This window comes from Capsicum annuum, chromosome 7 (genome assembly GCF_002878395.1).
Source record: "Capsicum annuum cultivar UCD-10X-F1 chromosome 7, UCD10Xv1.1, whole genome shotgun sequence".
Classification (NCBI taxonomy): domain Eukaryota; kingdom Viridiplantae; phylum Streptophyta; class Magnoliopsida; order Solanales; family Solanaceae; genus Capsicum; species Capsicum annuum.
The window spans coordinates 89,569,695-89,641,783 of NC_061117.1; positions in this window are offsets into that span (position 1 = coordinate 89,569,695).

Consider the following 72,089-nt stretch of genomic DNA (forward strand, 5'->3'; position numbering starts at 1 on the left):
GGGTGCCAAATATCCGAAGCCAAGGCAATCCCTTGCTTCCGATTTATTATAAATTCAAACTAAATAGTAGAAAGATAAATTCTTAAGAACTTATAGAGCAAGAGACAGACCACAGGCTATTATAGAGGGGCAGGCAGCAACGGATGCAACCTGTGTTAATCAAAGAAATACATCAATTGTTGAAGATGCTATAAATACTTAGAGGATTAATAGACTCTTGGGCCATAATCAAAGACTAGTCATTCCATATGATGATCTAGATGATTATGAGGATGCTGATTTTGGATGAAGTGGGCACTACGGGTGCCATTATCTCTCCTTCTTTAGACCTTAGTGTCAAGTTTAACATCACAAGTACTATAATACAACTGTTGAATCTTTGATACATGTTAAGAGGTGTTCTGGGAGATAATCAAAACCTCTACTTATTTAATTTTGTGGGGATTTAGCATACAAGCTAATGGGTATAAATCTAAATACTATTATGTTGAGGATAATTCCCTTTTCACTATCTAGGAAAGCAACACTATGGTTGATTGAAATTCCTGACGGCTTCATTACTAACTAGAGGAATTGAAGGCTATTTTTTTTGAGAGATTTTTTCTGCTTTGCAAAATTACAACTTAGAGATGATATTAATAACTTCAGGTAATTTCCTGGAGAAGCTTTGCATGAGGCTTGGTTGTGGTTCAATAAGATGGTGAAACGCTGCCTTAGTCATCTAATGATTATCTCTTGGAGATATTTTATAGGTCACTAAATTTTGAAATAAAACCAATATTGATAATATTATCGGAGGGCCGTTGATGTTATTTACGTATATAGAGGTGACTGTGATGGTTGATTGGGTTACTAAGACAAATAGATTATGGTATATTAAAGATTTCGAGGTCTCGGTGGGTTCTTATTTGGTAACATATCAGCTGAGAAACGTTAATAAAAAGGAATATGATCAAGATATGGATCACATGAAAACTTACATAAATTTTCCCGTCAAAAAAACTTCTTAGAGGACGACTCCAAGAAGGTGAATCTGATTGAATGCTAAGTAAAGCTCCAAGGCCTGATGACAATGATTCTAATTCTAATGTGAAAATGAACTATGTGAATAACTGGAGGGTTTTGGTCAAACATCCAAGGGTATAAATAAGATTCTTAGCGCCAAGGTCACAGAAATCAAAGGCGGAATTACTACAAGGATGATAAGTACGATCGATCTGGGTATAGAGATAGACGTTGTGGTAGAGATCAAGAAAATTGATGGAATAAATATGGTTATTAAAAGGATCATAATGACTTTTATGTTCTTCCAAAGGGTTGTGATCAAGGTGGGTCAAGTAGTTTGCGATTGGAAGACATAATCTCTAAGGTGCTCAAACAGATTGAGTCAACTAATTCTTGGATCAACGAGCTGCGTGGTGAACTTTTTAAGGTTTCCTAAGTTGTTGAATCTTATTCTACTTCCATCAAGAACCTTGAGGTAATAAATGGGGAGATTCCTGTTGTATTGAATCCAAGGAATAATGGTACATTACTGAGTGACATAGTGCAAATCTAGTTATTATGTAATAGTTACTACAAAGAGTGAAAATTAGTTAAATGAGTTGCTCGAGCTAGTTGTTGCTGATGATCATGAAATAATTATGTTGATGATGGTCTTGAGCAAAGGAATATGAGTCATAAAGATGAGCAAGTTGTGACTGATGAGAAATAAGAGAAGGTTAGAAAGCCTCCAAGTAATGTACAAGAGATCCCAAAAATATTGAATCCTATTCCAAGGTCTCCACCTCTCTATGCCTGAAGAATAAAGTGGAAGATGGCAAATTCTACAAATTCATATCCATGTTGAAATAGTTATCTGTGAAAATCCCCTTAGTTGAGGCACTTGAGCAGATGTCTATTTCATGAAAGATTTTGTGACAAAAAAGGATTGTTAGTTTTGAGCCAGCTAACAATTTACACCTTTGTATTATAATTGCTTCCCATTCTCTTGTGCAGGAAAATAAGGATCATGGGGTTTTTTTATTATTCCGTGCACTATTGGGGTGTTTAATTTTACAAAGGCACTGTGTGATGGTGGAAATATTTTGTTATGCCGCTTGCTGTATAAAATAATTATATCTGTGATCTCCTAAACCAACTAATACGTGGCTACTTATAGCGGACCGCACTGTGAAGTATTCTGTTGGCATACTGTATGATATTTTGGTGAAGGTTGAGACCTTTTCTTTGCTATTAATTTTTACTTATTAGACTATAAGATTGATTTTGATATCCCTTTAATATTTGGGTGACCATTCTTAACTACCAAAAGCGCACTTGTTGACATGGAGAGTGGAGAATTAAAATTCTTATTGAGTGATGAAGAAGTGGTATTGAATCTGTGTCGATCAATAAAGTATCCAAATAACATGAGAGTCATTTATGTTATTAATGTGGTTTATGTAGTGATGCCCGAGATACCTATTGAGGCAATGTGTGTTGTTGGGTCATTAGCTGCAGTCACCATCAATTTTGATGAGGTTGACGATAAGAAGTATGATGAGATGGTTCATGCACTTGCAAGTATAGGGTCTTATACTTATGCAATAAAGAAGTTAGATCTCAATTAAAGAATTATGCAACTCTACCAGCCAAGCCTTCTATTGAGAAGCCTCCAGTTTTAGAGCTTAAGGCTCTGCCATCCCACCTTCAATATGCTTTCTTGGGAGCTAACTATACTTAACCAGTTATCCTAGCAATAAATTTTGTTGAGTGGCAAGTGAAAACTTTAGTGTCTGTGTTGAGGAGGTTCAAACGTGCGATTGGTTGCTCCATTACCGACATCATTGGTATTTCTTCGGGTATTTGCACTCACAAAATCCAACTTGAGCCTAAGTGTATTCCTTGCATTGAGCACAAACATAGGATAAATCCACTTATACAAGAGTTAGTGAATACGGAAATTATCAAGTGGTTGAATGAAAATATATTTTACCCTATCTCTGATATTAAATTGGTAAGTCCAGTCCAAAGTGTACCAAAGAAGGGTGGAATCACTGTGGTTTCTAATGCCAAGAATAAACTTATTACATAGAGGCCAGTCACAGGATGGTGAATATGCCTGACCGAAGATCAATCTTAGAAAAATACTTAGCACCCTGAAGCTGTTCAAATAGGCCATCAACCCTAGGAAGATGATACTTATTCTTCAGTGTCACCTTATTCAACTGCCGGTAGTCTATACACATTCGAAGGGAACCATCCTTGTTACGCACGAAAATCACTGGAGCACCCTACAGAGAAATACTAGGGATAGTAAAGTCCTTATTAAGAAGATTTTTCAACTTTTCCTTAAGTTCTTTCAACTCAGCCGGAGCCATTCTGTAGGGAGGAATAGAGATACAATGGGTATTTGAAAGAAGGTCATTCCCAAAGTCTATTTCCTTATCGGGAGAATATTGGGATGATCATCAGAAACCACCTCAAGAAACTCATTGACTATAGGGACAGATTCCAAAGAAGGGCCCCCAGAATTTGAATCCTCAACCCAAACTAAATGATATAAACACCCCTTGGAAATAAATTTTTGACTTCTAAGGTAAGAAATAAACCTTCTATTCGGCACTAGGGAGCTCTCTTCCCACTCAATCATCGATTTACTAGGGAATTGGAAATTGACCCTTTGGGTTCTACAATCAATAGACACATAGCATGAGTGGAGCTAATCCATCCCTAATATCACATAAAAATCTAACATATCCAACTCTATTAGATCCACTAATGTCTCTCTACCATAGATAGATACTACAAAACCCCTATAGATGTTTCTAGCCATAATAGAGTCACCCACCGGAGTAGATACAGAAAAGGGGTAAGAAATACACTCAGGACCAAAACCAAAATGAATTGCCATATATAGGGTCACATAAGAAAGAGTAGACCCCAAATCAAGTAAGCAATACACGTCACGAGAGAAGAACTGTAACGTACCGGTGACAATATCAGGAGAGGCCTCAAATTCCTAATGGGTGGTAAGAGCATAAAGATGGTTCCAACCAGTGCTAGAGTCAGAGGTAGCATCGTTTGACGTATGAGATAAAAAGTAGTAATTGAGGACTTGGAACCTCAAGTCATAGGGTCTCCTAGAGAGTCCTAGGGGGAGTCATAGTGTTACCAGAGGGGGAGGGGAGTCTCTCAGCAACTGCCTAGACTATAACACGTGGTGATGATCCGTAGTGAGTCCTTAGGAGCCGTATAGTGACTCGTAGTCATTGGAGAAATTTTTTTAACTTTTTAATTGAGGGCAATTTGGATATTTCCCTTTTTTCTCATTCAATACCCATGGCCATAAAACACCCTTGTGATGTTATTTTCAACCCTTTAGAGTAAGCACTCTCTTAAACTCTCTAAATTCTCTAACGTCAAGATACTTAGAGTTTTCAATAAGTTGGTCATATAAGGGCTCAAGGGTTGATTCTCTTTATAAATCTTGGTATTTCAGGCATGTTACTCTTCCTCAATTCTTATTTTATGAAAGTATGTACTTTACATGGTTTAAATTATATGGATTTGAATGTGGGTTTTGTTATGGTTGAGGGTTTTGGAATGTATGACCCTTGAATTGTTTTCCCATGGTTTGCCTAAGTTGGTCATGCTTTGAATTGAATGTTTTTGAACTAATGGGGTGCATAAGTGTGGGAATTGGAATGGGGGTACAGTTATTTTCCCCAAATTGATGTTTTAAACTTGGAAATTGGTTTTGAATAATTGTGTTCCCTCAACCCACTTGTGTAAATGGATTTGAATAGTGAAATTATCACTTGATTTGACTTATTCACCTATATTATTGCATTGCATAATTGGTTAAACAATGAACATAGATTTTAAAGGCCTTTTTGGCTATGGTTTATTTAATGAACATAGTAGGAAGGGTCGAGGCATTCTCCTAAGTTTGTATGATTATTATGGTATAGAGTTAAGCTTACAAGTGTAAGGGTATGATGATACCTATGGTGTGCCTTAACGGTTAAATCTTTGGTTAAATAAAGGGGTTATGTAAAACTTATTTTAATTTGGGCTTAATGGGGTTATGTAGCTAAGCCGTGAAGGTGTGGGTCTTTGATGACTTGTACTGGAAACTCACATTTGCTGACGTGAGGTTTGGTCTTGATGACCATGTGCATAGTTCACACTATTAATATAATTGTATCTTGGATTGACGTGGCATAAATATATTTCTTGGTCTTCCTTGATACCTCCTATTCATGTAGCTAAAAAATACTAGGGCCCTTCAGTAGGGGGAACTAAGCCCATATAGCCTGTGGGTGCCTGTTTGTGATGATTGAGCTACACAGTCCAAGATAAAGTTTTACTTTATGCTAAGCCTTGTTCCCTAACCCGACATAATGCTTATACATGTATATGATGATATGTGCTTGATTTTGAATTGGATTTTACTTGGCATTATTTTATCGTTTATCCTTGAGTTACAAGATAGTACTTAACCTACTAATCATTTTCGAACATTGTATCCTCACCTAATTCAGGGTCCAAAGGTAATTCTACTTTTTTTTTTGCATAGTGTTAGGTATGTCGGCTTGGTTCATCAGTCGTTTGTGGTGAAGTGAGGAGCTTCCATTCTTCAAAAGACTTGATGATTTCATCAGTTTCTTTCCATTACTTAGAATTGAATACTTCACATTAATGTTATCATTGTCATTGTTAGATTCGAGGGCATGTCCTGATATTGGACGTTTTTGGACTATTTAGACTTCGTGGATATTACCGTGGATTAGGTATTGATATTGACGCTCTTATTCATCCATGATTTTAATATCTTTCTATCTTGTTATATGATCGGATTTCATTTGTTGCTAGGTACGCTATGCTTAGTTTGGTTAGGCTAAGGGGGTGGTCTCTAGTCCTTGGTGGACTTGAGATATTCGTCACGGCTAGTACCTAGTTTGGGTCATGACACTAATCCACTAGTCAACAAGAATCCAACATTCCAAGCAGGAAATATACCATTTATCCAAGCGAGACTCTAACCCCTTAGCCAATAGGAATCCAAAGGTCCATGTCAAAACCAAATCATCTAGCCAAGCAAGACTCTAACCCTTTTGCCAATAGAAATCCAAATTTCCAAGTTAAAACCATTCCATGGCCATCAAAACCTTTCCAAAAACAGTTTATCTATTCATGCAAGGCATTAGTTTAGAGTAGTAGACAAAGACAAATGATTATCCACATTCCAAAACCAATCATGTAAGTGGGTTGAGATTCTCATCAATTTTAATACCAAAATCTCATTATTTGGGGGTATCCACAATCCCCACTTCATAACCATGACCATGCACCCCAATGGGTTTATAAATCATCAATTCAAAGCATATTTATTTCATAAAAACCATGGAAAACATTTAAACAATCATTATCCAAAACCCTCAACCCATCATTCAAAAGTCACATCACAATTATGTGAATACCAAAGAAATTCATGCTAAAATTTAAAATAAAAGTTTAGGGAGAGAGATACATGCTTTAATCACCAAGGAATTTGGAGAAGAAACCACCCTTGAGCCCGAAAAGACCAAACTCTTGAAACCCTACCTTTGTCTTTGAATAGGGAATTTGAGAGAAGAGAAGAGAGTAATTATTTGAGTAATGAGAATTTATGGGGTCCCTTAAGGTATTTTAGGTTGTGGGTCCTTATTGGGGAAGAGGTAAATGTTCAAAATTCCCTTTAACTAGAAGCTAGAATTTGTCGCAGTTGTCATGGGTCACCTTACGACTCGTGATGACTCCTTACAAGTCATCACCAAGACTTGTGGTGTTACCAGAATTGTAGGGAACCCACTGGTCTTACTACGAGTTGTACCCTATGAATCATATTCAGACCTTATGACTCATTAGATCCAATCATAGTCTAGGCAGTAACTCAGGGACCCCTTTCACTGGTGACCTTACTACTCGTATAGTCTTGATGATTCATTAAGTCTAGTCATGCTTAAAACAAACATCATGGGCAGCCTCACTGGTCGCCTTACGATTGGGGTCCTACGACCCATTGTGACACCTTACAACTCATAAAGTCACTTGTAGGTTGGATAGTAAGCTCAAAATCTCAGGAATTTTCTAAGGACCAAAATTTGGGGTGTTACACATGCCTTCAATAATGACACATGCTATTATTCATACTATAAGTATGCAGATAAATTTTGGTTTTATATATTTTGATCTCTTGGAACTAATACTCTTACCCACAGGTAATTTGCATCCAAGGAACACACAAAAAATGGTGCAAATAATACACCCACTAGGAAAGAACAAGAAAAAGATTTTAAATCCCAATTGGTTGATGAACCAGATGATACTTTTGAAGTGTCAAGTGGCTTCAAAGAGTGCTATGAAATCTATAAGAGCTAGTCAAAACATCACATCACAATGGAAAAGGAATAAGAACAAATGAAAGAGTTATTGTTCCAACTCCAGTAACCTGTCCTTAGTCTGAAAGAGGAGAGGTATCATTAAGTGAAGGGAATGGAAGTAAGTTTGGTACTAAGGATTCAAAATATGATACCATAGAGGAGAGTGTTTCTATGACACCTTCCTCCATATAACCAAAGGCAAATTGAGTAGCAAATGAATAGATGGACAATACCAGACAAGTCGGATATATATTATAGAGATGAAGAACCTAATAACAAAGGGAATCTAAAGTAGAACTTTTATGTGGAGCCAAAGCTACAGAATGTCAGGATTATTGATCTGCCAAGATTTGGCATTAGTTTGAGATGTATCAATTAGGATGGATGAGAGATGCTACCAACAAATATAGCGTAGAAATAGTGCAAGTGTTCTATGATGCCTATGCAAGCATATTGTAAAAGTTAGGCTCTGAAGGGACAAGATGTGAGAAAGTAGACCACACTGACTACTATGCAAGTTTAAGGCAAATCAGTGAACACCTTTTAGTGCACCATCTAATGATTTTTGTTTATACCGCAGTTTGAGGCTCTTGAAAATATAATAGAGTATGATTATCAGGAAAATACTTTAAAAGAAGAGTAAAAACTTAGTTCTAAGGAAAATAATATGCATTTTATATGGATGGAAAATATTATACCAGACTAGAAAGCTAAAGCTGAATGTGTAATGAGTAATGAGAAGAATACCAGACTAGAAAGCTAAAGCTGAATGTGTAATGAGCAATGAGAAGATTACAAAGATATCTTTAAACTTTGCCGCAAAGGTCTAGTGGTTAATAGTTTGGTATAGAATGGCACTGACCAGTAATAATTATACATTGACCCCAAACTGAGAAGATCTAGTGGCTCATATTATGTCCATGTATTCTCTAAACATATCTCAATACATTACAGACAAAATTTGAGAATATGTGATTTAAGACAACATGAGAATAAAATTTCTGTCCTTGGTGTTCTGACTATGTAGAACTACCTTCGTACCAACCTAGAAAAGTGTGGAACAGATTTATGAGGCATTTTAGACTATAAATAATGGCTTGATCGAGATGATTCAAATCTCGTGTCTAAGTCTAAATCCAATATTCAATTTTTTAGGTGCACCTTATTTGAGGGGTTGATACATAGAGGTTAGTAGCCATACACCCCAGTTCAATTTGGTACTAACTTGGCTGCCGTTAATCAATAAATTTAGACTTAAACTCCAAAGTTGGTCTTTTCACATCCACCATTGATTTTTGGCTTTTGACAAAAAATTCCACATATTTTACAAGGGATAATTGTGTGTCTTTAAGAAACTATTAGTGTATTTGATGCTGGGCTTTACTATTTTCAAGAAAAGAATTCAACAAAAGCTAAAAACTTTTGATGGTAAAACTGACGGGCCGTCAATCATATCCGTTAGCCCTAAACAAAGTGAAAGAAACTGAGTTTCCAAACAATGGTCCAAGCAACGGACCATTAGAAAACTAATGGCCCATTAACCTAATCGTTAGACCTGAGAATGACAAGGCCTTCTGGGTATCCAAGAGATGCTCCAAGTGACGGACCATCAGGACACTGATGGACCGGTAACTTTCACGTCAACTGTGACGCGGCAAATTTAAGTTCAAATTTCTATTTCTAAATACTTGGGGACATATAAATACCCAGTTTAGGGTTAGAGTAGGCATCTTTTATCTATCTTTTATCTCCTTTTCAACTTTTGAGCAAATTGTAACCTACTATTCTCTGAGAAATAGCTGATATTGTGGATCTTAAAATTTTATTCACTCTTCTTCTTTGGAGATCAAGAACAATTCTTTGGATATTTTTGTTGTAAATAATTTTCTAAATTATCTATGAGAAACACAATGGAATCTTCTTCTTCTTCTATGATGTGAGGCTAAAGCTCTTATAACTAGGGTTATGGAAGCATTGATGTAATTGGTTGTTTAGTGTTGTGATATTGCCTGAGTTCTGTAACTAATTGCAATTGTATAAAATCCTCTTCATTATTATGATCTTTCTTAGTTTCAAACTTGAAGGGTGAACCCAAGAACACCACTTGTTTGAGTAGAAATGTGTGTGTTGGGAAAAGAGGAGATTTACAAGGATTTTAAAGGCTTTAATCTTTGGGTTATGGGTTGATGCCTTAAAAAGATTAACCCACTTGTGAAATCAATTGAACATATCAATATATTCTTTAAGTTTGATAGAATTAGAGGGTAATCATCTATTAAGGTTGAGAAATGAATAGATGAACTTTAGAGTTCAATAATTCTTGCAATTGGAAATTGTTACATATGAATTCAGGATAACTCACAACCTTGATTACTGTAACATCTTAGTGAACTTAATCTTACTTTATTTATTCTCATTGAATTAAAACTTACAAGCATACTCATTAGTTGGAACATGATTTGCTACAAGCATACTTCACTGTTAACAAACAAACCCCCCATTTATTTTGGAACCTTCAATCAACCGTCCATTAATAATCATAACACTTAGTTTACACAGTATTACCAGTGGGATTGACCCTAACCTAGTTGGGTTCTATGTTTGACAACGACTTCTTATGCTTTCTAACGAGACTTGTAATTTGGGCATATCAAATTTTGGCGCTGTTGCCGAGAATACGACTGTCAATTAAGTTTATGAGTGTTAATTGACATTTGGTCAAGTTCCTAATTTTACTTTTATTTGTTGTTTTATTTCATTATAGGAGCTTTACTTTGCATGCCACGTACGAGGAGTTCAGGAGAACCACTATTACCATTTCATTCGGAACCTCAATTAATCAGCAGAATGGAAGATCAACAAGAAGCAGATAGACTAGCCGCCTTGGATAAAGCTCAATTGAATCAACAACATGATGGTCAACCAGCTCGTGATCCTAACCCAACTGAGGAGGACTTGGGAGATGATGATCTGATTAAGCCTTCAAATAGGAGTCGTACTGAGAATGTAGCTACAATGATGAATAGGAATCGACCAGTTAGAAGAATAGCAAACCACCAACCCGCTGTGCAGTTTGCAGTTGATGAGAAAGTTGACACTGATTTGGATGAGGATGGTGCTACATGAGCAATTATTCCACCACCATTAGCACTAGGATTTAAGTTCAACTTCACAAGCACCATGATACAACTACTGAACCTCAAAGGGTTTTTTATGTGGACTTCCAAGGGATGACCCAAATATGCATTTAGTGAAGTTTATCAACATCTACAAGTTTTTTGACAATCCTAAAGTTGGACAAAATGCAATTCATCTACAGTTATTCCTATTATCTCTATCTAGGGAGGCAATGATGTGGTTGAATAAGCTAGCTCCTGATTCTAAACAAAATTTAGGCAATTAAAAAGAGCTTTCCTAGAAAGGTTCTTTTTTCCTTCCAGAATGTTATAGTTACGGGACGATATTAGAAAATTCTATTAGCTATCGAATGAAGCTCTCCATGAGACCTGGATAAGATTCAAGAAGAAGCTAATACGGTTACCTAACCACTAGATGACAGGCAAGCATTTGATGTAGACATTCTAGAGAGCTTTATACTCTATCACTAAGTTAATCATGGACAATGCTCAGGGGGAACATTCATAGAGCTTACTTTTACTGAGTCTGCAGAGATGTTGGAGAGATTAACTAATACAAGTAGAGCTTGGCATACTAGTGATTCTATGGTGGCAAGCCCCACTATGTCTAGTAGTATGATAGTTGAACAACGCAGAAGAAAGTAAGAACGAGTTCAAGATGACTATATGAGACCCAAATGTACTTGCTTAGTAAGCATTTTCTATTGGGAAAGAAAGAAAAGGTGAAGGTCGTGGTTTCACAAAGTAGGGGAGCCGAGTTCGATTGAGGAGGGGACTAACTATCTAAATAATCAGGGGGTTTTTGAGGCAATAGCCAAGGAAATAAAGGTTGAAACTACTATGACAAAGATGTTTATAGAGATCGTGACCAAGGGAGCTGGAAAAATAAGAACGATAGGAGTGGATTGTATGTGCCTCCTAGAAATCGTGATATCACTGCTACCAATTTGGGTAAAATATCCATGGAGGACATGATAGAAAAGTTACTGAATGGGGTGGAGTCGACTAATGCCGGTGTAATAACGATGAAGAGTGACTTATCATCTATGAGTTAGTAAGTTGACTCATATTCAATCTCTATAAAATAGTTGGAGCAACAGATGGACCAATTTTTGACCGTATTTAATCAGAGAAAAAGTGGTACGTTACTGAGTAACACAGTGCAAAATCCTCAAAATGTTAGTTCTTGTATGACGATTACTGCCCGTAGTGGTAAAGTATTACAGGGCCCTTCTATGGGAAAACTTGTAATTGATGATGTGGTAGAGTTGAATGAGGAAGCATAAGAAGACTGTCTAATGGAGTCTGAGAAGCTGGATAATGATGACATTCTATCTAACCATCAACATCCTGATGAGTTTGATAAAGATAAGGGAAAGGATAGAGAAGCAATGGTTAATGTAATACCAAAGCCACTTCCTCTATTTCATCATCAATTAAAGAGAAAGGTGGATGACATAAAATTTAACAAGTTCATGGAAATGCTAAAATAGTTGACTGTAAATGTGCCTTTGGTGGCGGCACTGGAATAAATGCCTATCTAGGCTAAATTCATGAAGGATCTTGTCACAAAGAAGAGGACGGTGAGCTATGAACTGGTGGAAAATCTTCACTATTGTAGTGCCATTTCTACAAAATCCTTAGTACAAAATAAAATGGATCCTGGAGTATTTACTATCTAGTGTACTATTGGATCGCTGGACTTTACAAAGGCCCTATATGATCTTGGGGAAAGTATTAATCTCATGCCACTAGCAGTTTATAAGAAGTTGGGTTTTGGAGATCCCATGTCTACTAATATGAGACTTGTGATGGCAGACAGATCAGTGAAGTGGCCAGTTGGTATATTATATGATGTGCTTGTGAAAGTGGCCAGTTTTATTTTCCCTGCCGACTTTGTGATCTTGGATTGTGGGTGGACTTCGAGGTACCTATAATCTTGGATAGACCTTTCCTCACAACTGGGAGTTGTGTTGATTGACTTGCGGGTGAATGAGCTACAGTTTAGGCTCAATGATGAGGTAGTCCGATTTGATGTCTACCAGCCGATGAAGTAGCACAAAGAGATGAGTGTATTCTCCATTGTTGATGTATACTATGAAGATGAGAAAGAGGTGCCGATTGAGGAAAATATTTTTGTAGAAACTTTTGTCATGGTATTGATGAACTTTGATAGTAAGGGTATTGAAGAATATGAGGAGATAGTATGTGCTCTGACAGGAATGGGATCGTATTCATATAATCCCAAGAGGCTAGATTTGGACCTCAAAAATCATCCAACACCATTGGCTAAGCCATCTATATAAGAGCCACCGGTTTTAGAGCTGAAAGAGCTGTCCGACCATCTATGGTATGTGTTTCTAGGTAGTTGAAACACCTAACCTATGATTATTCTAACAGAATTGGGTGAGCAGTAGGTGAAATCCCTTATCTTTGTGCTTAGGAGATACAAAAGGGCTATAGGGTGGACGATTGTTAATATTATTGGTATTTCGTCGGGTATCTGCACCACAAAATTCAGCTAGAGATAAAGTGTATACCAACTATTAAGCATCAACGTAGATTAAACCCACTGAAGAAAAAAGTGGTTATAAAGGATATTGTTATATGTATTGACGTAGGGGTAGTGTACCCCATCTTCGATAGCCAGTGGGTGAGTCCCATACAATGTGTCCCCAAAAAAAGGGGCATGGCTGTAGTTGCTAATCAGAAGAACAAGTTGATTCCTCTTAGAACCGTGACTGGGTGGCGAGTGTGTATGTACTATCAGAAGTTGAACTCATGGACATTGAAGGATAACTTCCCAATTCCCTTCATGGATCAGATGTGATACACTAAACATAAGGATGTGCCAAAAGAGCCCAAAAACAGTTCATAATTCAAGCACAAACTGTGAACCCAACAGCTACACAAACTGCCAACAATAACAAGAAGAGAATGACAAGAATACAAGGTGTTTTGAACATTAAATCAGCCACCCAAAATATATTAACAATAACAATATAAATAAAAAGGATTAACAAAAACAATATGAGGAACAACAACACAACAGGACTTGAGATTACAACACACAATGGTTACAAGATTACAATGAACAAAAGGGATAGATAGATAAACCAAAGGGTTGATATAATCTTAAGAACCCAAGAATATGGTACTCTTGGACCCTTAATCACTACATATAATGATTAACCTATCTCTTATATTGACATAAGAGGTACTTTACCTCCTCTAAGCACCAATGTATCAAGCCATGTTCCATACTAGTATTACCCTAGTTTTGGCCAAGGAGGCCATTCTCACAAGAGAAAGAGTTTCAAAGTGTCATACAACTTACAAATATCATCAAAGTATAAGTAGTAAATGACCTAACATATTCTATTTATAGTAGGTTACAGAAATTGTGTGAAATGTCCAAAAGACCCCTTAGTCAAAGGCTTCACTTTTGGTGCCCTTGCAGTGTAGTTTGTGGATGGTTTTCGAGACTATTTAGGCCCTCCTTTGCACTTCACTTGTATGATCCAAGTCTCGGGTTCAATACATCTCACATATTATAACGCCCTAAATCTGGTACCCGGAATGCTACACGGTGCTCATGACCCCAAAGGACCACAAGCTAACTCATGACTGATATCTGTACCTGAATACTGCATAATATACTGTATAAATGCAAAAGTAAAGGCTGTAAGTCCATAAGGTTTAAAACTGATAAAATAATCTCTGAATGATATAGTATTACAATACCAAAACCAAACCTAAAATAAACTGTCTGAACATGATAGTCTGAAGAGCCTCTAACTGACTGAACTGTCTGAATAATGAGTTGATGGGATATGTCCCCAACTAACTCCAACTGCTAAACTAAATTAATTAATGAGATAATAAAGTAATGGTCATGTCCTCGAAGGATGAGGACTTACTACTAACTCTGATTGCTGAGACTGGAATACAACTAATGCTCTGGAGCTCATGCTTTTGAACCTATTGTATAAAATACCATAGCACAAATGCGTCAGTAGGTTTGAATGTACTGGTATGCATTTGAGGTAGGCTGAATGCAAAGGGTTCACATGCATGAACTATACTAATTGACTGGATAACATGAATGTGAGAATACATGCATGAATACATAGTAACTATAACTAAGTTCGTGATAACATGATTACTGAGTCTGAGTACTGATAACATGAGACACTAATACTGAGCGACTGTATCTGACAGTCTAGGTTCTGATGGAACTAGCTGAGTTCCGTCCTGTTCTGAGTTGACTGTATCTGACATTCCTAAATTCTATAGAACTATCTTAGTTCTATTACTAAAACTGAATGATTGTAGCTGACAGTCCTGATTATGTAACTGAAACTGTGAGAAGTAGTCATCTAACTGACATGCCCCAAATAATGCATTATAGCTGAGTTGGGGTCCAATCTGTGACCCCAATTGAAAAGGTGTCAATACCACGCCACTGGTAAGGACAAGTTATGGGTAACCCTCATCTGGCAATATCCGCAAAAGAAAATGGTATGGCACTCATCTGATAGTGCTTATCCACCTCATTAACCCCCATTTGATAGTGTTGATGTCTCAACCTATGCTGGCTACATATTCTGGAATACAAGGATGACTTCTAAGAATCACACCCTCATCTGACAGTGTGTGTTCCCATTCTTGGTTTAACTTGGTGCTAATTCCTACTCCTATCTGATAGACACTGAACATGATTAACTGAACTGGACTAAACTGAATTAACTGAGTTCTGTTGACTGATGGAATACTACTGAGATTAATGAATTTCTTAGATTTCTAAGATTGCTATTTACTGTGTTTTCCTGAGTCACATGACTGACTGAATTTCTTTGAACATGGCTCGACTGAGAGTATCTTGAAAACATGACACTGATTTTAGGCACACAGCTAAATTTTCCAGGTACAAGTATCCCCAAGACTCGATGGGAAGAAACTGACAAAGCATGACTTTCTTGAATACATGACCAATATCAACAATCCATAATCTAATAAGTTAGAGATTTCATGAAGTACAAGTTCTAAAGCACCATAATGGCCATACATATATCCATAATTCATTGACTAAGACATTTTATCAAACACTGGATATGAATAAACTTGTACATAAATGGGGATTTCATAATATCATACTAGTATGACACTTTTCCTTCAGATAGGCATTTAACCGAACACATGGGGAGCATACTTTGGTTATACCATCCTCAACATATCTAATAATCATGGATACATCAATCAACGTGCAAATTTAAGGGTTTTTCATGATTATTATGTAAATCACTACATCCTAGGGTCAATCATTGGAATATGTAATTTCAAACATGAATCAAAACCCCACAACATCATGAACATGAATTTCAATTCAATTTAAATCATGAATATTCATAAATACACAAATCTTGGATTTTAAAAAGAGATTCTTGAGCTCCATGGGTGAAGGGGACCCATGAATCAACACATGACATACCTGGGTTGTGAGTTCCTTGAAGTCCTTGGGCTTGAAGAACTTGAATCTCTTAGTTTCTTGAAGAATGATTTGGATCTTGTTCTTGGGGATTATCTTTGAGAGAAAACCCGAATATGATGTTATAGATGGATAATAAACTTATGAGCCTTGGTCTAATATAATTAGGGGTTAAAACTAGTGGAAAAGACCAAAATACCCATATAAAAATAACTTTAAAATAACTGAATGAACTATATGATAGTGGGTAGGATGGTCCGTCGCTGGGTCAACGGTCCGTTGGTCCTGACCGTCGCACCTAGGCAGAATAGGGGTTTACTTCCTCTACTGCGACGGCTTGGGTGACGGTCCGTCGCTAGCTTGACGGTCCATCGGCCTGAACCGTCGCCCTTAGGAAGAAGGTGGTCTCACTGCCTCCGCTGCGATGGTTTGGGTGATGGTCCGTTGCTAGCTCGACGGTCCGTCAGCCCTCATTGTCGCACCTGGACAGTTTTGACTGCTTTCTGTAAAACGATCATAACTTTCTACCTCGATACTGGATTTGGATAAAATTAGTATCGTTGGAAAGCTAATTCAATTTCCCACATGAAAAAAAGTGAAAATCTTAAAAATTGCACGTATATAAAAGATAATTTATCTTTCAAAGTAAGTTTCTAACATACTTGGGATGATTTCAAGCTAGGTAGAAGTACGGGGTATTACACATATGTCCATCTCTATGGTCATTCTTGTGTCATCCTCCCCTTCTTGAAAAAGGATTCAACCTTGAATCCGCTTCTTGCAAAATCAAAGAAGGACAAATAAGCAAAATATCCTCATGACATGAGGGTTAGGATTTGCAAAGTACACACATCACATGCTATGCTGAGGTGGGACAAACTTGGAGTATACCCAAGGGTCCTTTGTGTTGAACAGAAAACCTTAGTATAAATGGCACAAAAGAAGAGGTCATCATCAACAAAAAGTGGTAAATATAAACCTTGCCTTCCTTCATTAGAACCCATAATTAAATATTTCTTGTCGTCTTAACCAAGTATCAAGTGGGAAATATAGAAATTCCCATATTCTGAGAAGGTGTCGGGGTCAAATGGGAGAAGTAGCCAAGGGTCTAACATGAGGATAACCCTTCCTTCCCCTAGAATGTCACTCCCACAATCACGTATGAGTTTTCCTTTAAGAGAAGACTAATATTCAAGAATAGAGAGATACAACCTAGAAGTCCTACCTCAAAAAGACATGCATCATTTACAACATTTCCATACATATGATCTCTATGAACAAAACTACTAGCAAGGCTTTTACCACACAAGATGTTCAAAGAGTCACGTGCACAATCAAGATCATCCCAATAAACACCATTACTAACTTGAGATTTTTCAAGTACACCACACATATACTCAAGTAGTGGAATACGTTCATGAGTAAGTTAATCTTCATTCACATCCTCACTAGTTGTTGGCAACTCACATTCCAACATAGACTCACCTTGGCTCGCACAAGGGTAAACTAGCGTGTGAATACTCTCATCAATTGGTAATGGAGTCTTACTCGAGTTATAAGGGCTAGCACTAGATGGACACAAATTACTCTTGTGAGAAGAATCAATTTCGTCATCTAAAGGATCAACTAGTGCTTGCATACTTACAACAAGAGTTTGGTCGTCCTGCAACCTAACATCACCAAGAGTATAAAAAAAGGACGACTCAAGCACCTCTACCTTAGGCAAAGCCGCAACTACACCTACTTGGTTCCAGCTAGTCACAGCACAACATACTAAGTTCATAGAAGTGTAGGGGATAATGTTTTTACCTCGTAATTCACATGAGCTATGACCTTCCTCTTGACGTGTGTTCGGACATCCCACTTGCTCCCTTTGATCTACCATACATTCCAACCTTTCATTTTCCATAGCTAGGTCTCGGGACATAGTGTCAAGGTAGGCCAAAATAACATTGGTGGCATTGTTGTCCATGGGTTGAGAGGTTGAAGCCGCAGGTTCCCTTGTAATTGTACCTAAAAAAAGAAAATAAAAGGCTAAGCCTACAAAGAAAAGCACAAGTTATATTGAAACAAACTCACCACACTCTCACACACTTAATTGTATCACACTTGGATTCTCAAGTATTGCAAGTCAGCTTGTAGTTCGAGATGAGTTGAGGGGTGAGTCTACTCCTTGGTCGGAATGGATTCTTTATTTAAAGACTCAAGGAAATGATGTCCAAACTTGAACCAAGAAATTCTATGATTCAAAAACAAGAAAAGCACAAAATAATGAAGAAACGAACAATGGATGCAAACGACTAATTGTCAATCTAGTAGAAGTTTACTAGTTTGTTAATTAGTTCTAGGATTAACTAATGAAACCAAGAATCAACAATTAGAAACTAGAAAATCCAAATTTGAGATTAATTATTGACGTAAATAGTAACAAGTGGTGATGTGGAAGTATGCAATTTGTCTTGGACACACACAACTTAGTCACAATTCTGAAATTTTAAACCTTCACACAATTTAGAATGAAAGACAATTGGTTTTGGAGGGAAAGTATAAGTCTTGAGTCTTTTGTAAGTTTATTCTAAAATAAAAAAACGATGATCTTGACTTGTACTAGTTCGACTAAATAAGGCTCCTTGATTTAAGGATAGTAGTTGAAAAAGTTGATGTTAAGTCTAGGAAATGATGGTTCAAGTCTTGTCACCAATAAACTTTACAACTTTTTTATTTTTTTGAATCAAGTTTGCACTTTTTTGTAGTTTAAGTTATAAGACTAGGTGAAGAACAAGATTAACACAATAACAATCTTTAAGAACATAACAACAACTTCTCAAGAACACAACAACAACTCCACCAATCATCCACCAATCTTCAACACACGACCAATTTTGAGTCACCACATCATTAGTCAATATTATAAGCTCAACTTTAGATCTAGATAGTTTTAGTGTTAGTGAGAAAGAAACCAACACTAAAAAAACACTAGAAAAGCAAAATATACTAGATCTAGTCACAAAACTCTTGGCCAAGTCAACACCACAAGATTAGAAGTTTTGGCCAAGGTCCAACAACAACATAATGTTTCTAACTCTGGTAAGATCTTCCTAAGATTGATTTTGTTAGAAAAAAATCAATCCTTGAGCTTTGATACCAAATGATACACTACACACAAGGAATGTACCAGAACAGCCCCAAAATAGTCCATAATTCAAGAACAAACTATGAACCCAACAACTACACAAATTGCCAACAATAACAACATGAAGATTACAAGAATACAAGGTGTTTTGAACATCAAATCAGCCACCCAAACTATATTAAAACATCAATATGAATAAAAAGGATTAACAAAAACAATATGAGAAACAATAACACAACACGACTTGAGATTACAACACACAATGGTTACAAAATTACAATGAATGAAAGGGATAGATAGATAGACCAAAGGGTTGATATAATCTTAAGAACCCAAGAATATGTTACTCTTGGACGCTTAATCACTATATACAATGATTAACACATCTCTTACATTGACACAAGAGGGACTTTACCTCCTCTAAACACCAACGTATAAAGCCATTAATGCAACACTAGTGATTCCATACTAGTATCACCCTAGTTTCAGCCAAGAAGGCCATTCTCACAAGAGAGAGAGTTTTAAAGTGTCATACAACTTACAAATATCATCAAAGTCTAAGTAGTAAATGACCTAAAATATTTTATTTATAGGAGGTTACAAAAATTATGTGAAATATCCAAAAGACCCCTTAGTCAAAGGCTTCACTTTAGGTTCCCTTGGAGTGTAGTTTGTGGATTCTTTTGGATTTGCACTTCGCTTGAATGCTCCAAGTTTCGGGTTCAATACATCTCATATATGTCCATCTCCGTGGTCATTCTCGTATCAAGATGCTTGACGTTTGGAAGGAAGGGGTTAATATTGCTTCTTGGATGGGTATTTGGGATACAATAAGATTTTGATTGTCCCAGAAGATCAGGAGAAAACAATATTTACATGCCCATATAGAACGTTTTCACTCAAGCAAATGCCGTTTGGTTTATGTAATGCACCCATTACATTCCAACGATGTATAATGTCTATCTTCTTCTATATGGTGGAGGACACCTTAGCGGCATTCATGGATGATTTCTATGTAGTGGGTGATTCATTTGAGTTATGTCTGGTGAATTTGAGTAGAGCACTACAGAGATGTAAGGAATTTTATATCGTGCTGAACTTGGAGAAATACCACTTCATGGTAAATGAGGGCATTGTGCTTAGACATCGAATTTTAGCTAAGGGTATTGAGGTTGACCAGGCAAAGGTAGAGGTTATAGAGAAACTACCTTTCTCAGTGAAAGGAGTTCTTAGTTACTGGGGTATGCTAGATTCAACCATCGGTTTATCAAAGACTTCTCCAAAATTACAAATCCACTATGCAAGCTGTTGGATAAGGTGGTTAAGTTTGTATTTGGTGATGATTGTAGGTAGGCATTTGAATTCCTTAAAGAAAAACTGGTGGCTGCCCCAGTTATTGTTACTCTAGACTGGTTTAGGCTATTTAAAATCATGTGTGATGCAAGTAGAGTGACACTTGGGGCTGTTCTTAGCCAGAAGAAAGAATAGTGTATGGGGAATAGAAGAATTACACTGTTATCGAGTAGGAACTTCTGATAGTTGTCTATGCATTTGATAAGTTCTGTGAACACTTGTTGGAACCAAGGGGTGATTCATAAAGACCATATGGCCTTGATATATTTGATGGCGAAGAAGGATGCTAAACCAAGGCTAATCAGATGGGTGCTGCTTCTGTAAGAGTTTGACTTTGAGGTCAAAGGCAGGAAAGGATGCAAAAATCAGGTCACAGACCACCTATTTAGGCTTGAGGGAAATCAGCAGTCACAGATAAACTTAAAATGGATGATGTATTCCTTGATGAGCAAATCCTTGCTGCTGTACTTAAAAGGGTACCTTGGTACATGGACTTTGCTTACTTTGTGGTAAGAGACCTTATTCCAGAAGATCTTTTCTTCCATCAAAAAATGAAATTCCTTCATGCTGCCAAAAGGTACTTCTGGGATGAGCCTTATTTATTCAGGCGCTGTGCTGATAATATCATTAGAAGATGCATCCTAGAAGTTGACATGCTGAATATTCTGGAATCCTGCCATGCTTCCCCAGTTGGGGGACACCATGCAGGTGATCGTACTACAAGAAAAGTACTGTAGAGTGGCTATTATTGGCCAACCTTGTTCAAGGATGCATATGATTTTGCAAGAAAATGCGACCAGTGCCAGAGACAAGGGTCAATCTCAAAACACCATGAGATGCCTATGACAAAAATGATGGAGGTTGAATTGTTCGATGTCTGAGGTATTGATTTCATAGGGCCCTTTGTAAGCTCCTATGGGCTAAAATATATATTGGTTGTTGTGGACTATGTGTCCAAATGGGTGGAAGCCATCTCCTTGGCTAATAATGAAGGGAAAAGAGTGGTTGACTTCCTCAAGAAGAACATCTTCTCTCACTTTGGAGTACCACATACTATTATTAGTGGCAGAGGATCTCATTTTTGCAACAAAGTATTCCGAGCTTCATTGGTAAAATATGGGATGATACAGCATAAAGTAGCAACCCCATACCTCCCACAGACCAGTGAAGATTGCAAACCGGAAGATAACATCAATTCTAACAAAAAATGGTGAACATAAGTAGACAGGATTGGTTTTGAAAGCTTGATAATGCCTTGTGGGCATATTGGACAGCTTTCAAGATACCTACTGGGATGTTACTGTATCAACTGGTCTATAGAAAAGCATGCCATTTGCCGATTGATCTAGAGCACAAGGCTTTATGGCTACTCAAAAGGTTAAATCTTAATTGGAAGGAGGCAACAAAACTAAGACTGGGGCAGCTGAATGAGATGGTTGAATTCCATCTTGGTCTTATGAAAGAGCGGACCTATACAAGGAAAGAATGAAGAAATACCAAGATCGGAGGATTGAAAAGAGGGATTTTTAGAAAGACGATTGGGTATTAATCTTTAACTCCAGACTGAAGCTCTTCCTAGGTAAACTTAAGTCCAAGTGGTCTGGCCCATTTAAAGTTACACAAGTCTACTCATCTGGAGTAATCAAACTTAAAAATAAAGATGGAAGTGTCTTCAGGGTTAACGGGCATTGATTTAAGCTATATACTGGCCCAATGGACTCTGTTAAATGCTTAAGTATAATTTATCTCGACAAAATTTGAGTAATTGAGATAACTGGGTCATGCCGCGATAGTAAATTAGGCGCTAGTGAGAGGCAACCCAAAATATATTGGTATAAGTGTAATTATAGTTATTTGTTTATTTTTGTGCAATTTGATGTGTTTGTTAAAGTGTGCAGGATAAAAATATAGGAGAACAGAAGCTGAACAAGTTGAGGGTGGTTGATGGGAACTTTGATAGACCGTTAAAGGCTTGATGAACCATCGCTGAAAATATCTAAGCCATGAGTAGAAATGGATAGTCTGGATAAGGCTTGGCGGTTAAGCTGACAGACCATCATTTCCTCGATGGATCGTCAAAGTTACCATCAACTGAACTCCAGAAACATGATGTACTGTAAAGAGTCTGATGGACATCATGACAGACCGTTAGCTACTTGACGGGTGGTCACTTCAACCATCAATTTATAGCAACAGGATAATTCTCTGGTAAGATTTGACGGACTAACCAACGGACCATCAACTAACTGACGGATCATCAGGTTTCTCCTCAGACAAACCCTAGTTTTTAAAAGCATGAGTCGGGTTACCAAAGGGTTATTTAGTCATTTTGATCCGATCTAAATCATATTTAATGGATAATAGGAGTAAGTTATACACATATTCCAACTTCTTTTACTCCTAAAATCATTTAATTCCTGTATATTCATTGTGGAAATCAAAGACATCCCATCTTAGCACTCTTCATCTCCTCCCTTCTCCTATTTAAAATTTTCCATCTTCTATTCTTCTCATCAAAATCAAAGTTAAATCACTCACTAAGAAATTGAATAGTATAGTTTGTTCTAAGTTTTTCAAGTTCAGAGTATTGAAAAGAAATTCTAGGATAAGGTATGATCTAAACTCTACTTTTATTTTTGGAATGAAAAATATGAATAATATGAGTTTGATAATTTTTGAAAGAACTTCTTCTTTTCTTGTTGTTGATATTGTGCCTTTGATTTAATCAAACTCTGATAAATACTGTTTTGGGTGAAATCTGATTAACCCATGGCCAAAATTGGTGAAACTAGTGTTTAAAGGTTGAATTGATATGGTGATTATTGTGTTTAATGATAAGATGCATACCAGATGTTCGCTAAATTGATAAAGAGAAAGAGGGAATAAAAATTTTTAGTGATGGCCAAGCTGAAGGACTGTTAGACCTCTGACGGACCATCACACTGTCCGTCAACTACCTTCTGAACAATGACATTTCTAGTTTAGCCATGACGAACTTCTTTACGAACCGTCATACCTCTGATTGATCATTTACCTGACCGTCACAAGGCTTATGAATAAAGGTTTCACTAGTTAAACTGTGACAAACACCTTGACGGACCGTCAGAACCCTAATGGAGCTCAATTTATTACAAAGTTTTGGAAGTCTTTCTAGAGAAATTTGGGAACACAAGTGAATCTAAGTATAGCTTTTTACCCTCAAACAGATGGACAAGAAGAACGTACCATTCAAACACTCAAAGATATGCTACAAGCTCGTGTATTAGACTTTAAATGTAGTTGGGATGATCATCTACCTCTTATCAAGTTCACCTACAACAATAGCTATCATTCAAGTATCAAAATGGCACCACATTTAGCTTTATACGGAAGAAAGTATAGATCATCAATTGGATGGTTTGAAGTGGGTGACACTGCCTTGTTCAGGCCAGATCTTATTCATCAAGCTATAGAAAAGGTTAAGGCGATCCAACGACAGCTAGAAACAGCCTAAAGTCGACACAAGTCATATGCAGATGTTAGAAGGAGGGGGCTGGAGTTTTTTTTATAGATGATTGGGTATTATTGAAGGTATCACCAATGAAGGGGGCTATGAGATTTGGTAACAAAGGAAAATTAAGTCCACGTTATATTGGCCTACACCAGATTACTCGAAGGTTTGGCCAAGTTGCTTATGAATTAGAGCTACCCCAAGAGCTCTCAATAGTTCATTCGGTATTTCACGTCTTAATACTTCGAAAGTGCATTGGAGATCCATCTCATAGTACCCCTACTGAAGATGTACAAATTACAGAAGATCTCACCTATGAGGAAATACCTATTGCTATTCTAGATCAACAGGTTAAGAAGTTGAGGAATAAGGAAATAGCTTCTGTAAAAGTGCTTTGGAGGAATCAGCAAGTAGAAGAGATCACATGGAAGCTGAAGAAGTGATGAAATCCAAGTACCCCCATTTGTTCAAATACGAAGAAAAAGTCCAAGATGCTGAATTGGAGCAATAACAAGTAAGTGTAAAATATATGGGTACTATGTGGCTTGAACTTGTTTTCGTTGGATAGTTATTGAGGTGCTTTCTTGACTTAATTAAACTAGAAGGTGAGTCACCTACATGAATTATTTGTACCAAATTAATGGACACATAGCTATGGACCAGACTTGGGCCTATACTAATGTAAGTATTTGGGCTCAAATTATATAGAAGAGAAATAAAATGGGTATATGGCCCAACACACACAATTTGCCAAGGCCCAAATATAATTGAGCCCAACAAGAAATTAAGCAAGTAGGTGCATTACCTACTTTGAAGTTTCAGCAGCTTGGACCTTAAGTAGGTGCATCACCTACTTGGGCTAATTTATGGCTGAAAATGAGGTCAATAAGAAAGGTTCTAGAGTGCCCAATATAAGCTCAATATTGCTGGCAATTCTATTTATTTTAAACACAATTTCACCCTTTTAAACTTTAGTTTTCTCTCTTTCTTAGGAAAGGTTAAGAACAACAGCCCTAAAACTCCTTTTAGGGTTCTTGAAGAAACCCTCACTTTTGCAGCCTAAGGTAAGTGAAAACCCTTTAGTTTTTGTTTAATTATCTCATGGAAGATTATGAAAAGATGTTATAAGTACTTAATTATAAATATGGTAGAATATAGAACAAGCAATCTGCTCACTTTTCTTTGGTATTAAAGAACTTCTCTTTACTTCTTCGGTTTAAAGTATGTAGGAAAGTTCAAGTTCTTGAAGAGTTCAATTAAAGAAATAAGTTGCAGAATTGAAGTAAGGTGACTGATCCATTTTGTTCTCCTTGTATATGAATATGAAAGAGAGTTATGGATGTATTGTTATTGAGAACTCAAGAGATGATGAGTTCAATAATGGATTGCTACAATAAGAGTGATTTAGGACTATTTTGTGAACTGTTTTGTATGTTCATGTTATGGGCTGTGAATTTGATGTTGGAGAAGGGTGTGATTAATTTGTAATGAAATATAGAAGAAAGATGTGGTGGTACACCACCGAACTAATTATTGCCCTTTCTTACTGCCCAATGTGTTTTTGTGTGTTGTTTGAAGGGTGTAATGAAGTTGAGGTAGTTCCGGTGATCTTATAAGGACATGTATGGTATGTGGGTGTAATGGGAGGACAAAAGGGTTAAGATAACACCCTTGATGGACAGATTACGTGTTTACTGCCCGGTTACTATTTTCATGAAGTTAAGTAGCCTAAATATGTTGGTTGGTTGCTAATACTAGTTTACCATATATTCTACTGTAGATAAGTAATATAAAAAGAGAGAAGTCAAGTCGGGTTAGTTTCGGAGCTATATAACCAGGTATGTAAGGCATACTCCATTTTGTACTCTTTGGCATGAAATCGAACATTTGTTCCACCAAATAAGTTCCAAGGTTGTCCTGTAACAAGTGACACATAATGGCAGTGTATTGTATTCCAAGAAACCAACGACCTTGTTCCCACTCTTTAATATATCAAAATACCTTAATACGTGTTTATTATTAAACCTGCACATCTATCTTCATTTGAAAATTACAGAAGTTCTCCATTTACTCAATTAATACCCATGTGTTATTTTAAGCTCTTAAATGCTTCATTGGTGTGCCAACAACTCTCTACTTTATTTATGTTGCATTAATTGCCTATTTACATATCTCTTAGTGGCAGGTTATTATTTCAAGGTACCATAAGGTTATGACCACCAAAGTAACAATCTCAAAGGTTAAATAAACTAACCTAAATCTGTAAAAGGAATGGCAGCTAAGGGGCATAAGCCTATCATGGCCCGATCTCGATACCTTGATATATGGGTGGCAGCTCAGGGGCATAAGCCTAGCATGGGCCGATTCTAATTTATCTATTTACCACTGATCAGCTGGTCATTTACATTTCATATTGCTTACAAAGATTATGAAGTAAGAAAGGTAAAAATGAAGAAAGGAACGTAATGTATTTAGTCCCACAAATATATATATAAAGGTGGTCTACTAGTACTACTTATGCACTTGTATCTGATTTCTATTGAGCTCTTGTATCATGTGTTTTTACCTTCATCCTTACATATTCAATACATATTTTCGTACTGACGTCCCTCACGGGTACCTGCATTTCATGCTGCAGGCACAGTTACTTCAGCTCATACACCCCACTCGTAGGAACGCAGGGTATTCCGTGCATATTGGTGAGCTCCGGGTTAATTCAGGACTTTTTGAGTCTGTTCCATATATTTTGGTATTGTGCAGTAGGTTAAGAGTAGGGCGGGTTGTCTCAACCCTAACTAATTCTATGTATCTTTTAGAGGCTTTGTAAACTAATGTAAAGTTATGGTAGTGTCTTGTTTTTAGACATGGTGGCCCCAACAGCCAAGTGTTGTATATATCAGTTTGTGCTTGCATGTGTAATTATTTACATCGATACATTATCATGTTTGTCAGAATATTTGGTTGTCATAGTTACATGCATGGGAAGTACAAGGTTATGAATTGGTTCTCTCGGGCCTTTATGGCTACGGGTGCCTGTCCGTCCTAATAGGATTGAGGCATGACAGCCAATTACTACTTATATGCCACCATATACTTCTGCAAGGTCAACATTAATGCCTCCTGTGGGAGGAACTTCTGACACTGGATCTGTCCCACCTCAGTATTCTGAATATCGACTGACACAAGAAAACACCATGATAAGTCATCAATTTGGCAACTTTCTAGCCCCTTTAGTTTTAAATTATCATGATTTTTTCATTGATTTGATATTAATCTCCTACATAATGCACAATTGTGTAGGTAAAAGTTGAAAAGGGAAGATGAACAAGTCTTTCAAGTTAACAAGCGGTCAAACATGAAAGAAAAGAGCAATATGATTCCCATTTGCTTTCCACCTGCTGTCCATCTGCTCTCCATATACTTAAGTAGATCAAGAGTGAGTAAACTTGATAAAAATGAGTTGAGGAAAAGGTTGAAGAGAATAAATATGAGCAAGAAGAGCTAAAGCTAGAAATCAAACCTAGGAGTCGACCCTCAGGGGTAGCGATCATATCCTGAGGATCATGATAACAATCAATAGTAAATTTAAATAATGGCGATCATGAGATAACTCTTGTAATTATAGTATCATGATCACAATTAAGGGATGGCGATAGCGGTAGGGCAAAAAAGGTTCAAAGGCTGCATTGGCATTTGCTCAAGTAAATCAAGAGCAAGGTGGCAATTTTGTAATATTTGGGAAATGTGTAATTAGGGCTTAAATAGGGGTTTTTAGCTTATTTTCATCATTTTACATCTTTTACCCATCTATCCATGTTTTCATCTTTCAAAAATCATTGTACTACTCTTGAGTTAACCGGACATCAGAGTAACTCCTAAGTGAGGAGTAACAATTTTTATTGAAGATTTGTTGAAATTTAAAGTTTGGATTTGCATTCTCTTTATCTTTTATGGATCAATTTGGTGGAAATTTTGATATATCTTTACTTTCTATCTTTATGAGTAGCTAATTCTTCCTCATGGGGTTATGCTTTAATAGGTTGTGATTAATGTATGGGTGTTGGTGATTTATCCTCCTAATTAGCTATTTGTTGTTAGTTTTTATTTTACCTTAAGCTTAAACTAGGAATTGTAGGTGAAAACCCCAATTACCTTAGCTCCCATACTATCATTGAAAAAAGGGTATTGGGTAAGGAGTATTTGCAAACAATAACTTGAGTTAGCTTATGGGATGGCATCATATTAGAAATAAGGGTGGCGTTTAACTTATTTGATAGTTCTATCTTAGAAATAAGGGTGGTAATTGAGGTAGTGGATTGGTTATTTTGCCACGCTCTTGTGTTATTCAAAAGAACCCATGAGTAAAATTTAGTTTTTTATTGAAAGATTGACACTAATACCTCTAAATCTAGCCTACCCATCACTCTAGCTAAATTTGGATAAATTCTGAATTACCCATGCATGAGTTCACACCTAGAATAGAATTAACCTAAGATCTTCGCTTAATTGATTAGGCTCTAATTATTCTTAGTCTCGAGTTAGTCCTCTAAAATCCTAAAAAACTACTATCCTTTTGAAAATGTTTGAAAACCCCCTAATATTTGTATCTCATATTTGAATTTAGCAAGTAACTTTTATTTCGAACTTACTCGATCACCAAAAACATTATTCATCCTGGATTTGATCCTGTCTCAAAGTTGGGTATTTATTGACAACGACTCCCTTTCACTTAATTTGACGTGTAAGTTGAACATTATCAAAAATAGCATTGTTGTCGAGGAATAATGTAAGGTCCCTCCAAGTTACCTCGTAGTTTGAGCCTTAGGGCGTGTCGAGTGAGGCATGATTCCAACTCTCAAATAATAAGAAGTGAATTCCTAAGTGAGTATCATGTTAAACATATAGAATTTCCCTAATTTTGACTTTTTATCACGTGGGAAATTTGATAAGCTTTCCGTCGATATAATATTCTCCCAAATTCGATACCTGGGTAAGAAGTTATGGCTAATTTAAGCCTTAGTCATAAAACTACATCATTTAAGTGATTGGTGCATCGCGGAGAGGGTTTATTTGGAAATTGTATATTTCCAGTAGGACTCCGTGATAGTGGCGCATCGCGAAGGAGCCCAATTTCTCAATAGTCAATTTCTAGTGAAACACTGCGATATTGGCGCGTCGCGCTGAGGTTTTAGGTCCCAACCAATGGAAAATGCGATGGCTCGGCATCACGGTGACTCCCAGTTTACCAATTGTCAATTTCCAGCGAGCCACCGTGATAAGTGGCGTATCACGATGACCCCTTAAATCGGGTTCCTAGTTCAAATTTTTTCCAACTTAGTACAAATGTTAAAAGGGGCATTTTGGACTTTTTCCAAGCCTATAAAATAATGCAAACACCTAATCAAATCCAATTACAAGCATCCTATAAGGTTTTTCTCAAGTCTTCTATCATAAAAAACCCTAAGTATCCATAACCTCTTCCAAGAATCTCAAGAATCCACCATGGATTTTCTAAATTGAGTCAAGATTCAAGGTTCCCAAGTCAAGGGCCTCAAGAACCCTCATTCAAGAGTACGAATAGAGTTCCAAGAGTGAGAGTTCATCTAAAGCTTCTAATTCAAGGTGTGTGGGATTTTGAACAAGGGTAACCCTTTCACCCTCGTGCCCAAAAGGATTATTTACATCATTAATTTCCTAAAATCTATGAGATTTTTACATGAATTTGAATTAGGGTTTTTCACCCATTATTATTGAATGCATTATCTTGATATTTCCATGAATTAAGAGTCAAATGACATGATTTCTGCATTTTTTATTGAAAATTTACAGCTGGGTATAAACCCCATGATTTTACTCCTTGAGAAGCTAATATACACAATGTTGAGATATTGAAGCATGACTATATTGAGATTTTGAGATAAATTGCTGAAATTCCCAGATTTTCACATGATTTATGAATTTATATGCTATATATTATGCTTTTGATGAGCTTTAACTTAAGATTATTTATGGGTTAGTAAGCCCTATTTGAGATTTGTGAAATTATGAACTCTTATGCTATAAACACCCATGATTTGAGTATTTTGAGATGATTGAGAAATGAATTGACCTAATGGTCCGAAAGCTTTGAAATCCACTTCATCATATGAGATTATCGATTTGATTATTGGGTTTGTGGTGAACCAAAAGATTAATCTAAAAATGTATTTTTATGAGATGAGCGCAGATAATCTAAAGGGAGTAGTACTTAGCACCGAGCAGGTAAGTCACTACGGTTTCTTATCCCAAAACTACATGCCACCGTAGTTTGGGCCTGAGGCCGAGTTTATGATGATTATGATTAGGCCCAAGGCTGAGTTTCATTTAGTAATCACTAGTCCTAGGTTATACTCCCTGGCAAGAGTATGACGCTCCTCCTTAACGTGGGGTCTCCTCCTTAGGAGGACAAAATGTTGGACTCCATATAGCTCGCATGGTTTATGTTGGTTATGAAAACCTCTCTTTCCCTTTTAAACTTTGAAATTTGATACTTATTTTCCCTTCCTATATGTTATTTTCCTGAATGGTGGAATTGAAAGGTTGTTCCCTAATTAAAGTGCTTCCTTGAGGTGGGTTATTTCCCTAAATGAAAGTTTCTTCCCTTGATATAGTACTTTTCATAAAGCTTTGAGATAAGTTATTTTCTTAAGCTAGAATACTTTTCCATTTGAGATAGAATAATTTCCCTAAATCTTGAAATGAGATATTTTCGTAAGGTGAATGAAATACCTTTAAATATGTTTCCAAGTCATATAATTCTGAATTCTAAGTATATGAGTTCTAAATAATTATGAAATGTTGAGCATTGAGGAGGTTTTACTCTCTATGAGACATATTCATAAGTTGAAAGTATTGTTCAAAGTCCCTTAGCCTTTGGGTATTGAGAATAAGAGAAGATTTTTGATTTTTAAGGTTAAAGAGTGATGACTCACGAGATTTGTGTTGCATGCTTCATTCTATATGATTTATGAGATATATATATTTTATACTTGTTCAAGCCATGTGAGTCGTCTCATTTTTCATTCAAGATTTGATTGAAGAAGATTAATACTATTTTTATACATATGCATTCACCCCCGCATACTCAGTACATTCCAAAGTACTGATTCATATATATGTCGATGTGCTACATTATCTTATAATATAGGTTCAGGTGCTCAGTCCCAGCCTCATCCGTGATTTTTCGAGTACCTTGCCTACATTTTCTGCAGTGGTGAGTCCTCATGGTTCAAGGGCTGATCTTCAGATATTTTCTATATTTGAGAGAATATGTTTTATCTTCAGTTTATTTCATGTTAGTTAGGGACTTGTCCCAATGGCTCTCTAGTTTTCGACTCGTAGAGGTTTTGTCAGACTAGTATGATACTTGTGATGTGTCGAGGGTTCGGTATTGTGGTTTTATTGAGGTTTTTCTGTATTGTGGTCATATGGACCTAGAATCTTTCCTGTATTTTCTTTGATGTGATATGACTATGCAAGTGTTGAGTCTATTTCATCTTGAATTAAGCGTTATTGGTAGAAGACGGCTCTAAGGGTTAGCTTGGGGCTACTTGTAGCCTTAAGCACCGTGTGACATCCCGGGAGATAATTTTTGGCTACTTGTAGCCTTAAGCATCGTGTGACATCCCGGGAGATAATTTTTGGTCCTTACAAACTTGGTATCAGAGACTACGATTTCTAAGGAGTCCTAGGGATTCTGACAAGACGCGTTGAGTAGAGTCTTGATCATCGGTGTGTAGCGTGCCACATCTATAAGCAAGAGGCTATGAGACGTTCTAGGAAAAATTATTTCTTCTTTCAGATTCTATCGTGCCTATAGTTGTCCCTCTTATCTAATGATCTGTGCTCTTCCATTTTCAGAAAATGCCTCCTCAAAGAGCCAATGTTTGAGGAAAAAATGATGAGGAACCCCCAGCTGTTGATCCTTTGAATGAGATGGTGTCCCATGCTGAATTTAAGGTGGCCTTTCAGGCGTTAGCCCAAGCGGTTACCATAAATATTTAGGCCAATAACCAGGCCCAGTTGCTAATCAGTAGGGTAGTGATGTAGCCGTGGCTAAAATTCATGACTTTATATAGTTGAATCCGTATAAGTTCTATAGTTCCAAGGCGGATGAGGACCCCTAGTTATACTTAGAGGAGGTGAGAAAGATCATTGATGTGATCCAGGTTTTGGAAGAAGAAACTTTTATGTTGGTGTCCTATCTACTGAAGGACATTGCTTATGATTGGGTTGTATTATGGAAGAAGGGTAGAGGTGATAATACCGCTCCTATGACTTGGCAAGTGTTCCAAGATGCCTTCTTAGACTAGTTTTTTCCACTTGAGATAAGGAAGGAAGAGATTAAGGAGTTCATGAACTTGAGGCAGGGCTATATGACTATTAAGAAGTACTGCTTGAAGTTCAATCAGTTGGTTAAGTACGCTCCTGATTTGATTTTTAACACTCGGGTTAGTATGAGTAAGTTTGTGACTGGTGTTTCTGGGATGGTACTGAAGGAGTGTAGAGCTGCAATATCATACAAGGATATGGATTTGGCTAGGTTAATGATGCATGTCCAACAGATAGAGGTAAATAATCTTAAGAGAGAGAAAGAATGAGGGGTAGCAACAGAGTTAGATCTGAGTAGCATGAGTATAGTCTTCCTAGGTTCCATGGAGGGAGCTGCCCTCAGTTTCAGAGACATCCGTCTATTTCAGTGCCTTTATCAGCTAGTGTTCCCGCATTTAGTGATAGGCTGAAGCAAGGGAGTAGGCCTTTCTTGTCTGGATCGCAGAACAGTGTTGGTAATCGACCCCATTATCCTTCTTGTGCCAAATGTGGTAGGAATCACCTTGGGGAGTGTTTCAAAGATTTGACGGGTTGTTTTGGTTGTGGAAAGCAGGGCCACAGACTTAGAGATTGCCCCCATGTTAGAGAGGGGAACAGAGATACCCAACCTCAGGGACAGGCTGCTAGTGCACCAGCTTCGGTAATTTGTCCTGCCCCTGCTCTAGGCGCTTCTTCTAGTACTGCTGGCGGTCAGTGCCATAACAGATTCTATGCCTTTCTATCCCATCGGGAGCAGGAGGGTTCCCCTGATATTGTTACTGGTATGCTTTGTGTCTTTTGTCTTGATGTTTATGTGTTGTTGGACCGACCCCACTTGTTGATGTAAATTTTAAAATGAGTCCCAAAAAGATTTTTGAGCCTTTCCTAGTTTCTACACCAGTAGGGGAGTCTGTAATTGCTAAACAAGTGTATAGAAATTGCCCTGTTACTGTGCTTCATAGAGTCATACTTGCAGATTTGATAGATTTAGACATGGTAGATTTTGACCTTATTTTGGGTATGGATTGGTTTCATTCTTGTTATATATCTATATTTGGTCGTACCCGTGTGGTCAAGTTTCAGTTCCCTGGTGAGCCAGTTTGAGTAGTCCGGGAGTTCGACATCTCCCAAGAGTCATTTTATCTCCTATATCAAAGCTAGAAAGCTTATATCCAAAGGTTGCATCTATCACTTAGTTAGAGTTAAGGACACTAAGTCCAAGACTCCAATCATCCAGTCGGTAGATATTGTTAATGAGTTTCCAAATATCTTTCCGAAAGATCTCCCAGGGGTATCTCCCAATAGAGAGATAGAGTTTGGAATTGACCTTCTTCCTGAAACTCGACCTATTTCTATTTCACCATACTGGATGGCACTCGCAGAGCTTAAGGAGTTGAAGGAGAAGCTCAAAGATCTCTTAGATAAAGGTTTTATTAGGCCCAGTATTTCTTCTTGGGGAGCACCTATTTTGTTCGTGTGGAAGAAAGACGGATCTTTGCATATGTGCATTGACTACCTTCAACTCAATAAGGTCATAGTCAAAATTAATTATCCTCTTCTGAGAGTTGATAACTTGTTTGATCAGTTTTAAGGTGCAAGTTATTTCTCTAAGATAGAGCTTAGATTTGGTTATCATCAACTTAAGATGAGGGAATATGATATTCCAAAGACAGCTTTTCAAACCCGCTATGGTCACTTTGAGTTTCTAGTCATGTCTTTTAGGCTAACCAATGCCCCGACAGCCTTCATCGACCTCATGAATCGAGTGTTCAAGCAATACCTTGATACATTTATCATTGTCTTCATAGATGTCCTTATGTATTCCCGTAATAATAATGACCATGCAGCTCATCTTAGAATTGTCTTGCAAACTCTTAGAGATCACCAGCTGTTTGCCAAATTCAGTAAGTGTGAATTTTGGAAAAGGTCTGCAGCCTTTCTGGGTCATGTTGTTTCAGCCGAGAGTATTAGACTTGCTCCCCAAAAAATAGAAGCCATTAGAAATTGGCCTAGACCTATTTCTTTATCTGACATTAGGAGTTTCTTGGGTCTAACTGGCTATTATCATTGTTTTGTTGAGGGGGTTCTCTTCCATTGCGTCTCCTGTGACCCAGTTGACCCAAAAGAAAGTTAAATTCCAGTGGTCCGATTCCTGTGAGAAGAGTTTTCAGGAGTTGAAGACTCGACTCACTTCAGCCCCTATGTTGACTTTGCCTAATGGGACCGATAGTTTTGTGGTGTATTGTGATGCCTCTAGAGTTGGTTTGGGTTGTGTGTTGATGCAAAGAGGTAAGTTTATAGCCTATGCCTCTAGACAATTGAAGCCGCATGAAAAGAACTACCCGACCCATGATTTTGAGTTAGCTGCTGTGGTTTTTGCTTTGAAAATCTGGAGACACTATCTTTATGGTGTTTACGTTGATGTGTTTACTGATCATAAAATCCTGCTATACGTGTTTACCAGAAGGAGTTGAATATTAGGCAGAGGAGGTGGTTAGAGTTATTGAAAGATTATGATATGCGTGTGTTGTATCACTCAAGCAAGGCCAATGTAGTGGAAGATGCCCTTAGCAGATTGTCCATGGGTAGCGTTGCGCATATTGAGAAAGGTAAGAGAGAGTTAGCTCGTGATGTGCATTGTCTGGCTAGGTTGGGTGTTATATTGCTTGATTCAACGGAAGGGAGTACATTGGTACAGAGTAGTTTTGAATCCTCTTTAGTTTCTGAAGTGAAGTAGAAGCAAGGTAGGGATCCTAGTTTGGTCAAATTGAAGGAGTTCGTTAAGGACCAAAAGGTAGAGTTTTTCTCCCAAGAGGGAGATGGTATGTTTAGACTGCATGGTAGGTTTTGTGTCCTGTGTTTTGATGAATTGAGGTAGAGGATTATGGCTAAAGAGTATGGCGCACATTATTCCATTCTTCCCGGCACTACCAAGATGTACCCGACTTGTGGGAAATCTTTTGGTGGAACGGTATGAAGGAGGACATAGCCGAGTTTGTAGAAAATTGTGCAATGTGTCAATAGGTTAATGTAGAGCACCAAAGACCGGGTGGTATGATGCAAGAGTTTAGTATACCCACTTGGTATTGGGAGATGGTGAATATGGAATTCCTGATCGGGTTGCCTCTTTTGCGCCATTATCATGATTCCATTTGGGTTGTTATGGATAGGTTGACTAAGTCTGCATATTTCTTGCCAGTGTATACATCTTACACGACTGAGGATTATGCTAGATTGTATATTCGGGAGTTAGTCAGGCTGCATGGAGTTCCCTTGTCTATCATTTTGGATAGGGGGTACTCAATTTGCTTCCTAGTTATGGAGGGCATTTCGGTATGGTCTTGGTACCCAAGTTTTTCTGAGTTTTGCATTTCACCCGCAGATAGATGGTCAGGCTGAGAGGACCATTTAGACCCTAGAGGATATGTTGAGGGCGTGCGCTCTTGATTTCAAAGGTAGTTGGGATGAGCATTTGCCATTGATGGAGTTTACCTATAACAATAGTTTCCATGCTAGCATTGAGATGGTATCGGTTGAGGCTTTGTGTGGTAGGAGGTGTAGATCACTCATAAGTTGGTTTGACGTGGGTGAAGCTTCCGTGTGTGGGTCTGGTGCAGTGTCTGATGCTATAGAGAAAGTTAAGTTGATTAGAGAAAGGTTGAAGACCGCTTAGAGTCATCAAAAGTCTTATGCAGATGTGAGGAGGAGAGATCTTGAGTTTGGGGTGGGTGATTTGGTGTACTTGAAGATTTTACCCATGGAAGAGGTAAAGAGGTTCGGTAAGAAGGAAAGCTTAGTTCCCGTTATGTTGGCCCGTACCGAGTTTTGATCCGTGTTGGTAAAGTGGCCTATGATGTTGAGTTTCCCTCAGAATTATCAGTCGTTCATCCTATCTTTCATGTCTCCATGCTCAAGAAGCATATTGGTGATTCTGTTGTGGTTGATCCTTCAGAGAGTGCTGAGATTCAGGATAGTCTTTCCTTCGATGAAATTTCTGTTGATATCCTAGACTTTCAAGTCTGTAGGCTAAGGAACGAAGAGGTTCCCTTGGTCAAAGTGTTGTGGTGGAAGCAGTCTGTTGAGGGTGCTACTTGGGAGGTAGAAGCAGACATGCGAGCCAAATACCCGCACCTTTTTTCTGTGAGTTCAGATCAATCCGAAGGTACTATTCTTCCTTAATTCAGCCCTTCTAGTCTAAAGTTCAGCTATGCATCTATCCTTATATGAGTTCTTGCATTTTTTCGGAGTATTCATGAGTTTAGAAAGATCTTGTACCGTTTAGTAATTGTTTTAGCTATGTGTACTCTGTTTCTCCTGTATTTCTAGCCTAACTCGCAACATTTGAGGACGAATGTTCCTAAAGGGTCTAGGTCCCGCCAAGTTCTCTCGTAGTTTGAGCCTTGGTGTGTCGAGTGAGGCGTGATCCGTCCCTAAAATATTGAGAAGTGGATTCTGAAGTGACTATCGTGTTAAACATATAGAATTTCCCTAATTTCGAATTTCTATCACGTGGGAAATTTGATAAACTTTCCGTCGATATAAGATTCTCCCAAATCCGATACCCGGGTAAGAAGTTATGGCAATTTAAGCCTTAGTCATAAAACTGCATCATTTAAGTAATTGGCGCATCGTGGAGAGGGTTTATTTGGCAATTGTCGATTTTCAGTGGGATTCCGCGATAGTGGCGTGTCGTGGAGGAGCCTTATTTCTCAATAGTCAATTTCCAGTGAAACTCCACGATATTAGCGCATTGCGCTGAGGTTCCAGGTCCCAACCAGTGGAAAATACGATGGCTTCACATCGCAGTGACTCCCAGTTTATGAATTATCAATTTCCAGTAAGCCACCGCAACAAGTGGCGCATCACGATGACCCCTTAAATCGGGTTTCCAGTTTAATTTTTTTCCAGCTTCGTATAGATGTTAAAAGGTGCATTTTAGACTTTTTCCAAGCCTATAAAACCGTGCAAACACCAAATCAAAGCCAATTGCAAGCATCCTATAAGGTTTTACTCAAGTTTTCTCTCATAAAAAACCCTAAGTATGCAAAATCTCTTCCGAGAATCTCAAGAATCCACCATGGATTTTCTAAATTGTGTCAAGATTCAAGGTTCCCAAGTCAAGGGCCTCAAGAACCCTCATTCAAGAGTACGAATAGAGTTCTAAGAGTGAGAGTTCATCTAAAGCTTCTAATTCAAGGTGTGTGGGGTTTTGAACAAGGGTAACCCTTTCACCCTTGTGCCCAAAAGGATTATTTACATCATTAATTTCCTGAAATCTATGAGATTTTTACATGAATTTGAATTAGGGTTTTTCACCCATAATTATTGAATGCATTATCTTGATATTTCCATGAATTAAAAGTCAAATGACATGATTTCTACATTTTTATTGAGAATTTACAGCTGGGTATAAACCCCATGATTTTACTCCTTGAGAAGCTAATATACACAATGTTGAGATATTGAAGCATATGACTATATTGAGATTTTGAGATAAATTGCTGAAATTTCCAGATTTTCACATGATTTATGAATTTATATGCTATATATTATGCTATTGATGAGCTTTAACTTGAGATTGAATTATGGGTTAGTAAGCCCTATTTGAGACTTGTGAAATTATGAACTCTTATGCTATAAACACCCATGATTTGAGTATTTTGAGATGATTGAGAAATGAATTGACCTAATGGTCCGTAAGCTTTGAAATCCACTTCATTATATGAGATTATCGATTTGATTATTGGGTTCATGGTGAACCAAAAGATTAATCTAAAAATGGATTTTTATGAGATGAGCGCAGATAATCTAAAGGGAGTAGTACTTAGCACCGAGCAGGTAAGTCACTACGGTTTCTTATCCCAAAACTACGTGCCACCATAGTTTGGGCCTGAGGCCGAGTTTATGATGATTATGATTAGGCCCAAGGCTGAGTTTCATTTAGTAATCACTAGTCCTATGTTATACTCCCTGGCAAGAGTATGATGCTCCTCCCCAACGTGGGGTCTCCTCCTTAGGAGGAAAAAATGTTGGACTCCATGTAGCGCGTATGGTTTATGTCAGTTCGGAGAACTTCCCTTGCCCTTTTAAACTTCAAAATCTGATACTTATTTTCCCTTTCTATGAGTTATTTTCCTAAATAGTGGAATTGCAAAGTTGTTCCCTAATTGAAGTGCTTCCTTGAGGTGAGTTATTTTTCTAAATGAAAGTATCTTCCCTTGATATAGTACATTTCATAAAGCTTTGAGATAAGTTATTTTCTTAAGCTAGAATACTTTTCCATTTGAGATAGAATGATTTTTGTAAAGCTTAAAGTGAGATATTTTCCTAAGATGAATGAAATGCCTTCAAATATGTTTCCAAGTCATATGATTCCGAATTACAAGTATATGAGTTCTAAATAATTATGAAATATTGAGCATTGAAGAGGTTTTACTATCCATCAGACATATGCATAAGTTGAAAGTATTATTCAAAGTCCCTTAGCCTTTGGGTATTGAGAATAAGAGAAAATTTCTGATTTTTAAGGTTAAAGAGCGATGACTCACTAGATTTGTGTTGCATGCCTCATTCTACATGATTTATGAGCTTTATATTTTATAATTGTTCAATCCATGTGAGTCATCTCATTCTGCATTCATGATTTGATTGAAGAAGATCGGTACTATTTTTATACATATGCATTCACTCCCGCATACGCAGTACATTCCAAAGTACTGATTCACATATATGTTTGTGTGCTATATTGTCTTATAATATAGGTTCAAGTGCTCAGTCCCAGCCTCATCTGTGATTCTTCGAGTACCTTGCCTACGTTTTCTACAGTGGTGAGTTCTCATGGTTCGGGGGCCAATCTTCAAATATTTTCTATATTTGAGAGACTATGTTTTATCTTCAGTTCATTTCGAGTCAGTTGGGGACCTATCCCAACGGTTCTCTAGTTTTCAACTCGTAGAGGTTTTGTCAAACTAGTATCATACTTGTGATCTGTCGAGGGTTCGGTATTGTGCTTTTGTTGAGGTTTTTCTATATTGTTGTCATATGGACTGAGTATCTTTCTTGTATTTCCTTTCATATGGTATGACTATACGAGTGTCGAGTCTATTTCATCTTGAATTAATTGTTATTGGTAGAAACCGGCTCTAAGGGTTAGCTTGGGGCTACTTGTATCCTTAAGCTCTGTGTGACGTCCCGGGAGACGATTTCGGGTCATTACAAATAATTTGGCGTATTGAGTTAGTTATGAATTTTAGCTTACTTTCTTTGATTCAAACTTATGGATATTTGTTTGTGATTTTCTTTTGTTTCTTGTGTTAGGTAGATTTTTGTTTTTGTTTACTTATCACTATGACATCTTGGAATGAATTTGAGTTTGGTAGTTGCAAATCTTATCTTGATGATCCATGTCTATATTGTCATGGACCCCACTTTTGGGAAAATTATAAATATTCTCTCCAAAATGAGGTTTGTGCACCATCTCGATCCTGTTGGGAGTATGATTATTCTTTATATAGTGGTCGAGATGTACATTGGAGTGATTGTCCGAATTCCTCCTCCCCTAGTTGTGCTAACAAAAATGCTAGTCCTTCTTATGAGTTGATAAGTTTCATGATGTGATAAAGGAAGTACAACGTGTTGGATACAATATGTTAAATCAATACTTCTAACTATCTTGGATTGGATGACTACATTAGGAGAGCACATGTATCTCTTGCATTAATCTATGGCGATATTTAGAAAGAAAAGTGAAAAGGAAGAAGAAGTGGGTGAGGAGGCCGATCTTTCAAGTACTATGAATATGCCCAATCTTCAAAATGAGGTTGATAAAGAAGAGATATCAAGCCATGTGGTTGATCCAAAAATGTGTGATGACTCAAATGAAAGTCACCAAAATAAAGAAAAACTTAACAACAAAGAAATCGTGAGCCACAAATGGCTAATGAACCAAACTCAATAACTTGAAGTCCGTAAGGGTCAAATTAATATCATGTTACTAATAGTGTATGAATCCCTCAAGTTGCATATTGAGCAATGTTAAGTTTGGATTAAATTTGAAATGTCCACTTGAAAATTAAAAACCAAATTGAATGCAAGAATTGAAGCATGTGATGCCCAAAGTGAAATGAATATGCATGATTGTGTTAAAACAGTTTCCTATGAAGATGAAAGTAAGCTTGATGTTGAAGAATTCTTGGAGATTTGACAACCAACCAAACCAAAAATAATAAAGGATACTAAAATTGAGGAAATGATACGACAGTTGCATGAAAAAGCCAAGCAAATCTAGTTTATTTTGGGGTAAGAATTTCAAGAAGAATGCAACTCCGGAGTTGGGAAGACGACCTCATTCTAATCACTTTTCAACATTATGCTTGGTGAATGTTATGAAAGTCGAACCACCCAAGAAAATGATAAACTTCAGAGATGAGGAGCAAAATCCTTACATTTTGGAGTTTTTCATTCCAAAAGGGCAAAATGATGTCCCTCACTTGAAGACCAATAAGTGAAAAATTCGAGGTTTAACTAGTGGTTTATTGATGTTCTCATTGATACCCAATGATCCTATTCGGAATTTTGATGTGAAGTTGGGGAAAAGGTTCAAGTCTTCAAAGTGGTGAGATTGAATATGTATCATTGTTCCCAAGGTACCTTGTAGATATATTGATCTAAAGTTCGGCAACAATTCAAATCTTTAAAATAGAGACATAAATAGTAGTAAAAAATACTGTGCCGCGACTTTAACTAAGTCTCTTCTTAGGAGGTTACCCAAGGAATTTTACTAAATGTTTTCTAATGTTTTTGACTCAATTTTCAGCTTGTTTTTAGGTGTTTATAGTTGATAGCATAAGTTAGAAAGGGTAAAGGAAAGTTTGGGGGCTCAAAACTATTCCTTGAAGCAAATTTTAAGTTGAAATTTTATGCCAAAATCAGTAGTATAAGCTTGGACCTACGCTGGAAATGCTTACACAGTCCAGGCGTAGGACATGAGTAGCTTGGCAGCAGCTATACTGCCTGGACCTACACATAACTTGCTGTAGCAGTCCAGGCACAGGCGAGGCGCACATGGAACACAGACGGGTTAGTGCAATCTGTAACAACCTGTGTTGGACCTACTTGAGCAGGCCAGCTACAGGTGTGGCACACTTGGAGCGTAGGTCAGCAATGGTACTCGCATATGGACCATTTTTAGCCAAGGTGCTAAGAGAATTTCACTTATTTTCAACCTCAATTCAAACTCTAAAGTTCTGATATCACGAATGAAACCCTGGATAAGTATATTGGACTTTTATTTCATCATTTTCCTCTCTTAAGTAAGCTTACAAGGTATGATCTTTTGTTAATTTCTCTGGAGAATTCTCTTTAAAAAACAAATGATGATCACATTCCATGGTTTCTTTTGATTTAAATGTAATTCATTTGAGTTCAATTTTAGTAGAATGTGGTTGTTATGATGAAATTTTAAAATTTGTCCCTTATTTTACATGCTCAATTGCAAACTCTTGCTTTCATACACTAGTGTACACTATGTGTTTGACAAAACACCCACTTGTCGTTTGTTGGATTGACTGAGTGGTTGGTGATTTAATTGGGTTAGCATGATTAAAAATGGTGTGTTTGGTGATGAATTGGTGCATTGAGCTTGCTCACATGTGTTGTTATTCTATTTTTCAAGCTCTTACCTTTTATATGCATCACATGTTTGTTAAAATGTCGATAAGAGAGAAATGCCCTATATATTTGTAAGGGTTAATGGGAACTTTCTTCGGGCATTATGTGATAATTTTTAGAGTATAGTATTGTGTCCAATTGGTCTTAAATGTGGGATAACTGGTGGTTTTTGGTTGAAATTATTGATGAATGTTTCTTCCAAGATTTGATCAATAAATGTACTTATCGTTGCATCCCCGGGTGAATTTCGAGTAACCCAAGAGACATGAATGATTGCCTTGTCCTATGATATATCGGGTGCCACCATTCTTAAGGGTATAGGATCATTTGTGTTTCTATTGGTTCCACGAGTGATCTATGAGTTAAATAGGGGATATGTGAAGAATGAGTGATAATGTTTATCCCAAAGAGTTAAGTGTTGTAAGAAAAAAATCCCATGAAGTGTAATGAGAATGCTACCTTGTATCCACCTAAGTTTTTCTTTGATTGTATAGGACGAGGCAAAAGTTCAAAAACATTTTCAAAATGTCATTGGTAAGAAATGAAATGATTTTGAGAAAAACCAAAAATATAGTTTTCTTTTTTCAAAAAGATCAAGGCTGTTTTTGATCTCTCTTGTGAGTGAGACCATTAAATTTAAATTTTGGCTCTCTCTTTACAAGGATGAGTCATCGACTTAGAGTAACTTATTAAGTTCAAATTGCTTAAATTGGTTGGAGACTAAATTTTTGCTCTATGAGTATGATGCCATGCGTTGTGAGAATTTTGAATAATTCTTATACATTCGTGTAGTATAGAACTTTCCCCAAGTGTATACATAGAAAAATTCTAGGCAATCTTTGTTTGGAGGATGACCCGAGGCCATTTTTGACCCATCACATAGCTAAATTCCCATCTACTCCCTAGTTAACCTCGTTAAGCCTTTTTACATATTTTTATTTCTTCTTATAATGATAACCATGCTAAAACACCTAAACCCTTTTTATAATCTTTCTTTTGGAACTTATCCTCCTTTGATACATCGCATGTTTCTAAATTATGAAATATTGGTGAAAGCTTAAATTTAGGAGAGGTTTATGTAATTGTAAGATTGATGAGAAGGTGGTTGAAACTCCTAGTTTGGGGGGATTATGTGATATGCTAAGATGAACTAAGAAAGGTGTATGTAAGGTTGTAACCTCATGTGGTTAAGAGACAAGAGATGTGCTTGATGATAAAACTGAATAGCCTAGCCTATAAAATCGTCAAATGAGGGGCTAAGAAGAACTTAAAGTTAGAAAGTCTCTTGAAAAAGTCAAATAAAGGAAGAGAGAAAATAGTGGCATTTAATTTTTTTTCTAACTGCTAATAAAAAAAGTTAAGGGAAACATGGGAAATGACTTAAAGGCGAATAAGGTGGATAATTTGAAAATTTTGGGGTAGAAGGGGACAAACGATTACACTAAAGAGGGTCTTTTAGTCACTTGATCCATATTATTGTTTCCCGCACCATAAACCTTCATCTTGACCCACAAGACCTTGGTGATTCCAAGCTAGATAAGCCTACATTAGTAGCGGAAAACTCAAAGGTCAAGCCTATGGTTTTACTCATTGTACTTGAATTTCTTTTTAATAATGAGTGTGAATTCCTTCATTATTTGACCTCTTTTAGATATTTAAATGTATTGTGTGTGTGGATCTAACTCTTGCATATGAGTGGCATCGATACTTTTGGGTAGAGGGTGAAGTCTTACTATCTGTTTGGGTAAATAGGTGAAGTAAGTTGCATTGTAAATATTGAGACAACCTTTGAAGATTTTGTCACTTCTTAAGATGATTTGTTGATTTGAAAGGTTCTTTTGATACAAACTTGCATCCTTGCTTAATAAATATGTGCTTATTGAAAAATTTTGGTTTACTTGTTGCCATGACATGTTTGGAAAGTCTTTGTAGAGTTGTGTTAGCTTAGTCCTTTAATATAGTTTTATCTTGGGTGGGTTTGAGTTAAATACCCAATCTCATTGAATGATGACTTTCTAGCACTTTTAAGCTTAAATTATGATGCTTTTTCGATTGATTTGATATTAGTCTCATATAAAATTCTCAGCTGTGTAGGTAAAGTTGAAAAGGGAAGATGAACAAGTCTTTTTAGTCAACAAGAGACATATACATTCAATCTTCTTTCCACATGCTCTCTATCTACTCTCCATCTACTTAAGCAGATCAAGAGTAAGAAAACTTGATAAAAATATGTAGAGGAAAAGGTGGAAGTGAAGAAATGTGGCAAGAAGAGTCGAAGCTGGAAATCAAACCCAGGAGTCGATCCTCAGATGTTCCGATAACATCTCAAGGATTTTGATTGCGATCAATAATTAAGTCAAATAATGGCAATCGCGAGATGACCACCGTGATTGTGGTATCGAAACTGCAGTTAAGAGATGGCAATTGCGGTAGGGCAGAAAAGTTTCAAGGGATGAATTAAAATTTTCTCAAGAAATTCAAGAGCAAGGTTACCTTTTTGTAATATTTGGCAAATGTGGAATTGCTGCTTAATAGGGGTTTTTAGCTCATTTTCATCATCTGGTATCTTTTACCTATCTGTCCATTTGTCATCTTTTGAAAATCAGTATACTACTCTTGAGCTAAGAGGACATTAGAGTAACTCCTAAGTGAAGGAATTGCAATTTCCATTGAAGATCTATTGAAATTTAAAGTTAGGATTTGCATTCTCTTTATCTTTCATGGATCAATTTGGTGGAAATTTTTATGTATATATTTACTTTCTATATTTATGAGTAGCTAATTCTTCCTCATGGGGTTATGCTTTATTAGTTTGTGATTAATGTATGGGTATTGGTGATTTATCCTCCTAATTAGCTGTTAGTTGTTTGTTTTGATTTTACTCCATGATTGAATTAGGAATTGTAGGTAAAACCCCCAATTACCTTAGATCTCTTACCATTCTTTAAAGAAGGGTATTGGGTGAGGGGTGTTTGCAAACAATAAGTTTAGTTAGCTTGTTGGAAGGCATCATCTTAGAAATAAGGGTGTTGTTTGAGTTAACTCATTTGATAGTACTATATTAGAAATAAGGGTGCTAATTAAAGTAGTGGATTGGTTGTTTTGCCATGCTTGTGTGGTGTTCAAAGGAATCCACGAGGGAAATTTATTGTATTATTGAAAGATTAACAGTAATACCTCTAAATCCAGCCTACCCATGCCTCTAGCTAAATTTGGATAAATTCTCAATTACCCATGAATGAGTTCGCACCTAGAATTACATGACTCCAAGATCCGCTTTGACTTTATTACGCTCTAATTATTCTTAGCCTTGAGTTAGTCCTCTAGAAGCCCAAAAATTTGATATACTTTTGAAAATGTTCATACCCACCCAAATATTTGTATCTCATATTTGAATTTAGCAAGTAACTTTTATTTCAAACTTACTCGATTATCATTCACATTGTTCTTGTGGATTCGATCCCGACTCAAAGTCGGGTATTATATTGACAACGACCATCTTACACTTAATTTGCCATGTAAGTTGAGGTTATAACACCACTGTAGTCCCCATTAAAATAGGCGTCTATATCTACCCAGACTATCAATCCAACACCTTCTATTCCATGCCTCTCTCCCACTAGCCACCTAGTCATAGTTTCAATAGAATTCCTCTAGAATATAGTAAGTAGTAGAGTAGCCCAGAGAAATAAGTTAAGGTTTTGATGAATTAAATAAGTCATGCGTGTAGACTTAGATCTTTGATGTTTTGCGGGGTTTTGCACAATCACTTGTATGGATTTGATTTTTTGATAAGTGAGGACTAGTTGCCCTATAGTCTATCAAGTTGGTAAAGCTTTTTGAGAAGGTTACTTTTTTACTAGCATAGGTTACAGAGTTGTCTCCCCGAAGGCTCCTATGATATCAATTCCAACCATCCCTACTATAGTGGATGAGAAGGAGAATGATGCCAATATTATAGATTTTTGGACCTATATTCCCACCCTATTTGAGTAGAGAAAGAGAAAGATGGATGATGATGACATTAATGATGGCAACCCTCGAAGGGTAAAAATGCATTTTGGTATAATACCTAAATTTCCCAATGAGTCTCCTAGAATGAGTAAGAATAGAGTATGATAAAGACTTGAGTGGGCGTGAGGAGCTTCTGCGAGTATGGAACTTGATGATGTTTATTTTATTATGGGTGATGACCCTTAAGGCGAGCCTCATTCCTTGAGTGTGTCAATCGCCAACACTAAGACTATTGCTGGTAAATTGAGTGCACTGGCCGCCACTGGCACTATTCTTACTGAGATAGAGCTATACTTTTACCCCATAATAAGTCACCAGACTCGAGATCCTAAAGCACCACAAGTAAGTTTCTACCTCTAGATTTTAAATCTAATCAGATGCATTAGTGACAATATATGTTTATTTGATGGGGGTAGAGTATTTATGGGTTTGGTACTAAAAGTAAGGATTTTTCTTGTCGTGTTTGTTGTCCTTTAAGTGTTTTTCTTGTCGTTTTTGTTTTCCTTTAAGTGTTCCATCCAGTAGAATTGACATATTTAGGGTCTAAACTATTCAAACAATTCAAACTACTTCATAATATATAATGTATACACCCTTCATATGAATCCTAAAAGTAGTCAGACCATCTCAAACATCGCTATATAAAATACTTTCTCACTCTAAGAAAAATGTCCTCTTACCTAATCCACTGATCCCTTATAAATTTAAACTTTTCTTAAACTATTAATGTATATACTTATCCCATCATTGAGATGATAAATCCTTGTTGATACATTCATGCTATAAAACTATCGTAGAAATTCTGATCTCTATTGAATCATCTTCTTTCTTACATACACTAGGCAACTCTCCATATAATAACAAACTTCATTAACTGCAGTCTCCTAAGTTTCCATGATTATTACTTGGTCATTTATTTAATTGTAAATTCTCAAATGTTGACACTGTTTTTCATACCACCCACACACCATATGTACTCTCCTACTGCTACTCAACTAACTATAGGAGATAAAACATTTATGAAGTTTTTAAAATTATTATTAACTTCTCCATACGGATATCCTCAAACTACATAATATAAACCACACTATTACTCAATCTTTCTTGGAATCATAAAGATAGTCTAAATCTGGCTGCATATCTTTCTCATTAGTCTACCACTTCCTCATAGGTTGTGAACCAAACAAAATGATATCACCCACAACTGTATGCATACAAATTCAAGAACATATTCTCACTACAAGTGGGAGAATGGAATAAAAAGATTTTTAAGAGCTAGCCTGAACCACAAGTGCATGATAAAAAATTAAGAAATGGAATTTTCTAAAGTTATATAGCCTCTTGAAGGTAGATAATAGATGAACATATATGCAATGATCCACAAGATTCTACTAAAGTGGGCTTGTACTTGTGATACCAATGAACTTGGGACTCTAATACCAACTTTTCATGATCCAAAACTTAGTCATGATGGCACCTATAACACCCATTTTGATAATCCTAAACTATACCTAACACTTGTAAAAAAATTGGTAAGAAGCAAACATAATAAATACAATGATGACACCCAAAATAAATTGAAAATAGGCATAAAAAGATACAAAAATCAATAGCACCCAGGTCTGGTAGACATAAGTTTAAGCCTCTATAATGGATTTATATGAGAAATAGTCCAAAATGTCAAAGGTGTGAATAAAGCACAAGATAATAATAGAGAAGAATGTATAATGAGTGAAATCAACAATCGCTACCTTGAAATCTCCAAGAAAATTGCCAAGAACAAGCATAAAATCAACGTCCAGGAAACACTATCTTATACCTGCATGTAAGATGCTGAAATAAACAAATGCGGGTACATAAACCACTTGTAGGTAGCAAGATCATTGATCAATCCTTTTTCAAAGTGACAATAAGAACTATTGAACCAACTATCCAATACAACCATATAAAACTTACAATCAAGAAATACAATACCTAATCTAATAGATAAAAATGATCACCATGGTTATATATACGTATCACAATAAAACTCATTGAGATTCACTATCAAATAGAATTAGATAACCAATTACTGTATTCCTCAATAATAAGCACATATCTAAAAAATATCATTTGTATAAGTACTTCATATTTATGATTAAATGTATGAAAATTAACCAACTTGTACAACCCGATAAAGAAATATGAATGGATGAATGTGATGCATATACTATGTACACACCCACTACTATGTATAGATACCTAGGATCCATAAGAGACTCTCGAGGTCCATGTACTAGGTAGGGGTGCCACTCAAATTCCATTAATATTATGTAGGCATATTGTAATACCCTGCATGTTTCTAAGCTAGGAGACGAACCATTTTTCCTATATATAAAATCTCCTATCCTGTGATTCAAACTTGAGTACAAGACTTACAATGAGTATCTTAGCGATAATATAGCTTATGATACGTTAAGCATGTTCATATGAGTCACTTAAGGTAATACAAGCTAAGAGTATTTGAATCCATTAAGTTTAAATGTTTGATTTCATAAGGGTCATATTTTAACAAGTATAACTCGATGTTAATTTATTATTTCTGCATATTTATACCCACCAAATTATATATAATCGAATTAGCTTTCCAACGATACCAATTTCACCTTAATCCAATACCCAAGCAAAAAGTTATACCCATTTTTGTGAGAGATAGTAAGGGTATGCGATTGGTTAGGCGCCGCCCAACCTGGCTTGTGCGATTACTTGGGCGCCGCCTAAGTCAGTTTCAAGTGCCAAAAATACTCTGTTTTGAGTTATTTTGAGGGTAATTAAGTTTTTTAACACTCCTTATACGTCCCTAAACTTAACCCTACAAAATATATAGCTCCTAATTATATTAGAACCCTACTAACATCTTAAGTTCATCATCCAAGAGCACTAAAAGAGAAAAACAACTAGGGTTGCAAAATTAAGCTTGAAGATCTAATTTCAAGGAAATTCCTCCATCAATCATCAAGAATCTTCCTTCTAAGGTATGCGTGAGTTGATTCATGGACTCCTTTTATCCATGAAGCTCAAGAATCATCTTCTAAATTATGTATTATGATATTTATGTTGTTGGTGGTTGATGTTCATGTTGTTGGAGTTTGATGATGCCTAAGATGGATCTTTATATGTTTTGTGTGAGGATATGGTGGTATTTAATGTATAAATATGTGAAATTGGTGGTTGAATATTTGTAATCTTGATGAATCCGCTTATGCCTAAGATGTGCATGTAAGGTGTTTGTAAAAATACATAAGGGAATATAAATCATGCGTTTATGACATAATAAGTCCTAAATGACTATTCCATGTTCTAAGTTTATGTTCAACGTGATCCCCATGCTATTGTCTTGAATTGAAGATGTTGTATGAGATGATCATGATATTGTTGTGATATGGAATGACCATGTTATTAAAGCCATGCAATTATATACATTTGTGTGCATTCCCGATCATGTGATAGTTGTTGCGAATCATTCTTATTATGAAATCCTTACTTATGATATTGTGAATTGTTGACTCTACTCTTATGATCAAGTCAGTTATGTATGTTAGTTTCCTTTCATGAGTCCTGGGGGTACTTGTACCTGAAAACTATAGCTGTGTGCCTAGAGCTATGTCATGTTTCAAGACATCCTCAGTTAAGCTATGCTCCATAGATTTCAGTTAGTCACGTGACTTAGAAAAACTCAAAAATCTCAGTAGTTCAGTAGTCCTAATAGTTTCAGTACTCTCAGTCAGACCTCAGATCTCAAGTAGCTTTTTCATCAGTCAACGAAACTCAGTGAATTCAGCTTAGTTCAGCTAAGAAAATTTATCAGCTCAGTTAATCAGTTTATAAATCAGTTTAGTTTAGTTAGTTAGTTCAGCACAGTTAATCTTTTTAGAGTCTTTCAATTGGGAGTAGGGACTAGCACCGAACGAGTGCAGGGATGATAGTTTTTCCCGTTATAAAGCAAAAGCCGTTAGCAGCAATCCCTGTACTCCAAAACTATGTAGCCAACGCAGGACAGGAATCACCTGGCAGATTAAGGCTATACTTGACTATTAATTGCCTTAGGCTTGATTTCCTATTCAGGGTCACCCATCAGAGAGGCTTGACCATAGTAGAGGTCTCTACTCGTGGCACAGTATTGACACCCTTCCAATCAGGGAAAATATTGGACCCTACCAGTAAAGTATCGAGGCATGTTGATTAGGTTACTACCTCCCACAGTCACAGTTACAGTTACAGTTTCAGTATCAGTCTCTAGAGTAGAAATCAGGAATCAGGACTGTCAGATACAATCATCGATCTCAGTAAGGAACTTAGATAGTTCCATTGATTCCTGGACCATCTCGTTAGATAGGTTTGGTCCCATATTCATATGCTTATTATTAGATCTAGAGGTCACCCGGCGGACAAGCTTGATCTCAATCTCAAATTCAGTCAAGTATTCTCATTATCACTTTCAGAGATCACTCGTTAGCTAGGACTGATCTCAGACTTAGATGTTCAGATACAGTTTGGAACTGAGATAGTTCCCAAAATTAGGACTGTTAGATACAGTCATCCATCTTATCAGTCATTCAGTATCTCAGTATCATGAAACTCATATTGTCAGAGTTTAAACTCAAGTAGTCAGTATCTCCACGAGTTCAGTAGCTGTTACGTATGTATGTATGTATGTATGTATGTATGTATGTATGTATGTATTCTCACGTTCATATTAGTCAGCATGTTCATGCATATAAACCCCAAGTATTTAGCCTACCCCTACGTATACTCAGTACTTTAGTTCTACTGACGCATTTGCTCGATGGTGCTTTCTTTTTATGTTAGACCATAGGTTCTGAGGTGTAGATTCCAGATCAGCAGTAGCAATTCAATAAACAGTGAGTCCTCATCTTTCGAGGACATGATCATTACATTTATTATTCCAGTATTTTAGTTTATTTTCAGTTTAGGGAGTTAGTTGGAGACATATTCCTTCAACTCCTTATTCAGACAGTTTAGAGGCTTTTAGATGATTATAGAGTTTTCAGATTTAGACTTTGGTATTTTCAGTTTTGTTTTGGTACTTTGATACCACCTTATTTAAGATATTTTATTATTTAAGATTGAACCTTACGCCCTCTTTGTTCATGTTTCCGTATTTTATATGTATATTATGCAGTTACAGCTACAGATATCAGTTATGGGTTAGCTTGTGGTCCTTCGGGGTCATGAGCACCGTGTAGCATTTCAGTTCAGAAAATCGGGGCGTTACACATATTGTTCGATCCATATATAAAATTACGCAAGCGTGAACTCCAATCCATTTAATATATAATGTGAAGAAATTTATAGAATGATATTGAGTTTAAAAATACAACTCTTTATATTTCTATTCTCAACTAATTCATACACATATGTGGTTCTTATATAGACCTACAACTATCTATTATAATATGGAACTAGGATTCTACATTATAATTATAAACTATATCAAACTAGTCTATTGCAAATATATTAATATTAGGATTCCTAAGCCTAAACTAATTCTATGTCTTAAGCTAATTTGGGTATGGTATACATTCTATTTATCATCCTCCCTCAAGATGGATGTTGGAAAAGATACAACTCCAAGCTTGCTACAGAGTCCATGTAAACAAACTTTATGTTTTCTAGTCTTGAAAAGTCATGAATTGATTAGCATTATCCTTCTCGCTGTCATCTTCTCTGATATCATACCCTTTCAGTGTATTAACAAACTAGATGAAGGTTTCATATGAAGTCTTACCAAGCACAACAATCTTTAATATTTTATATTTCTTATCAAGACCTTTAACAAAGTTTATAACCTTTGTATCTTCGTCTAACGATTTGTGTGTAATGGTGACACTATCATAAATTCCTTTGAATTCTTCTATGTTTTCCCATATAGAGTGTAATCTCATCTTCATACTCTAAATTTGTTTCTTTAATTGAAATTTTATATCCATGGTAGCTTGTAGGTACTTATCTACAAGATTCTCTCAAATTTGTTTGGTCAAAGTGTAGTTAATATTAAGGAACATTGACTCTTCAGTCATGGTTCTAATTAGCCATCTTCTTACCAATATGTCTTTTTATTCCCATTTTAGGAATTTAGGATTAATGTTTTCTTTAATCTTTTTGTTTACCACAACCTTATATGGCAGTTCTTTCACAATAGTATTATTGATCTTTATGGTATGGATCTATTAGCTTATTTAGGTTCTCTAAACAAGATAGTTTAAGGACTTCCAATTTTATAGAACATATAACTAATAAATTGATGGAGAGATCCTGATAAAAAGAGAAGGTGGAGAAAGATGAATCAATAATTAAAGAACGTGGAACAAGATTCAGGATATAGAATGACTTAGGTGAGAACCAAATCTCTTATAAAATGAAGAAATTTATAAACTAAATTGAGTGTAAAAATACAACTAATTTATTTTCTCTTCTCAACTAATCATGCACATGTGGTTCTGATATAGACCTACACTATCTATTATAGTATATAGCTTAGATTCTACATCCTAATTATAAATTATATCAAACTAATCTATTGCAACTATATTAATATTAGGATTACTAATCTTAATAATTCTATATCCTAAGCTAATCCAGCTATGCTATACGTTCTATTTATCAAGATATGTAGGCATGAACTCTAATCCATATATTTGTGTAGGTATCCACTATAATCCATATAATATATAATGTGTATGTATGTACTCTAATCCTAATGAAATAAAATTAATTCATGTGTTCAACTCTGATCCGATAAAAATAAGATAGAATTCAACCACGATATTTTATGTTAGATGATGAGTTTAAGAAGTTATAAAAGCTTTCAATTCATAAAATGGGCTAGTAGAATTTTGATTTTAGCAATTTCGATGAAAAGGTTAGTACGTGATGTCAAATTCTAGGATGTGTTTTATGAAATGGAAATAATTAGGACCTATGCCTGAGTTACTCTCTAAGTACCACTACAATAGTAAAAGTGTCACTGTAGTGGCATTGCTGTAGTGAGGAAGAAGGCCACCATAATTGAAGAATAATTTGACCTAGGTACCACTGCAATGGTAAAAATGCCATGCAATAGCATTATTGCAATGACAAACCCATTACAACAGCGGCGATTATGAAATTTTTATACCTAGAATTTGAGACCTAACATTTTCATCCTAAAATGTTTAGATTTTGATCTAATTCTAAGAAAGAGTGATTTTCTTCATTCTTTGAGGTTTTCCACCATTGACATTAAGAATATGCAGAACTTGCAAGAAATGGTAAAACTTTATCAAACTAGTGAATTTGGATGAGGATATGAGGTAGGTTATAGTAAAATTTGACTGTATGCTTATATTTGAGTTAGATGATTATAATTAGCCTTCATACATGCTTGTGTTTGTTGGTTGATATGTTGTAAAGGATAAGCCAAAATGATTAACTTGAAGCTTTAAGTTTTAATGCATGAAATATGAACTTGAATATTGATATTATTTTGTTTTGAGCATTTTGTTGAGGTTTTTACCTATTGGTTGATATTGGGATTTGGGTATCACACTGACTTAAATTTATATTAGGATTGTTACCACATCGATATAGTACATAAACTGAGCTCATTCCCTATAAGTCATGACTAATGGTCTCTTCTGACCCTTGTATGTATGTACACTATTTTTAGTATTCATTCATTAGTTTCATTGCATATATGGTTTTTTACTTGATTGTTGTTGATTGGACCACTTAACTGTAAGTGCTTGATATGAATAACTTGAAAAGGATTGATATGAAGAGCATAGTAAGTGGTTTTATAAGTTGATGTGATTATGAATATGAATTGATTGTTACTTGATTACGATTTGTATCTTGATTACTTCTTGCTTTTGTTTAACTTATTTATTTGTATGGTGTTGAGTTAAGTTGGTTGATGGTGCCTACCAGTACATTATGGTTGTATTATTACTTTTTATGGTCTCTTTGTTATTGAGTGTAGAGCATGTTCCAATGTTTGATACGAGACCTTGACATTCACTTTGGATCACAAAATTTATTTCATTATTGATGACCATGTTAAGAAAATCATTGAATCTTTCTATTTTATCTTGTCCTCTATTCTAGATAATGAATTTCTCTATTTGATTCTAGTATTTTGGATTATGAGTTCACTCTTTGTTTTAGGTGATTTTGGGGTCCTGGGGGATGTAATAACTTAGAGATTCTTCCAAACTTTTGATAATTAAATTGGATTGTTGGTGATATTAGATTTCATAATATGCTTGACATGCTTTAAGTTTATATCTATTTTTCTTACTAATTGTTTAAGTGTAAGTTTTAATAGTTTGGCTAGAGGTTGGGTTGATTAGTTCTCCCACTATAGAGTTATGGTGGGTGCCACTCGTGATCATTTAGTTCATGACAAACATGTTGTACATTTACATTAAACTATTAACCATCACAGTTCTCAAATTCAATATCACCATATGGTAACACATGTACCACCTTAAATGGACCAGACGACTTAGATTTCAGCTAGCCAAAAAACTAGCAAAGTTTAGAGTTGAATAGTTGAACCAAGTCAACCAAATTGAATTCTCTCTTCTCAATCTTCCATTCATGATACAAATTCATCTTTTTTAAAGTGATAAACTCTCATAAGCTCCAAATGGGAACTCATCTATCTTATTCAATTGGTTAAGCCTCAAGTTAGAGACATTACCCTAATTCAAATTCTGCTTCTTGAGCACCCACATGGCCTTGTGCTCAAGCTCAACTTGTAAATGACATACTTTTACAAACAAAAGTTGGTATGGAGACATATCTATTGCCATTTTGAAAGGCATATTGTATTTCCATAGTGCATTATCAAATTTTCTTGACCAGTCTACTCTACTCGGCTTTACAGTCTTCATGAGGATGACTTTATCTTTCGATTGCAAACCTCTACTTTCCCAGTTGTTTGTGGATGATAAGGTGTTTCCACCTTGTGCGTGATACCATATTTCATAATCAAGGTGATAATTTATTATAAATGTGCATGCCACCATTGTGGTTATGGCCCTTGGCGTACCAAAGTTAGAGAAGATATTATACTTTAAGAATATTGTGAAACTCTTTCCTTTATAATGAAGAAATATAGACTCCATCCATTTAGAAAAATAACTAAGAGCTACCAAGATGAATTTGATCCCATAAGAGCTCAGTTGGTCCCATGAAATCAATGCCCCAGACATCAAATAGTTCCACCTCAAGAATTGGGGTCAAAGGCAACTTAAGACTCTTCATATGCCCCTATAATTTTTGGCGCTGATCACAAGCTTTCACATAATCATATGCATCCTGATGAATGGTAGGCCAATAGTAACTACACAATAAGTTCTTATATGCTATCCAAATACCACTTTAATGATCCCCAATATGGATACGTATGTAGTTAGGACTTGGTTTTGTCAGAAATATTCTCCCCTCTACTTTGAAACAATTCTATTATAGAAGTGGAAATCCTAAAGTTTACTCATCATATCAACCTTAGGAACACATATCCAAATCATATTGTCAGCCCAAACTTGGAACTATGACTCATCCTAAAAGAATTTCCTCACATCATGTAATTTTTTTTATTTTGATGGAAGTTTATTCCCTCATATATCATATCACACATCAATAAGTTTGCACAATCCATAAACAAAGGAATCAATTCATACGACACTATCATCACTTTCTCATTCGAAAAAGCTTCATCTATCTTATTTTAAGCCTTTTTTCTTCCTATTATCTGGACAAGTGGTTAGTCACTTAGTTTTCAATACCTTTTTCGTCCTTGAACTCAAAATAAAATCCTACAGTAGAAGTACCTGTCTAATCAACCTTAATTTTGCATCCTTCTTCTCCATAAAGTACCATAAAGCTACATTATTGGTGTGCATAATGACTTTTGTGCCAAGCAAATATGCTCTAAAATTTTCAAAATCAAACATCTCTATAAATAGATCTTACACCTTCATAGTGCTATCTTTTAATGTTAGATTATGTATTTTAGTATCATAATAAATTGGATAGAACATTTTCTCATGCCTTTAGCCTAGGATTGGTTCTGGCACTGCTATGCTAACATAAAATATAACCTTAAATGGTTTTGACTAATCTAGGACAACAATGATCAGTGCTAAGGTCAAATTCTCCTAGAGGCTTTCAAATACTTTTAGAAAATTATTATAAATATCAAAAACAAATTTCATCTCGACCTCAATCAATTTTGAAAAAGGGTGTGTAATTTTAGGGAATCTTTGATAAACTTGTAATAAAACTCAACATGCCTAAAAAAACTAAGAATACCCTTCACTAAAATCAGGGGGGAAACTTGTCAATAACCTCTTATTCATTTGATCTATCTCTATACCCTTTTCCAAAAATTTATGACCAAGTATGATACCTTCTCTTACCATGAAGTGACACTTCTCCAAATTTGGCACAAGGTTTCCTAACACCACTGAAATAATTTGCCCCAATTGGCCAAAAAATCCTCAAATATATCCCTAAATATAGAAAAATCATCCATGAATACCTCAATAGCATCCCCAACCACGTCAGAGAAAATTGATATAGTACACCACAGAAAAGTAAATTGTGAATCATACAATTGAACAACATCCACTTGAATGCAAAGACGTCATAAGGATAAGTGAAAGTGGTATTCTCTTGGTACTCAGTAGAAATAGATATTTGAATTAACCTAGAATAACTATCAAAAAAACAATACTGTCCTCTGCTAGCAAGATAGTTCAATATCTGATCCATAAAAGACATTAACAAGTGATATTATGGGGTCTATTTATTTAATTTCCATTAATCCATGTATACTCGCCATCCCATGACCAATTTTAATTGAATAAACTCTTTTTTTTGTAGGATAATACTTATCCCCCCTTTTCAAGAAAACACTGAACAAGCTCACCTACTTGCTATATGAGATAGGTTAATCCATGCATAAATCCAACCACTTTATAATCTTTTATTCACCATTTCTGATATAAGTGGATTCAACTGTAATGGTGCTTAGTATTTTGAACAAAATTGGTCTTGAGCTAGATTTTGTAATGCCCCGTAATTCGGGCTATAGTATAGACCATGATTCCAATGTGTTGTTAATCCCAAAGACATAAAATCCTATGCCAATATGGCATGTTAATTATTGTGTAGCATGTGAATCCACTCAAGCTTGAATTTAGACCATAGAGGTCCTTCAACTCAATGACGATTTGAAACTATTTCAATCAACTAAGTTTTAGTGGACGTTGTAAAGTGTGTCAGCTTCCATCGACCATAACTCTTGTATATGTCGAATTAGGAATCCTACTATGTGTTAAATGATAGGTATTCGATTTATCCTTCCAATGATACCAATTTGGCAAAAATACGACACCCGAACAAGAAGTCATGGACTTTTAAAGTGATAAGCATCGCCTAACCAATTGCCCATGGCCACTGGAAAGCATAAGCAATAGTCTAGGCAGCGCCTATGTAAACATAGGCGATAGCCTAGGCGGTGCCTATGTGAACATAGGCAATGGGATGGGCAACACCTATGTAAAGAATTCTAGTGACTTAAACACTTCATATTGAGGACAAAGTGGTCCTTTTCCACCCTTACTTAGCCCTAAAACACGAAATCTAGTTCTAAGGACCCCAAAATACATATTCTTTCATCAAAAGTGCTCAAGGATTCTCCTTAGGGTTTCAAAATAAAAACCCAAATAGTTTAAGATTTGACCGTAGGTTTTCAAAGATAATTTCATATTTGGAATCACCAATCCGCAAGCTTCAAGAAACATCTATTATCCTTGGAAATAGAGGTACGTGAGGTTATCCTAAAATCTCATGGGTATAGTTTTTATGAACATGCATGCTTTTAAATGGGGGTTTTTCAATCAAATGCTAATATCTTGCTTTCAATATGATTTCTAAGTCATTTTCTTTATGTCATGGGAATTGTTTGCCTATATACTTCAATGGTTGAAACCAAGCATATGTGATTTGAGATTTTCCATGGAAGTTTGATAAATATGAATGATAAATTATTTTCAAATTCCCATGATAATGTTTCGATACTCCATATTACTTGTGATCAACGAAAGAGATCATGAATTTGAAATAAATATTGTTCACCACCTGTAAAAGATGAAGCACCTTGGTTTTTACATGATTATGCATATGTGGATGTGATATTAATGACTTGCAAGTCGGGTATGACGATACCCTTCAAAATATGATATGTGATTGAATAAGATAAAATTTGAATGCACTGATTTTACATGAGAAAAGTGGATGCCCAAAGAAGGCGTTTGAGATACAAGGGCTCATCGCTGGAAAACGTGTTTGCCAACATGGAATTTTGTACCAGGATAAGTGATCTTGTGTACTTGATTTTATGCCATTCCTAAATTGGGACTATAGTTAGGAGCCTGGGCTAAGTGATCTTGGGCACTACCATTGGGCCGAGACACCATGCTTCGTGGTCTTGTGTGTCTCTCCCTCACTTATACTCTAATCTCGGTGGCAACCGAGGTTTGACAGTTGGTGTAAATTATGTAGGGTATTCCACCTAGCTTAGTTGTATTTCTTGTTGTTGAGAAACTATTGCATTACACCATGTGTTTTCAAATGATTTTATACGAAATTGCTTTATAATGGCTCTCAACTATATATTGTAAAAATATTATGTTTTGTTTTGATATCTTTTTGTGCCAGTACTTTTGTGCTAACCCCTCCCTCTAACCTCTTAGGTTCAGAGGCCCAGTCTAGGGGTCAAGAGAATCAGTAGATCTTGCAGACAAAGCTGTAGAGACAAGTGGTGAGCCTTTTATGTTTCGAAAGGTCTTATGTCCTGTAGTTCTTTTATCTTACATTTAGTTTTAGGGTCTACTGGGGGCCTTGTCCCAGTTTATATATGGTTACTTGACTCAGTCATTTGTTAGAGATTTTTGCAAACAGTTGTTTAGAGGTTAATTAATGTTGAGGGAACCTTATCTCCCCGTTATTGTTTCTTTTCATATTTATGATGATGTTTCCAAATTATTGTGTTTTTCTACATTACTTTGTTCATATGAATTAGGTGCATGATTACCAGACAGATAGGGGTGTTTCGGGCCTCCATGGTTCAAAATGCTCAGCGCGGCCAAGCCCTGGTTCGGGTCATGACAAGCTTGGTATCAAAGCACGATTTATGGTCCCAGGGTATCTGCGAAATCATGTCAGGTAGAGTCTTGTTTATGGGTGTGTAGTGCTCTACACTTATAAGTAGAAGGCTGCCAGGCATTTAGGAAATGTTTCCCTTCTTTGTGATTTAGTTCGTCCTTCAGAGTCTGAATTGTCCCCTAATCAATGATCACTTGTGTTTCAGAAACACAGTTATGCCTCTACGTCATATCATCGATCAGAATGCTCAGTCAGATGAGGTCCGTCACACTCTAGAATTTGTCCCTACTCCGGGAGTCCCTCCAGTCCCAACCAGTCCATCTCGGGCTCCGCGGACTAATAAAAACCATCCCCCAACTGCTTAGGGAGATATTTCAAATGTAAAATTCAAACGGTCTATTCATATGCTGACACAGTTGGTAGCTAACCAGGCTCAACGATCAGAAGATGTTGGGTCTGCATCTGTTACGTCTGAGGCTACTAGAGTCGGACATTCCATGAAGATGAACCCACCTAAATTCACTGGCACCAAGGTAGAGAAAGATCTACAGGTGTTCATGGATGAGATAGAAAAGATCTTTAAGGTGATACATATAGATGAGGTTGAAGGGGTGGAGCTATCAACCTATCAGCTCAAGGACGTTGCGAATCAGTGGTATGTTGATTGGGGAGATAAAAAAGGTAAAAGTGCTGAGCCCACAGATTGGGGCAAATTTGTGGAAGCTTTCCTTGATTGATTCTTTCCTCTGGAGTTGAGGGAGGCCAAAGCGGAAGAGTTTATGAATCTGAAGTAGGGAAGTATAAGTATCCAAGAGTACACTTTGATGTTTAATAAACTAGCCTGCTATGCACCAGAGTTGACTAGTAATATGAGGGCCCAGATAAGGAAATTTGCATTTGGCCTTGCTGATAACCTGGTACTTGAGTGCCAGGGGGCTATGTTGAATAAGCAGTTAGACTTTGCTCAACTGACCGTTCATATGTAGTAAGTGGAAGAGAAGAAGAAAAAGATTGCTGAATCTAGAGAGAAAAAAAGTCAGGCTAAGAGAGCTAGATCTATTGACCAGCACTAAAGTCAGCCGTAGAGTGGTAACTGGGGTAATAAGTGGTCAAAGAAGATGAAGTTTTGGAATGATGCACTATTAGCAGCCAGCGTCGCAGCACCCAGACCACCGACAGACAAACAAACTTAGAGTTTTCAGACTCCTCATGGGTCCAAAGCTCTAGGTACACAGTCTCAGGGCAGTATGGCCCAGCAGCATCGTACTCATCTGATGTGTGAGGTTTGCGAAGGGAATCATCTAATGAAGTGCTGGTTTGAGGGGAGAAACTGCTATACTTGTGGCAAAGTGGGTCACCTTCAGAGAGATTGTCCTTCTATTGGAGTAAATACGAGGGGGAGGGAGGGGCTAAGTCCCAAGTCGCCTCCACAGCTCCTTTTCCTAAGGGTGCCCCTTAAGCTATCGAAAGCGGTCGCAATCGATTATATTCTTTGACTAACCGCTAGGAGGCGGAAGATTCACCAGATGTTGTCACCGATATGTTGCGAATCTTTTCTCGTAATGTTTATGTATTGCTTGATCCCGGGTTTACTTTATCTTATGTGACCCCTTATGAGGCTGTTGGTTTCAGGTATGAGCCTAAAGTTATTATAGAACCCTTCTCTATTTCTACTCCTGCAGGTGATTCTGTTGTTGCTAGAAGGGTATATAGAAATTGTGTCGTGTCTATTCATAGTGGTAGGCCTTATAGAACTAGATATGATAGATTTTGATGCCATCCTTGGGATAGATTGGGTCCATTCGTGTTATGCCATCCTTGATTGCAGAACTCAAAAAGTCACTTTTTCTTTTGCAAATGAGACACCAATAGTATGGGCAGGGAGTTTTGTGGAACCTAGAGGTCACTTTATCTCTCATCTTAGAGTCCGAAAACTTATCTCCAAAGGTTGTATGTATCATCTAATCTGAGTAAAAGATTCAAAAGTTGGAAACCTTCCTCTGCAGTTATTCCCTGTAGTAAATGAATTCCTAGAATTCTTTCCCGAAGATCTCCCAGGGATACCCCCTGATAAGGAGATATATTTTAGCATTGATGTGTTGCCAGACACTCATCCTATTTCTATTCCTCCATAAAGAATGGCTCCCATGGAACTAAAGGAGTTAAAGGAACAACTTGTAGACCTCCTAGACAAAGATTTTATTGGTCCTAGTGTTTCCCCATGGGGTGCACCTGTGCTCTTCGTGCGAAAGAAGGATGGGTCCCTTTGGATGGGCATAGACTACCGTCAGTTGAATAAGGTCACGATTAAAAATAAATATCCTCTTCCTAGGATTGATGACCTTTTGACCAGTTTCAAGGTGCCAAGTGTTTTTCAAAAATAGACCTTCATTCTGGTTATTATCAGTTGAAAGTTAGGGAGTCAGACATACCCAAGATAGCCTTCCAAACCCGATATGGTCACTATAAATTTTTAGTCATGTCCTTCGGGTTGACTAACGCCCCTACAGCCTTCATGGATCTTATGAATAGAGTGTTCCGTTAGTTTCTTGACTTGTTCGTCATTGTATTTATTGGTTATATTCTGATCTATTCTAAGAGCAAAGAGGATCGCGCCAATCAACTCCAAATTATCCTTTAGACCCTTAAGGATCATCAGCTGTATGCCAAATTTTCTAAGTGTGAATTCTGGTTAGATGTTATTTCCTTCCTGGAGCATATTGTGTCCAGTGATGGGATAAGAGTGGATCCCCAGAAAGTTGAAGCAGTGAGAAAATGGCCCAGACCCACGACTCCAACCGATATTCGGAGCTTCTTAGGTTTGGCGGGGTATTACAGAAGGTTCGTAGAAAGTTTTTCTTCCATAGCTGCTCTGCTTACTAAGCTGACTCAGAAAAAGATAATGTTTGTGTGGTATGACTTGTGTGAAAACAGTTTTGAGAAGTTGAAGGACAAACTGACTACTATTCCTGCTTTGACCCTTCCCGAGGGTGTAGATGATTTTGTGGTTTATTGTGATGCATCCTGTGTAGGACTTGGTTGTGTATTGATGCAGCGTGGAAAGGTGATAGCTTATACATCTAGGCAGTTAAAGGAGCATGAGCATAATTACCCCACTCACGACTTAGAGTTAGCAGCTGTGGTGTTTGCACTTAGAATCTGGAGGCACTATCTCTATGGAGTGCATGTTGATATTTATACTGACCATAAGAGTTTACAGTATGTTTTCTCACAGAAAGAATTGAACCTCAGGCAGAGGCGTTGGATGGAGCTTTTGAAAGACTATGATATGAGTCTACATTACCATTCGAGCAAGGGAAATGTTGTAGCCGACGCCCTCAGTAGGTTGTCTATGGGCAACTTTTCTCATGTAGAAGAAAGAAAGAAAGAGATGGTGAAGGATATTCACCGCCTTGCAAATCTGGGAGTATGACTCTTAGATTTGGAAGATGGAGGGGTGATTGTTCATGAGTTAGCTAAGTCATCTCTTTATTCTGAAGTTAAGGAGAAGCAGGTTGAAGAACCTCAAAGTCGTTTGAAATTAGTGGTGATGGTATTCTGAGATTTTAGGGTAGGTTGTGCATTCTGAATGTTGATGGGCTACGGGAAAGAATCCTTAATGAGGCACACACTTTGAGGTATGTCATTTACCCAGGCTCAACTAAGATGTACCATGATCTGAAAACCTTGTATCGGTGGAACAATATGAAACGTGATGTAGCTGATTTTGTGTCCAAGTGTTTGAACTGTCAATAAGTGAAGGTAGAACACATGAGGCCAGGTGGTACTTCCCAAGAGATAGCCCTGCCTTTATGGAAGTGGGAGATAATAAACATGGACTTTATTACAGGACTTCTGAGATCCCAAAACCAGTATGATTCTATATGGGTGATTGTAGATCGGTTGACCAAGTCAGCACACTTTTTTCCTATGAGGACTAATTATTCAGGAGAGGGTTATCCTAAGATTTACATTAAGGAGATAGTTCGATTGCATGGAGCACCAATGTCCATTATATTCGATAGAGGTACGTAGTTTTCATCTCAGTTTTGGAGATCTTTTCAGAAGGGTTTAGGTACACAAGTGAATTTGAGCACAACTTTCCACCCTCAGATGGATGGGCAAGCTGAGCGTACCATTTAGACCCTCGAAGATATGTTGAGGGCATGCGTCATTGATTTCAAAGATAGTTGGGTAGACCACCTGCCACTGGCTAAATTTGCTTACAATAGTAGTTACCATGCCAGCATCAAGATGGCTCTTTTGAGGCTTTGTATGGGAGGCGATGTAGGTCTCTGATAGGATGGTATGAAGTGGGTGAGACTCAGTTTTATAGGCTTGATCTTGTTCATCAGGCGATAGAGAAAGTGAAGATCATTAGAGAATGACTCAAGAATGCTCAGAGTCGTCAGAAGCCCTATGCCTATGTTCGGAGAAGAGAACTAGATTTTGAAATTAGTGATTGGGTATTTCTCAAGGTTTCTTATATGAAAGGAGTTATCCAATTTTGAAAAAGGGGTAAATTGAGCCCTCGTTATGTAGGGCCATATTAGATTTTGAAAAATATTGGTACAGTTGTATATGAGTTAGAATTGCCTGCAAGTTTGGGTTCCGTTCATCCGGTATTCAATGTATCCATATTAAAGAAATGCATCGGAGATCATTCTATGGTATTGCCAGTAGAGGGTATCAAAGTGACAAACTCCTTGTATTACGAAGAAGAGCCCCTTGAAATTTTACATCGCTAAGTTCGAAAGCTGATGAGCAAAGAGATAGCCTCAGTAAAGGTACTGTAGAGGAATCAAAAAGTCGAAGAAGCAACTTGGGAGTCAGAAGATGACCTGAGAATTAGATATCCCAATTTGGTTTCTTCGATGAAGGAGGAGACAAAAGGTATTATTCCTATATTATCTTTCCTAGTCCTTTATTATGCTTGAAATCGTGTCTGTCTGTGTCCCGCATCATCATTCGGGGATGAATAATCCTAAGAAAGGGATAATGTAATGCCCCGCAATTCGAGCTACAATATAGACCATGATTTTGATGCGTTGTTAATCTCGAAGCCATAAAATTCTATACCAATACGGCATGTTAATTATTGTGTATCATGTTAATCCACTCAATCTTGAATTTAGACCATAGAAGTCCTTCAACTCAAGGACGAGTTGAAACTATTTTGATCGACTAAGTTTTAGTGTACGTTGTAAAGTGTGTTAGCTTCCACCAACCATAACTCTCTGTATATGTCGAATTAGGAAGCCTACTATGTGTCAAATGATAGGTATTCGAGTTAGCTTTCCAACGATACCAATTTGGTAAAAATCCGACACCCGAGCAAGAAGTTATAGCTTTTCAAAGTGATAAGCGTCACCTAACCAATCGCCCATGGCTACTGGAAAGCATAGGCAATAGCCTAGGCGGCGCCTATGTAAACATAGGCGATAGCCTAGGCGGCGTCTATGTAAACATAGGCGATATCCTAGGCGGCGCCTATGTGAACATAAGCAATGGGATGGGCGGCGCCTATGTAAAGAATTCTAGTGACTTGAACACTCCGTGTTGAGGACAAAGTGGTCCTTTTCCACCCTTACATAGCCCTAAAACACGAAATCTAGTTCCAAGGACCCCAAAATACATATTCTTTCATCAAAAGTGCTCAAGGATTCTCTTTAGGGTTTCAAAATAAAAACCCAAATAGTTTAAGATTTGACCGTAGGTTTTCAAAGATAATTACATATTTGGAATCACCAATCCGCAAGCTTCAAGAAACATCTATTATCCTTGGAAATAGAGGTACGTGGGGTTATCCTAAAATCTCATGGGTGTATTTTTTATGAACATGCATGCTTTTAAATGGGATTTTTTCAATCAAATGCTAGTATCTTGCTTTCAATATGATTTCTAAGTCATATTTTTTATGTCATGGGAATTGTTTGCTTATATACTTCAATGGTTGAAACCATGCATATGTGATTTGAGATTTTCCATGGAAGTTTGATAAATATGAATGATAAATTGTTTTTAAATTCCCATGATAATGTTTCGATACTCCATATTGTATTGTGATCAACGAAGAGAGCATGAATTTGAAATAAATATTGTTCACCACCTGTAAATGATTAAGCACCTTGGTTTTTACATGATTATGCATATGTGGATGTGATATTGATGACTTACAAGTCGGGTATGATGATACCCTTCAGAATACGATATGTGACTAAATAACATAAAATTTAAATGCATTGATTTTACATGAGAAAGGTGGATGCCCGAAGAAGGCATTTGAGATACAAGGGCTCATCGTTCAAAAACGTGTTTGCCGACATGGAATTTGGTACCAGGCTAAGTGATCTTGTGTACTTGACTTTATGTCATTCCCAAATTGGGACTATAGGTAGGAGCCCGGGCTAAGTGATCTTGGGCACTACCATTAGGTGGAGACACCATGCTTCGTGGTCTTGTGTGTCTCTCCCTCACTTATACTCTAATATCGACGGCAACTGAGGTTTGATAGTTGGTATAAATTATGTAGGGTATTCCACCTAGCTCAATTACATTTCATTGTTGTTGAGAAACTATTGCATTACACCCATGTGTTTTTAAATGATTTGATACGAAATTTCTTTATAATGGCTCTCAACTATATATTGTAAAAATATTATCTTTTGTTTTGATATCTCTGCGTGCCAGTACTTTTGTGCTGACCCCTTTCCCTCTCCAACCTCTCAGGTTCAGAGGCTCAGTTTAGGGGTCAAGAGAATCAGTAGATCTTTCAAACAGAGCTGTAGAGACAAATGGTGAACCTTCTATGTTTCAGAAGGTCTTATGTCCTGTATTCCTTTTATCTTATATTCAGTTTTTGGGTCTACTGGGGGCCTTGTCCCAGTTTATATACAGTTACTTGACTCAGTCATTTGTTAGAGATTTTCGCAAACAGTTGTTTAGAGGTTAATTGATGTTGGGGGAACCTTATCTCCCCATTATTGTTTCTTTTCATATTTATGACCATGTTTCCAAATTATTGTGTTTTTCCGCATTACTTTGATCATATGAATTAGGTGCATGATTACCAAACAGATAGGGGTGTTTTGGGCCTCCATGGTTCGAAATGCTCATCACGGCTAGGCCCCGGTTCGAGTCGTGACAGATTTTGTGTGTGCAAATATCAAGCTGTCTCTCAATAATGTCAATAATGGTCCAACCAATTGCCTTATTTAACCTCCCCATATAGAAACTAGAGCTTCCACTTTCCACTCAAGTAGGTCTACAATAATGATAATTGACAAAGTGTTATTAGACCCTAAAAATGTATATTTGAGGTGTGACGAAAAAGCCTTAAGTTCCATAAATGGTAGATCTTCAGTAGATGGTTTGGCTAGAGGAGTCTCATAATTATTTAAGTCAAGATCCAATTTCTTAGGCACATAAGAATAAGACTCTATTCCGACCAGCATATTTTTTAGTCATATCATAATCATTAATGTCATCACCCTCAAAATTCATAAAAACTACAACCAAGGTCTCAATGGCAAACCTCTTCTATACATACCTCTATAATATCATCAATATTTCTACCATATAAATGGCACTCATATCTCTATGACTTCTTCATAGACTAAAAAACATTAAATTCTACTTTTTTTTATTTAATCTAAATTTATATCACTGTTATACATATTAATAAGAGCTATACTAGTAGCTAAAACTGGTCGTCACAAGATTATGAGGGCTTTAATACCCACCTCATAGTCTAACATGAAAAAATAAACGATGAATATAAATCTCTCTACCTTTATCAACACATTATACAATAAACCTATTAAACTCTTGACAGTGCGATCAACAATCAATAACTATGTAATAGTAGGTTTGTTGTCTTCTAAGACTAACTATCTATAAATACAAAGCAACATATGATATTTATGCTTCCACTATGATCTCATAATCCCATAAAAAATTAAACACTCTAACGGTACAAGGAATAGTGAAAGCACCAAGATCCTCCTTCTTTTGAGATAGAGAATGGAAAGCTATTGTGCACTATAATGGTGCAAATTATTAGCCAACTCAAAATTGCCTTTTTTTTTTCACCAGATCCTTCATGAACATTGCATAAACAGGCATTTGCTTAAGTGACTTAACCAGTGGGATATTTACATAAACTTATGGAGCTTGCCATATTTCACCTTATTTTTTAAGCACTACGGAACGGAGGGCAGGTCTAGGAATTACAGCCAAGATTTTTTGAATATACTTTTCCTTTCCTTTTTTCTTGGTGGGATCCTTTTCATCTAGCAAAGACTTTTCAATATTTTAATAATTATCATTAACAACAATTGACTTCTGGGGACTAACTACTTCTTTTTTAGCATTCCTTTCTATAATGACCGATGAATCTGAGAAAACTCATTTTTATGCTCTACTATGACAGATGCAGGCTCCAATAACACTTTCATACTTCTAGTAGAGATAGAAATTCATGGAACATTATTCCTAGGATATGGTACAATGTGACTAGGCAATTTATATTCTTCTACTTATTCAACTACAAATTTTGATCCATTTGGTGTTTGAGTTATTTGATAGAAGTAAAATGCGTTCTATTAATTGATTGTCTCTTTTTAATATCATTGATAGCATGTCCTCCATCTTTGAATTTCCATATCATTAACTTCTTGATCATATCCCTTAGGAGTTGTATATAAACCACTCCAATAATTTTGGTATCCATCTTTATTCACATAATTTCCCTGATCTGTGTCTCTATCCCTTTCTCTCTAACTAGACTTCTCTTAGTTATATCTCTATATTTATTTCAACCTTGATTACCTAGACCTTGATGATAAGAGTCTTGACTATACCCTTAGTTTTGGTTTGGAACCCTCTATTTGTTTGTTAAAAAATCCTCCTCATTTATATTAGAGTAATAAGCATCCTGTTGAGATGCTTTACCTTGCAAATCAACTGCATTGACCTTTTCCTGAAATAACCCCCATCAAAAGTTTTATAATAGTTACATTTAAGTTTTCAATTAAGCTATAAACTGATCATATTCTTTCTCTCTGTAAGGCTGCTTTGCTAACACACCCATGGAGTCCACTCTGGAGAAAACTTTTGATTTTTGAGTTTTCCATGCTCTTTTTATCTTGGTGACTTTGTCTAACATCTTATTGGCTTCTCACCATGTTTGTGTCATAAAATAACCCTAAAAATATTATATTTTTTAACTTTGGTTGTGGAATTTAATGACTTGTGAAATATTTCAAGCAGAAGACCATTCCATAACTAGTGGTTTGGACAATGCTACAACTTCTTTTTGAATCATATACATCCTTTATGAAAAACTTCATCGGATAACCGCCTAAAATTATTTATCTAATCCCTTAATTGAATCATTTGGTATAGTGGAAAGAACCTTTCAAAAGGCTTCTTTCAACTTATCCCAAGTAGTGAAAGAGTCATTAGGTAACTTGTTTAGCTAAAGGGCTGCCTCCCAGTACTATGAGAATGGAAACCACCTACGTCTGATAAATCTAAAATAATTCATAATAGCTTATATGCCATGTAGATCCCAATAAAATTCATCAAGTGATGAATTAGATCATTCCTAACTTTACCCCAAAGCAACCCTTTCATTCTCATCAAAGTCATCATGGTGCTGGTGATATCAAAATTTACACCAAGGGCCAGCCAGTAAAGGTGAAACCATGGCACATGTAGCACATACTTCCTCAAAATTAGTATGCTCATTCTACTGAGTAACATTCTATTCTTATCGACTAATGACTACCTAGTGTAGACAGTTTTGTTGGCTTCTTGTACCATTAGCTCTAGCGGTGTCCTCAGCTCTTACAAAATCCTTAGCCCTTTAAGTTTCTTCATCCAGTCAGCTACCTCATCTCATTGTGCATTATTCAGATTAGCTAGACCTTCGCCTTAGAGTTCTATATTATCTCCCATTTCTTTTATACAAGACAAAAACAACTGAAAAATAAACAAGAAAATAAGGACTACTTTGTCAAAGAAACATTACTGAACTATTCCTAAATAATATTCCCCGACAATAGTACCAAAATTTAATATGTGCAAATCACACCAGGTAATGAAGTATAAAGTGATCACTATTAAAATATAGAATACAATAGTGTTGGGGTCGAATCCCATAAGGAATATGACGAGAAATATGCTAGATATGATTATTTCAACTGATAGTTAAATGTTTTTGTGGGGAATTCAAGTGACAAATTACTTTTGTTAAAAATATACTATTTGTAATCAATCAATGAGAATGAACTATATTGTGTTCCCTATGATTTCATAACCCAACAAGTTTGGCTTAATAGTGATCTATCCCGATACTTTGAATGTAAAACTTCCAATATGGTTCACCTAATTGTTTTTTAACCTTATTTAGATGGATGCAACTCAAGCTTCTTTTGGTCTTTGAGTGTTGAATTAATTATTCTTGTCATTAGCCTCAAATTCACTTATCCTTGTTATGCTTAAAGCTATTTAATTAGGGTCGGAAGCCTAAAATATCCGCTGTTAGTCCTTTTCCTAATCTATACCTCTTTATTTTTCAAATGAAAATTTATGGTGAGTTCTAATACTTCCAACCGTCAAAAGGTAATCAAGATTAAGGGAATAACAATGCATGCATGCACATAAGTTTTGAATCACCAAGTCTTTAACCTTCTTTGTTATTCCATCATAGTTTCCACATCCTTAGTTATGAGATTTATCAACTCATATTTGCAAGAGCAACCAAGAATTTTTGTGTAATTCATGATCATGAATTACGAGAATATTCAGTGAAATCCAAAAATTGTACTAGCTTAAGATTCTAAGAACCAAATATCTAAGTTTGAATATTTACCCAAACACATAAGAAAAACATGTCTCTAAGCCACAAATATGCATAATAATGATACGAATTTATACGTAACTCTAAAATAAATAGGAAAATGAGTTTGCGTCAGCATATCACAACCCATGGTCAGGACCCATAGTTTGTTAAAGTGGGAAGTCCATCCGTGAACTGAGTCTTCAGGTCAAATCTTCCCAGGAAACCGCAGTCTAACCCACTACTCGTGATCTATATTGATGGTCGATGGTTGAAATCGCGATCTCAAACTTAATTTTTCATTCTTACAGATATTTGGTACACGTTTCTTAGAATAGATCATGGTTTAGAATCATGTTTCGTAGAACTAACCATCCTTTTAATTCAACTTGTGTCTTTTCAAGTCTAAACTCATGATAGAAAAATGGCTTGTGTGCTTTTATGGCCTATTAAATGAGCTATGGTACTGATTCTACTTTGAATCTTATCAGATCCAACTCTACGATAAGCATCATAATTCTTGGAGTGATTCCATGGTCCATCAATTATCTTCACAACTCCATACATAGCCCATTTTAGCTTAAAATTCAAACTTTTCTTATGGACCCTATTTTCCTACGAAAAATATCAAAATATCATATCTAACAAAACATAATTAAGAACTACAAGAATTTCATATTTTTAGTGTTTAATGTTCCATGAAATTATAGCACATCACCATGCACAAGTCCCTCCCCATGCTCAATCTTTCTTATCTTTTAAATCCATACTATAACATAATCAACTATGATAATGTAACCTTCCTAGAAAAACCCTGAATTCTGATCTCAACACATGTAAACAAATTTCTTTATCATCCAACATTAATCCATACATTTATAGATGCTATAAAATCAAACTCATAGTACACCACCAATCATTTTCCATCAGTCCAATCCTGTCCGTCATTTGAAACATAAACCTTACTAGTTACAAAATTCAAACCATCGTGGAGCTTATGAAAAAACTAGATTTGAATGTTTGTAGTCTTCCCTCACAAACCACACTTAACCAATTAACACCACGTTAAATACATGAAAATATCACCATAACTTGAACAAGATCAAAATAATCACATCTTTTTTCAAATCACATCTCACTTTTTGGAGATGAGCCCTTAGCCTTAAAAAACTAAAATAGATATTCCCATTCTTACTTTCCCAAATGTACTACTTCATTTCTAATCACTTCTACCATCGTAATTTGAAAATCCTATAAATCTACTCGAGGGATGTTTTGAAATACCATATGTCTTCCTAAATAAACCAAATTAGTTACCCAAGTAGTAACAAACTACAAATCATGGACACCTGAAAGACTTTCTTACCTTACTAGCATCTTAACTCGAAAACTATTGAATATTACATCATGATACAATCCATCACAAAGCCTTCTTATCAAATTTACTTAGTAGTCCTAATCATTCAACAAAATTGATCTTGTCATCAATATGATACCTCAACATAGGTGTAATGGCTCAATCCTATAAAATAATCAGTTACTATGCACATCCTTATTAACATTCTCAATCACTTTCACACAAACACATGGGCTGAAAACTTTCTTTATCTACAAGCTATTCATTTCAATATTGATTCACTCCTATTAAACTTAATTAATATACTAGCTCTCCATTAAACCTTTGAAATGTACTTCTCAATCTGAACTTGTTAATACATACCATTGACATACCACTTTTATTTTCCTTATAGATCGATACCTCATTCGAGTGTTTGTAGTAAAAACTAGTTTTGTTCATCGAATTAGAATTCAATGTCAAACTTTATTTATCCAAAGGTGAAATAACTGATATCTTCTTAAGAAATAAATCGTTACACTTGTTAACTGCTATATTTGTTTACATTCATCACATACTCTATTTTAGTAGCACCACATCGTGAAATCTCACTAGATTCACCATTTTTTCATAACATAACTATTGAGAAG